This window comes from Sander vitreus, chromosome 5 (assembly GCF_031162955.1).
Source record: "Sander vitreus isolate 19-12246 chromosome 5, sanVit1, whole genome shotgun sequence".
NCBI lineage: Eukaryota > Metazoa > Chordata > Actinopteri > Perciformes > Percidae > Sander > Sander vitreus.
In genome coordinates, this window is record NC_135859.1 from 24,937,490 (window position 1) to 25,009,578 (window position 72,089).

General features: G+C 39.5%; 2 protein-coding genes across 19 annotated transcripts; both read left to right on the forward strand.

Annotated features, from left to right (window-relative positions):
- Positions 1 to 849: 849 nt before the first annotated feature.
- LOC144517667 (transducin-like enhancer protein 4) lies at positions 850 to 47,766 on the forward strand. 18 transcript variants are annotated; one of them, XM_078249783.1, is made up of 20 exons: positions 850 to 894; positions 1,277 to 1,374; positions 3,757 to 3,820; positions 3,973 to 4,017; positions 22,763 to 22,825; positions 28,207 to 28,281; positions 30,599 to 30,803; positions 32,657 to 32,673; positions 36,950 to 37,072; positions 39,193 to 39,246; positions 39,340 to 39,492; positions 39,951 to 40,083; positions 40,200 to 40,387; positions 40,880 to 40,956; positions 41,077 to 41,326; positions 41,480 to 41,727; positions 42,506 to 42,653; positions 43,562 to 43,712; positions 45,797 to 45,873; positions 46,884 to 47,766. In XM_078249783.1, the coding sequence occupies exons 1-20, from the start codon at positions 850 to 852 to the stop codon at positions 46,989 to 46,991; spliced, it is 2,322 nt and encodes a 773-aa protein (XP_078105909.1). In that variant the 3' UTR covers positions 46,992 to 47,766. The 18 variants fall into 18 exon arrangements, with proteins under 18 accessions (XP_078105909.1, XP_078105912.1, XP_078105910.1 ...); XM_078249786.1 differs by lacking the exon at positions 32,657 to 32,673 and adding an exon at positions 34,970 to 34,976 and having other exon boundaries at positions 36,952 to 37,072; XM_078249784.1 differs by having other exon boundaries at positions 30,602 to 30,803.
- A 9,947-nt stretch (positions 47,767 to 57,713) lies between these two features.
- Positions 57,714 to 70,758, forward strand: mccc2 (methylcrotonyl-CoA carboxylase subunit 2). The gene is made up of 17 exons (XM_078251214.1): positions 57,714 to 57,924; positions 59,301 to 59,367; positions 60,303 to 60,387; positions 60,620 to 60,721; positions 61,010 to 61,137; positions 61,551 to 61,663; positions 62,577 to 62,690; positions 62,997 to 63,061; positions 63,590 to 63,689; positions 63,790 to 63,885; positions 64,923 to 64,995; positions 65,111 to 65,187; positions 66,932 to 66,998; positions 67,441 to 67,597; positions 68,350 to 68,464; positions 70,006 to 70,091; positions 70,280 to 70,758. Exons 1-17 carry the CDS (start codon positions 57,793 to 57,795, stop codon positions 70,395 to 70,397), a joined length of 1,695 nt encoding a protein of 564 aa, XP_078107340.1. The 5' UTR covers positions 57,714 to 57,792; the 3' UTR covers positions 70,398 to 70,758.
- The last annotated feature ends 1,331 nt before the right edge of the window (positions 70,759 to 72,089 follow it).

Sequence of the window (72,089 nt, forward strand, 5' to 3'; positions counted from 1 at the left end):
TACCAGACTGAGCCCCCACGTGGGGAGTCTGCATAAATTGCATCCTGTTGGAGGTGATAGGACCACATATCGATGATTGGCAGGAGGATGGAACGCAGTAAGTACACTAATCTCTCGCTATTGGCTGTCTTTAATGGCCGCTCCTCCTTCTGACCACACATCATTGGCTTTGGGGGCTTCGCGGAGGAGCCGGGAAATTGTAGTTCTTTACAGCAGACGCACATCTGTAGTGCTCATTATCGACTAATATGAATTAAACTACACGTCCCAACGCCACGCTACGGGCTCTTATATTTTTTGTGAATATGTAATTACGCTCGTACGACTGGTTGCTTCTAAATTTGGCTTCGCAGTGGAAGGCAGCTACAGTCGGTGAGGTGGTCGTTCCGCCGGTGCTGTGTGAGGATGTGAGCATTCACGGAGGCTGTTGGAAAATAACTGATAAATGCGTGACGACGGGACGCCGTGGAGAAGCTCAGTCGCGGACAAGCAAGGTCATGATGTGTCAAAAGTCGATGCTTTGTAGAGAAAACCAGAGAAAATAGAGGATTCGTTGTTAATTCAGAGGGAGAATATCAAGCTCTGTGCGCGTAGAATAAACGCGCTGGAGATTTTGGGGAAGACTGAGACAACTATTGCTTCGATTATCACACTGAATGGACTTTTGAAACACTGTCTAAAACAATGACGTCCAGCCAAAGATCCAAGGATGTTTCCACTCTTCACGGAACCTGCACATAGCCTGCAAACCGGCCACTGACTGACCTTTTACGCACGGGAAAAGATCCGTGCTCACACAATTTGTTTTGTTTTCTTGTTTATGTGGATGAACTTTGCAATACATTTTTAATGATTCGAGATCTGAGCAAGATGTACCCCCCGGCACGGCATCCGGTAAGTAGCTGAGGCACTATGTCAAAGTCTGTTCTGATTAACAGCCGCGCGCCTGATGCGTAATCAGTTTAGATCAAGTTCCCGTGCCACTGCGCGCTCGCACGGACAATTGCGCTCATTGTCAAACTGCTGCAGCTGCGTGTATCTGTGAGTGTGCGTGGGTTAACGTGTAAAGAGACTGAGTGAAACCAAAAGGCCATCCGTATCACAGAGGCCTTTTGTCATCTACAGCCTTGCCCCCTGTGTGTGTGTGTGTGTGTGTGTGTGTGTGTGTGTGTGTGTCTGTCTTGACACTGAACTTTGGTGGCTCAGTTCTTCCTCTCTCTCTCTCTCCCCCCCCCCCCACACACACACACACACACGCTGTTTGGTTTGGGTTGAGGTCCCCCACCAGCCGGGACAGCCGTTAAAGTTCACTGTCACCGAGTCCTGCGACCGGATCAAGGAGGAGTTCCACTTCCTACAAGCCCAGTACCACAGGTGAGAGTTTGGATGGAGCATGACATTAACATGGAAACATCTGCTCATCAGCAAAACATTGACGAAAAATACTAAAACATTTTGCATTGGGCTGTAAAGAGATTGTAAATCTGATCTACGTGTTATTCTAGGTCCAAATTAGAGCTGCAACGATCAGTCAATAAATTATGGGCATTTTCAAACGATTCATTGAGAAAATCTGTAGATTTGTTGATGATTAAAATAATCGTTAGCTGAGAAAAAGGGTAATTTCTGTGATGTTGACTTCCCTTGCACCATGAATCACACAGTATGTGACCAAAAGGTTTCGGGATGATGCAATGAAATGAAATACAAGACGGAAACTGATTTTTGTTTAGGAATTGACTGAGAAATACAACATTCTTAGTTTGAGGTAAATATCCATGTGGAGTTCTCCTCAAAGCCCTCAGTAGAGCCAGTATCCTGGGACAATATGCTAGGTCCGTCTATCGCTGGTGACTAACCACAGGTAAACCACATCAACCTTGGTATGCACGTCTCTCTCTGCAAATTCAAGTGGTGTGAAATACTTTTTTACCCGACATGATGAAGTGTGAAATACATTGCTTAGGGGCAGAACCATAAGCACGATACCAATGCATAATAATCGCCCACCTCTGGCCTCCTCCTAAGTATTGCCCAATCACCTGGTGAGATGGTGCAGCGGTCCAGTTTGCTGGCCAATCCTGGAACTGAATGAGCTGAACCAAGGATAATGTCTGCTGCATGAGTAATACTGAGATCAAACTGCTGCATATGTGTGAAATCCAAACTGTGGCGAGACACTGGTGTGGTAAAATATAAGGAAGTACGGGTTGGTCAGATATACACGTTGAATACATCATTATTTTCTTTGGAGATATTTGCTTTTATGGATGTCAGGCTTTACTTAGAAGGAAGTAAAATGTCTTCTTTCTTTGATCTTAGACATTTGTCAAAGTAATTATCCAATCTCTAATCACATTTAATATAATTTTAAATATCTGGTAAAGCTTATTGAAATTCGTATTATGTAAAAAAAAAAGAAAAAAAAAGCCTGTTTCTCCAACTTAGATTGTTAGCTGAGTAAATTCTCCAACCTTCTGGGTTGATGGATCCAACTAAATACTGTCAGAAATGCATCACCATCAAGCTCAATTAAAGGTTTATGTTAACGTATTGAAGATCCAAAAGTTTTAATGTCCTAGTGCCAAAATTATTAAGCTGATTTTATAATTTATGTTTCAGTCACATTCACAAATGTCTCTATTTGGTACATCAGCGTCCTAACTTTACCTTGCAACATTGTATACCTGCCAGTTTTCTCATAAATGACATTTACAAAAGCTTGCTGTAGTGACATTTGGAGGCTTTCCAGTAACAGACAATATTTGAAAGAGTTAAGCTTTTGTGTAACCACAGTTGTACAATGGATCCTAATTATCTGGCTGCTTTTTTTGTTGATGGTGCAGTTTGGGCATCCACTCACACTGTAAAGAATATATGATAAGGTTTGTGTGGTCGTTTATTGATCCATTAATTACTGCACTCCACCTGCTGAGTAAGTGTCTGTGTCTGCAGGGGAAACTGGGGTTATCCAAGCAACTATTTTTTTTCTTACTTTCTTTGTTGCACTTAAATTTAGAAATGCAAATTTAAAGTAACAGGATGTAGTCACAGGCTCAGTATTATGCATTTAACATCTCCAATCTTCATATTTTGTGAATTTGTTTCATGAGAGAAAACATGTAAGGTATCTTGTAGAGTATCATAATTTAAAGGGGAACTATGCAGTTTTTTTTTAGCTTAATTTACCTTAACTGAACAGCTTTGGAGTCATTGGAATGGTTATATGATTTTTTTTCCGAGTTGAATGGTGGTTGTCTCGCTTCCCTCTAGCGCCTTTGAGCAGAAAAACCACCCTTGCAACTTTCGGCCGGTGAGCCGCCGGCCTCAGCGTCAGGAAGTATCACGTGACGAATTGCTTCACAGCACTGCACACATACGCCCATTCAGGAACCGGCTAACAAGGTAGCGATGGAGTTTTTCACACTATCGTCATGGCTGAGCCGGCAAAAAAGAAGCAGAAAGCTAGGAAAGCATTGTCGGAGGATCAGAGAAAGAGGAAACGGCAGACTGACCGAGCGAGGAGTCAAACACGAGTAAACATAAGAGCTGCCAAATATCTATTCCGAAGTTGCAGGGGGAGCTCTATAGAGAAACCTGCGAGAAAACAGCGAAGAAATTACCAAAACTGCATAGCGCCCCTTTAAAGTCATAGGTGTTTTTTGTTTGTTTTTACTTTCGAACATGTGTGTGTGTGTGTGTGTGTGTGTGTAATCATGTAATTCACTAACATAACATTTTCCTTCTGCTTCACAGTCTGAAATTAGAGTGTGAGAAACTGGCCAGTGAGAAAACTGAGATGCAGAGACACTATGTCATGGTGAGTCTCATTGACTGTGTGTGTGTGTGTGTGTGTGTGTGTGTGTGTGTGTGTGCGTGCGTGTGCGTGCATCAGTATTTCTGGTGTGTGCAAAAAGGGGAAGAGAAGAGACATGTTTGTTTGACCTTACTTTGATCTTTGTTTTTTTTCAGTACTACGAAATGTCATACGGACTCAACATCGAGATGCACAAGCAGGTAGGAAACATTGTACTTGAATGTAAAAAAGAAGTAAAAACTAATTCAAACCACACTATAGTAGGTGTCAGAGGAATGCAGATGATATATAAATAAGATGAGAACTTTAATTTTTATTACACCAGTTTTAAATTTTGATTTTGAAATATCTCAGGTTTCAAAATGGCCCATTATGTTTTCCGAGGCCCCATGTTTTATACAAACTGGCATGAATACACAAGTTTTAATTGTTTTTATCTCCTTATAATGAGCCTTTTACCTTTCTTTTGTCAACAAATTCCCTGCCAATGATATTCTTGTATTAGTCCAGTTTGGGCCTGTCATGTATCACATTCAAGCTCCAGTGCTAAGAATCAGATTTCCCTAAAAATAATTACCTACTGATATTTAAAATCAACCCAAAAGGTCATTTAACACTCCTTTTTAAAAAGGTATTTCCAGAAGAAGAAAAAACTCTATAAATAAAAAAAAATATTCCTTTTTCTCCATTCATCAGGCAACAAACTACTCTGTTTCCTTGTCCAAACAAAGATGGTATCTCCAGGAAATTACTAATCTCTGTGCAATAATTTGTGAAACGTGAATCCAAATAATAATTAAAAAAAAAACATTATTATCAGTATTGGTATATATTGATGTTTCTTTCCAATATTTTTTTACTCTCATACAAAATAATGCAAAATTGTTGCTTGTGTTTTACAAAAAGAGCCATTTCTGGCTGCCTATATCAGGAATCAAAATCACAAATTGAGAAACAGAGTAAAAAGTGCATACATAATCTGTTTGTCACCCAGATAGAAGAGTCTTTGAAGATTCTGGAAATACCTTCAGCACAGTGGTCAGTTTTCTCAAAAAAGCTTCTGGTTTTTTTCAGAGATCGCCGGGTAATAATTTTTAGAAAAACTGGATCCTTAGCTGTGACTTGAATGTAATGGAAAAAAAACATGAGAGGTACAAACTGGAGCTCTCGAAAATCAGAAAATCATCCTAGAATATACATTAAAGGTGTTCCATTTTATAATGGAAAAGTGATTTACAGGGTAAAAACAATGGTTTGGTTGCCTTGTGAGGTTGAATAGTAATCATGTGAACAATGAGTTCATCAGTTTAATTAAACGAGAAAATGGGCTGAAAAATGACTTGAGTGAATGAGGATTTGGCCTTTAACAAGCCTTTACATTACTGCTGCCTTTTTTTAAACGCGGAAGGTTATTAGCATAAATGTCTGTGTTAACCACACATCAGCTGCCAGGCTAAATGGGCCACAGCTAACCAGCTACACAATCATTTCCAGAGAAATGGTGTGTGTAGTGTGTGTGTATGTGTGTGTCTTTGTGAGTATGAGAGAAAGTGATGTATGCTTGGCCTTTGTTTTGCTGTGTGTATGGTTTTCTGTTTGTGTCTATCTGTACTGCATTTACTTTGCTTTATGTGTGTGTGTGTGTGTGTGTGTGTGTGTGTGTGTGTGTGTGTTGTGAGGTATCTGTATAACAGCCTGTATGTATACTGTACATGTTTACTTAGTATGTGTGTGTGTGTGTGTGTGTGTGTGTGTGTGTTTGTGTGCATTTGTCTATGCACACTGTAATGCTTTATTTAGTTGTGTGTGTACTATATGTGTATCCATGTGTGTGGTGCGTGTGCATATATATTGTAGACCTTTACTCGGGTGTGTCTGTGTTGGTCTTTGTTTCTGTTGTAGTGTTTGTGTGTGTTCGGAGCTTTTTACTGGCACACTAATCAGGAGGTATGGGTTGTCCACTATAAATCCTGCTGTCTGCTGCTGCTGCTGCTGTGTGTGTGTGTGTGTGTGTGTGTGTGTGAGAATGTTGCACACACATGCAGCTTTTTATGGCACACTAATCAGGTGGTATGGGGAGAATAAATAAAAAGAGGTACAATGTGGCACGTGCCTCTGTGTGGTGCCCAATGATTTCTTTGGAGAGTGCATCCCTAATTTCTGCCAGCAGAGTGTGTGTGTGTGTTTGTGTGTGTGTGCGTGTGTGTGTGTGTGTGTGTGAGAGAGTATTGGAAGCAAATTATTTTGATGTGCAGGCTGTGTTTGTGTGTACAACGTCGTGCATGAGATTTGATGTGTTCTATCCACGGCATTCAATATGATGATACGAAATGTGTGGCTTGTTGAGTGGATGCTGAGATTAAAGGGGGGTGGGGGGTGGGGGTGGGGGGGTGTTTCGGTCCCATTAAGGCAGTCAGTCTCTTCTACCAAGCGAATTTCTAACATTGCTTGTTTAGCATTTTCTGAGGGTAATAGGCCCATTGATTTTTGGCTCTGCTCTGTTTTATTTACACGGAAGGGCTCTGGTGCCCTCGTTAAAGAGAAATTGACTCATGGATAGAGGAGAGGACGGGCGGGAAGGCGGAGAGGAAGGTACGAGGGGTGTAGAGCATGGGACTGAGCTGCGAGAGGACAGCTAATCAATTGCAAATTAGTGAGGCTGAAAGAGAAATAAAGCAAGCGAAGGATGGGGAGAAAAAGGGAAGGAGGAGGGAGGAGAAAGTGGTGAAAGAAGGAAGTAATAAGACATTTTGATACTGAAGACTGGCAGTGTTTTCAACGAGGTCTGACAACTCATTTTACAGCAGCGGATAGGGAGCCATTTGTTTCATTTCGAGGATTTTGGTCACGTAATGTCTTACTTCTAGAAAATGCATTTAGGTTTTCTTGATATTTTATGATGGTTTACAAACGTAAAACTTGTATGTGTATATATTTTGCAATGCAACCTTAGCCTGAACAGTCAAATTCATACAAATTTGTCACAATTCTGTGCTGGCAGGAGTCACTCACGCAACGATCCAACCCCTCCTGGCTCCGACTTCGCATCCATACACCTCTGTACAGAAGCAGCAGCCATTGCTTCACTAAAAGCCACAATTAAAAATGTTGCTTTCTTACTCCTGCTTTCTTCTTAATCATCATCATCTGCTCAAGGATATGCTTGCTTCCACTGCACAACAACTAATAAATGAAATAGTCAACCGCAAATCAAGGTATCAACACTACTGACCCTGTCAGGAGGAAGAGAGGGTTTACAGTATTTTAAACTTTAATAAAGTGCAAAAAATACTGCATCATTTACATTATGCACAAATTTTGCAGCTTGAGCTGTTTGTAGCCTGTCTGTATAGCGCCCTTTGTTGTTGTTTCGTCTCTGTCCATCTCTACCTATCTAATGGTGTCTTACACACACACACACACACACACACACACACACACACACACACACACACACACACACACACACACACACACACACACACACACACACACACACACAGTCACAAGGGAATACATGCTTTATATGGTGGGTTCCATTAGGTGTATTAGCTGGTGGTGAAAAGTGGTGCTGATGTGGTGCTTACCAAGCTCCACAGGGGAGATGGACATTTGATCTTCTATCTGACCCAATCTGACTCTAGAGCTCCTGCCTGATCTAATTCCTTTGTTGTTAGGAGTTAAAGTGAGAGTATTTGAGCTGTTTGTTTTTATTATTCTGGGCAACATCTTTGGTGATACGTATTTTTTGCTGGGCCATCCTGTTCTATATACAGAGAACACTGTAATCCAAAAGCTAAAAGATAGCAAGCAGGTGCTCTCAGGTAAATAATGAAACCATATATTCAAGTTCTACAGGAGCCCTTATTCTGTTTATAAAAGTCAATGGCTCAGGCAGATCACACCATTTAGTGCATGTTGTTGATATGAACACAAGGGGCAAACCATAAAACAAGTTCAGTCAGACAACTCACATTTGAAATGTTTATTATAACAGCAGAACATTGTGTTTGGCGGCCAGACTCTGACCTCATCACTCCCCGCAGTATGGGTTTATATGAGATATTGGGGAGTGATGTTGAAGTAGCTTCCCCCTTGGCCGGAGCCCGCAGGTGGATGCTGGGGTGGTGGTGGGGCTAACAGCGGGCGGTGATACAGGCGCAGGGCAGCAGCAGCATGGCAAGGCAGAGAGATGGGGGAATTGTGCAGCTTAAATAGACCGCCAAATTGAGGGGGTGTGTTTGGTAAATGATACGGGGAGTGAGGCATGTCACGTGTGTATACGCAGTGCAGCTCGAGTTGGCTGCCTGAACTAGCTCGCAGGCGTCACACCATAAGTTTGATGTTGTACAGCTACTGCTCACTGATTTTTCTCTTTTTCAACTGGAGCAACATTTTCTCCAGCGAATCACACAGAGGGTCAAAGATATATTCAGTGCACATGATCTCGCCTCTGAGGTTACTGGGATTTATGTGACCACAGAGTCCTCTGATCTAGCAATAAGATCCACCTGAATTTGAGTCCTAACCTTAGAGGACTCTCAAGGCAAGTCTTTTTTTAGTTATTTATTCACTCGTGATGGTGACAGGTCCAGGTCAAAGCCAAGGCCTGCTTGCTGCAGGAAAAAAAATCTCTATGTTTACACAAACCACAGCACACTTTTTGAGAAAGAAGTAGCCCTGCTTTTTCGTTTTGGTCTCTGTAGCGTGAACAGACGTGTGAGCTAAACAGGCTGACATCCCCTGCACTCTGGCCGACAGTCACAATTGTCTGCTATTGATGTAAAATGTCACCTGAAATTGGTTGTGTTGCCTCGTGGTAAGGCATCTCCATTTCCTTTTCTGCTCCAGTGCTTTTGTTTCCTTTTCTGTGCTATGTACATCTCAGGGTCAACTCTTCAAAATGAATCGATTGGAGGTTGTAGTTGTAGTTGTTATTGGAGATCTGCAGCTTACAGCTTAATCAATAACATCAATAACAATACTTACAGAGCTAACTTGATAGGAGCTTGATAGGTGAAGATCAAATTAAGGCGTTGCCTAGCAGCCCTCTTATGTCCAAGCAGATGTGGCAACTTCTCAGACCGCCTGGCCCTAACTTCCTGAAGCTGTCTGCTATCCATTCACTGTGTCCTTAAATATCTATTTCCATAAGCTTGACCAGAGGAAGCACTTCTTAAGGTACAAATACTGAGCATGGCCTCCTTTGCCTTCAACACATCACACTACCTTGAGCAAGGCACTTAAACTCCAACTAACTAATACAGTAGAGTTTCTCAGAGGCTAATATGTACTGGGCAGCTCCCCAGTGTGTGTGATTGTGCAACAGAACCGAGCTGAAAAAGGGCATGTGTGCACAGCAAGTCTTCCCTAGATAAAGGTTAAATATAAAAAGAAAATGTCAGTGTTTTAGATTGTCTGTGGGAGTGTGAGCAGCTGCAGCACAGTGGTAATCACAGGTAAGTTGAACTGCAACCCTCAGTTGAGTTCCCCATGCATCTGCTTGACAGTAAATTGCTCCCTAAGTCTACTCATAGCTGGTGTTCAGACATCTTGTGTCTTACAAAAGATGTTTTTTAAGATCTACATTAGTGATTGCCTCTGAAGTCTTGTCCTAAAAGCTCAGCACAACACTCATAATAAAAACACATCATCAGAAAGAATGAGAGCCCTTGGATGTCAAAAACGTTTTAGGGTATTTTGGGTATACATAGTGAGATAGTTTTCAGTAAGTAAGCGTGAACATTGAATGTATCAATGTACTTAGTGGAAGCTCTTCAGTACATTACCCCTGAAATATGTGGGAATGACTGAAAATGTCTGCAGATTAAATAAGACTCAGCTTATGCTCAGTTATGCTATTGCCCTTATGTTTGGCTCTTCTGTCTGTCTGCTGTCTGGCCGAGGAGAAAATGGCAGCATATATTTTTTAGCTTCTCTTCTATTCTGCAGCGTCTACTCTTAACTGGCAAAACCTTCACCTACTGCTTCTTTGGCAGATTACACATATTCTGCCTGAGCAAAGATAAAATCAGACATGTAAAAGTCAACTTTCAGCCCTGGACTGCTGATCTGTAACACTGAGCACGTCGAAAGTATTAGACATAATATATAAGAAAAAACTTTATATATACATATATATATATATATATATATATATATATATATATATATATATATATATATATATATGGAGCTGTTTGTATTTAAAATGCAGCTGGAAGGGATTGTTATATAAACTTAGCACAAAAAGTAAGAAAATTTGTGTTTGGTAGATTATTTCTCTGTGGTAACAATGCTTTTTGGCAATAAATCTTATACCGTTGGAAAGCCTGTTTAGTTCCCTTTCAAATGGTGCCCCATTTGTAAGGAACATGCATTAGTGGGATGAGCATCAGCACTGAGTATGTGGGTTGCGCCCATGACAAATTTGCCAAATGTTCTCTGCCAACGCCAAACAGCTTATTCTGCCATTGACTCGTTTGGTGTTTGGTGGATTGGATGATTGAAGTTTGAAGAAACAAGACATATTGGCAATTTAACACTTTATTCATTTCACAAACAGGAGCCTCAGTAGCTTGTGGAAGAACCATATAGAGCCACAACAGCCTGGTACCTCCTCCTCATGCTGGTCACCAGCCTGGTCACACACTGCTGTGGGATGGCATCCCATTCTTCAACCAGCATTTGTTGCAAGTCAGCTAACGTGGTTGTGTTGGTCACTCTGGCACGAACAGCACGCCCAAGCTGATCCCACAAGTGTTCAATGGGGTTGAGGTCAGGACTGCTGGCAGGCCATTCCATCCTCTCCACTCCCACATTCTGGAGGTAGTCTCTGATAAACCTCGCCCTGTGGGGGTAAGCGTTGTCATCTTGGAGGATAGAGTTCGGTCCCAGACTGTGGAGATATGGGATTGCCACTGGTTGCAGAATCTCGTCTCTATATCTCTCTGCATTGAGATTGCCTCCAATGATGACAAGCTTCGGTTTTCGGTGCAGCAATCAGCATAGCGTTCTCCGCGTCTTCTCCACACTTTGACCCTACGATCCAACTGCCGTAGGCAGAATAATCCATTCCACCAACGAGTCAATGGCAGAATAAGCAGTTTGGCATTGGCAGAGAAGATTTGGCAAATTTTTCATGGGCGCAAACCTCATACTCAGCGCTGCTACTCATCCCACAAATGCATGTTCCTTAGAGCACCATTTGAAAGGGAACTAAACAGGCTTTCCAACGGTATAAGATTTATTGCCAAAAAGACACAACACAAATTTCCTTACTTTTTGTGCTAAGTTTATAATATTTGTGTTTGCATTAAGACAGATCCTCTCGATTTCTGGCACTTTGAAATATCTGAAATCTGGTGTATTGTACACCTGAAATGATTAATTGAATAGTCGACTGACAGAAGGAGGTCTCAAATACTTTGAATAGGATCTCGTCAGGGCCTGGAAATTTCCCTCTTTACATTCCACTCATTGCAGTTACCTTTTATGTAGAAACATGTAATAATTAGGGCTGTCAATTGATTAAAAAATGTATCTGTATCTGTATATGTAATCTAATTAATTACATACTCTGTGATTAATTAATCGAAATTAATCGCATACATAATTAACGGTGCCTGAACCGATACTTTTTAAGAAAGTAAAAAAAGAAAAGAAAAAAAAAGGGTACTAAACAACAGTTGGTGACATTAAAGAACGGCTTGTTTATTGCTAAGGTCATATGGTCAAAATTAAATGTTTAATAATAATGTATAACAATAACAATAAATTATTGCAACACCAGATGGGAAAGGACATTTACAATAACTTCAAATGCACCACAACGCTGTAGTTTACCAGTTTCACTGTTTGCACCGTCTGTGTTGTTTCTCCGACGGCAGCTACAGATTGTTACATACCGGTGTTGAATCCTCTACAGTGAAACACAGTCAAACTTTACAACATTTAGCGTTAGCTGTCAGCATTGTAACCGTGTTTAATCCAGCTACTAGCTAGCGGTAGGCTAACTTTAGCTGCTGTTGAGTATAGTGTTAACTAGCGTCACGTGCAGCGGTGTTTGTGTTGCCTGTATCGTCTTCAGAGCATCAGAGAGAAGCGCAGACATATCAGTGGCACCAGATTTCGGTAGCCAGGGTTGGCAGGAAGAAGATTTTTATAAGTAAATGTTCCAATTAATGATCCAGGCAGCACATTCTCGTCTCCCTCCTTCATTTTACAGTCGAATGGTGGCTAGAACGGCTCTGGGTCAAACGTTAATATGGAATGGATTAATCTGCGTTATTTTTTCTCAGATTAATTAATCGAAATTAACGCGTTTTTTTTACAGCCCTAGTAATAATACATGTATACATTGCAAACCCTCACATCTCTCAAAACCAGATGATGTACAAATATTTGTACAGTAATATGTTTAAAAGGTGTTGTGTTGTGTGTATCTCCCTCCGATCTGAAACCAAACCTTTACTAGGGGATTGTATTGAGTCAATGAAAGCCCTGGATTCACACAGTTTTAGTTTTAGAGCTAGAAACCTGCTGGGTTTGCTGCCATTACAACAATATTTTTGTCTGGTTCTGTGTGCAACTCCTCAGCAGGTCATTCAACACAACCTGCGACTAATCTCTAACTGCATTTGAATATCTCTTTTTAAGTCTTTTCTAAACAAGGCTTTATGGGTGGTTAGACCACAAAAATAGTCAACCCTTGACAATGAGTCATGAAATGCAGAAAAACTGCACTGTAAACCTTTGATGTACATTTACAACTAAAAGCTCACAGTATCTTACTGTCTTAATGTTATACCGGATCATACTGTAAATGGCAATGCATTCTGGGAGAAAATATTATCACAGCACTATCTGCAAATGTTACAGATTACAGGTATTTACTGTTAATACCAATGCATCTTGGGCAAATAAAGGAAAAGGCAGGAATTACTGTAAATTCAAATAATACAGTAAAAAACTGTATGTCTATTTACAGTAAAATACCTTAAACTTTAAAAACAGTATGCGCACTGTAAATAAACAGTACTTTACTGGCAAAACTTCTGCCAGTATATTACTGTAAATTTACGGTGAAAAGTTTTACTGTGTGGTGTAGTCTTGAATGCCTGAATTGTAAACCTCCAAACACCAATAAGGTTTGAGTTGTAAATGCGATGTGCTGAGTCTATCTCTATACCTTTAGTGCCAAGTGAGTGTCTCCAGCATTTCCTGACGTTACCGTCTTCGTTGGTGGCAATCCTTTTGTTGTTTCTCCTGTTATGGCTGTCTCAGTTGTGTTTATTCGTATCCATTCTGGCTCTCTGGTCCCTCCTTTCAGCCACATTTCAAATTCTCCAGGCCCCTTCATTGCCATTTGTCTACCTGTCTACCAGATACCCTCAGACTTTCCACCTGTCCTCAGTCACCTGACTACTACTTCTCTGCCCTGTTGTAACCTCTTCACCGCCCACTTGCTCACCTGTTTCCACTTTCCCACCTGTTTCCACTTTCTGCAGTATATAACCGGCCCATTTTAACTCATTCCCTGTAAGATTTCATCATTTATGCTTATGCCTTTGTTTTTCAGCCATCTGAACCTGAACTGTTTCTGTTTTTTTGCGTTGCCTGCTCCTGTGTTTTGACTTGTTGCCTGTTCCGGACTTGAGGCATGTACTACGAAGCAGGATATGGGGTTAGCAGGGTAACTCCAGGTTTAACCTTGGGTTTTCAGTGTTACGACTGTGATTCACTTCTTACTGGGGCACATTGCCATGGTAACTTATGTTGCACACCTAACTTGCTCTGAAGCAGGTTATGTCCGAGTTAACAGATCAACCTGTAATAAAGCACCGCCTACTGACCAATCAATTCTCTTGAGAATGGCATCACCAGAGGTATCAAAAGTATTCACATTCATTACTCAGGTAGAAGTATAGATACTAGGGTTTAAAAAGACATCTGTAGAAGTTGTTGTTGTGAAGTATCAACTCAAGCTTTTTACTCAAGTAAAAGCGTAAAAGTACTGGTTTCAAAACTACTTGAAGTATAAAAGTAAAAGTAATGTAAGGAAAAATAATTCAATTAAGGACAAAAGCTAAGGCCGCGCCACAGTGCACTACCCCACTTCCACAAAAAACATTTTTCTAAAGGCCATAATGACTATAAAGTTATATTAAAATGTTAAATTTGGGATGCACCTGTTTCAGCTGCATTCATGCCCATTGAAAATGCATTTTAGTACAATGCAAATACATTAAAGAACCATATATGTGTACTACTGAGCATTAACGTGTTTCATGGAGCGGAAGATATGATGACTAGTTGCCTATACGTATTGTAATGGTGCAAAAAGTCAAACTTCAGAGGCATGTTATCAATAGCCTTTATTGGAATGTAAATGTACATCCAAGCTTAGCTGCAGGAATCTGCAAGGGCAACGGATGTAAGATAACAAAATCTGTGTCATGTACAGGCGCGATGGATCACGTACAAACCAATAGGGTGTCGGTATGGTATATGTTTATACTTCTCATCCAACCACAATCAAATTCAGTCTATCCAGATGGCGCAATTTATCTGGATAGGTTTTTGTTTTTTTCTGTGTTTTATGAACGATGACAAGCCGAAATGAAAACAAGCCGAACTGAAATAAGAGTAAGATTGAAATAAGAGCTATTTTTAAAATGTAAGGAGTAGAAAGTACAGATAATTGCATGAAAACGTAAGGAGTAGAAGTGAAAAGTCTGCTGTAAAATAATTACTCCAGTAAAGTATAGATACTCAAAATTTCTACTTAAGTAAGGTAAGTATTTTCTATGTGAACACACTCATGACTAGATTGGGAAACTCTGGGTTGACTTACCGAGTTGATAACCATGGATGTGTGACTGCTTAGCGTGACTGGTTGTTAGGCTTAGTAGAGCAAGATAACGAAAAGATATCCTGGGTATGTTGAACTTGCTTCGTAATACAGGCCTCTATTTCAGTCGTCAGGTCAAACCGTTTCCTGTTGCTTGCCATTTTATATTGTTCAATTAGGGTACCGCAGGAAAGCCCAAGAGTCTTTCGCCCATTCTGCTTGCAGGTTGCGTGACCTCTTTCGAGGAAAGACTTGTTATATATATATATATATATATATATATATATATATATCACGCAACCTGCAATAAATATATATATAGATAGATAGGTAGATAGATAGATAGATAGAGAAAGATATATATATATATATATATATATATATATTATATCTAGACACAGGGGTTAAATTTGTATTTGAAGGACTCAAATATATCATTTTTCCTATAGCCTAGCCTAACTTGATAAACATTAATAATGGGGTAAGGAACCACATCCTGGGTGAAATAATGTTTAGATCAGACTACTAGAAGGCATGGAATCAAAAGAATTGAATTGCAATACTTAATGACATGAAATGTAATTGTTGAAAAAATAATTTCCACCTCTTTACACGTCTCCTCACTTCTGCCACCCTGTCCAGTGTCATTTCCACCAGTCTTTGGCTCCACTCTACATATGAGGGGAAATACAAAAGGAAGAATGCTTAATGTCAATGTTAATGATGATGCTTAACTCATGCCAGTATAACAAACCTAGAAGCAGATCATATCTTAGTCATCTTAACTTTAACATTAATAGAATGTTGATATCAATTAAATCATCTGGTAAATCTACTGAGTATAGTAAAGTGTAAAGTATATGTAAAGTCTGCTGCCAACATGTTACAGAGCTAGTCATGCTAAAATGTCTGGAATATCAGCCCACCTTTTGAAGAAATCAGTCAGTTTCCTCTTCTTGGGTGGATATGCTCCACTCATTTAAATTTATCTCTGAAAGTTGGAAATTAAATCAACCATTTATTCATTAACCACTGAGATTACCCCCCTCCCCCCACAGCCTACTTTGCTTCATATAATGCATTAAGGACCATTTGATGCTAGCTAGCTAGCTGGTGTCATTTCACATTCATCAATGTATGCACAAAAACAAAAACAAAATCAATCTATCCTTGTGGAAAGGTTGCTTGGTAGCTCAAAGTAGGTCTAGCAAGTCTGATATTTCTGTAATTCACACAAATATGCTGACTGAATAGATTGCTAGTTTATTTTGAGTAGCCAGCTAGCAGTTCTCATGGCAGTTTACTGATAATCTGGTGTCTGACGTAAAATGCTCAAAACATCTCCTGAGAAAAATGACACGGTCAACCTAGTCCTGGTTATTTAATTGAGATTTAGTCTTATTTTCCTTACTTTGTCATTCAAGGCCAGGACAATTTTTGTACGACCAACGTTGTAGCTACTCTCAGATGAACTTGACAAAGTCGATCTGTGGCAGCAGCGGCGGCCCGCAGCTCGTGAGTTTTTTTTTTTTCAAGGCAGTAGAAAGTCTTCTCGAACTTTCGCGTGCTTCCACTTCCACAACTAAGGATCTCCCAGGAACATTCACCAAAAAATATAGCCTAAGCCTACCTAGATGCAAATGCGCGAGCGGTGCACGATGGTCGACTGACAACGAGATTAAGCAGCTGAACAAAAATACGGCCGTTCTCATCTCAGCTCCGCCAAGACAAAATAGACATGCCATTTCAAAATCTTTCATTTATTGTCAGAAATATCATGTTTTCAAAAGCATCACTTTCATCAAATTTTATGTGACATATTTCCAGTAGGCAACTGACTGCAAGCAGTCATATCCGGACCAATTTAACCACTGTTATACATATTTAGTCTTATAAATGAAGAAAGCGATGTTTATCTCTGTGTGCTATTAAGTTTATGCTTTTTTTTTCTGTGTTTGTGTTTGGATTTGAGTTGCGCTACTAGCACTCCCTTTGGGACAAAAAGAAATCCTACCTGATGTGGAGAGAGTGTGCTGTATAATCTTTAAAAGCCAACTTGGATTCAGTAAAAACATCTGATGAATACAGAGAAGGCTGTTGAGGTGTGTATCTGCTTGTGCCTGTGTGCACATGGTTGTGTTTATGTGTAACATCTTGCTGCAGTGTTGCCGGTGCGTCTGTCTGAAGGGTATGTATCAGTGTGTGTCGACAGGTTTGCTCTCATGGCCTCCGGGGGCTTCTGTTACTACTGATTCCAGAGCAAAGTTCCCCTCTGTCAAGGTTATGAAACAAGCCCTTGACATGTAGCTTCTTCTGCATTTGTGTTGGACTTAGAGGAATCATCTCAGTCCATGATGGCTTTTTCAGTAGTTGATAAAATAAAAAGGAAAGAGCTAAAACGTGTTACAAGTAATCTCGAATTCCAACAGGTAATTGAAGGGCCTACGAGGATATCTAGTTCATCAGAGACACTTATCGATTTGGCTTTCACAAATAGACCAGAAAGAATAAAAACATCCTACAATTTGGTCACAGGGCTATCTGACCACAATATGATCCTGATTGTAAGAAAGCTCTCACAAAAGGCATCAAATTTATTAACCTATACAAAGTTAAATCCGTATGTAATTCCTAACAATCAGTTACCCTTGAGCATGCAATTAAAGAAATCAATTGGAATGAACACCTTGCTCATAAAAGTGTTGATGAAAACTGTAAATCTCTCATGGTTAAACTTGAAACAATTATAAACAGTTTTATGAGAAAAAATTAAAAGTAAATCTGGCAAAAGAAACCATCTACCTTGGATAAATGAGACGATAAGGTCACTAATGAAACAGAGGGACCACGCCCTTAAGATGGCTCTCAAGAATAAACTGGTTCATGAGAGACGATTATATACCACAGTGAGGAATAAGGTTTTAAAAGAACTCAGGCAGGCAAAAGCAAAAAAAATTATTGATGCTATTCGTGAAGCCAAGGGAAATATCAGAGAAATCTGGCATAATCTAAAAAAATTAACAGGGAAATCATACACCATCAATAAACCAATACAACTGAATATAGATGGAAATGTAACCCATGATCCAAGTAAAGTGGCAGCAGCATTTAATTGTTATTTTATTAATTCCATAAATGCTCTGTCTCAGAATTTTGCCAGATCAAATTACTCTCTCACTATTTTAAATACAGATGCCCCCATTATGACTTTTAGAGAAGTGACAAACTTCAAAGTAAATTCAATCATCTCTTCTCTTAATGGGTCAAAGGCAAAAGATATATATGGCATGGACACAGCATTTATAAAAACGCATAAGGAGGCACTCATCCCATCTATTATGAAAATTGTTAATATATATAATGAAGTTGACACTAAATCTTGCTCACAAAAAATGCCTCTCTAATAGTTTTAAAAGTCACATATATTGTCAATAAAGTGGTACTTGCTCCACTTACAAGTATTAACCCTTGTGTTGTCTTCCCTTCGACCATGAACTTGTTGTCCATCAACCATCATCCAGGTCAAAAGTGAAATAGAATTTATGGTGCTTTTTTCAGCATTTTGGGCTCTTTTTTATGCTTTTGACACTTTTCAAAACGTTTTTGTCACAACGTTGTGTTATAAATTCATGGTCAATAAAGCTAATTTATATGACATACCTAATTTTTGTGTTAAAAAGGCAGAAATTATGAATTATTTTGACTAATAGTTAAGATCAAAGGATGTTGTGAATCACAGACTGGTTTATGTCAAAGTCTAGTCAGGATACTGTTTTAAACCGTTTAAACATGTTTTTCAAATGTTATAAAAATTGAATAAAACACCCAAAATTCAATGAAAGTAATCATTAATTTTACCTGCGAAGAATGTTGTATGGGTTCCGTACAACGCAAATCCATGCATCCATGTTATATTTGGGCATTTTGGTTCAAAGAAACCCATATTTCTGATATAAAAATTTGACCGGAGGAAAACACAAGGGTTAAGAGATTTCTATTGAAATGTGCTTCTGTGACATACTAGCTACTAGCCTAACACACTGTTGTCAGTGATCAGGTTGCATTGTGGGTAATGTAGGTGCCAGGTTTTGACAAGGAAGAAGAATGCATGGAATAAATCCAAGGGGCAATCCGTGCTTAAAACAACCTCATTGTTCTCTGTTTCTGGCTTTTGCTGAACAGACTTGTTGAATGCTTGATGTATGTAAAATAACTCAAGATTGTTAGAAAGCTACCAGCTGACAGCTCTTAAAACCTTTGGTTTTCGTGCTGGAGTCAATTGATTTGTCTTCTGTGTGTTTATGCTACTCAGTGTGTGTATAAACATTGATGGATAGAAAAGAAGAAAGCAGCATTATTATTTCATGGCCAATGATGCAATGCTCTAGAATGATGATCACGAGTGTGTGCTCTATGAGTGCATTCATGAGTATCCTCTTCATCCTCTACCTCACCCACCTTGGCCAAATCATCAGCCGTCACAAAATTTAATTCCACTGCTATGCCGATGACACACAGCTCTATGTAAATGCCACAGCTGCAACCCCACCCTCACACTCATCCCCATCAAAACTCACCACCTGTCTGGAGGAAATAAAGGTATGGATGGAGCACAACTTCCTTCAACTCAACAGCACCAAATCATCATCCATAACCAGCATCACCTTTTCTGACTCCAACATCCCCCTCTCATCAACAGTCACAAATCTTGGTGTAAAAATGGACTCCCAACTCACTTTTGAAGCCCATATAAATCACCTATGCAAGACCTCCTTCTACCACCTCTGTAACATTTCCAAACTCCGCCCCATTCTCTCCCTCTCAGATGCTGAAAAGCTGGTTCATGCCTTTATCTCCTCCAGACTGGACTACTGTAACGCACTTCTCATTGGGATTCCTAGAAAGAGTCTGCAGAGACTTCAGTATATCCAAAACTCTGCAGCTAGGATCCTGATGAGAGTGCGGAAATATGAGCACATTACCCCCATTCTCCACTCACTTCACTGGCTTCCCGTATCCACCAGGATTGAGTACAAGGTTTCCCTCCTCACACACCAATGCATCCATGGACATCCCCCCCCTACCTCAAAGAACTTATCAACCCACAAAACACAACACGCTCCCTCCGCTCCACTCACTCAAACCTCCTCCACACACCCAGAACCAGACTCAGGACAATGGGAGATAGGGCCTTTTGTGCTGCTGCCCCACATCTGTGGAATGCCCTCCCTGACACCTTGAGGGCACCGCACTGGCTGTTTTAAAAAAGGTCTTAAGACATTTCTTTTTAGCAAAGCTTTTGGTCCCCTTTAGATGTGTTTTTAAACTGCTTATCTTTTTTCATTCTAACCTGTAGCACTTTGAGATCTTTTGATGAAAGGGGCATTATAAATAAAATGTATTGTTATTATTATTATTATTATTATTATTATTATTATTTGCAAACTAGATTTGTATTATTGTCATCATAAATGTGTGTGTGAAAATGAGGTGTATTGACTTAAATGCCTGGTTAGCAAGATTAGGTAACCCACCTTGAGGAATGTTTGTCTCTTAATCTTAATCACATTAAAGATGACCTTTAACCAGGGCAGCAACTAATGATTATTTTCACTATCAATTCATCTATTGATTATTCTTGCAATTTATTTGATCTTTTAATCTATAAAATCTCAGGAAGTATACTTAAAAAGGCATTCACAATTTCTCAGAGCACAAGTGTCTTTGTATTACTTATTTTGTCAGGAAATATCACATCCGAGAGGCAGAAACCAGATCATGTTTGGCATTTGAGTTTGATTTATAATTTAATTGATTATCAAAATAGTTGCCAATTCATTTTCTGTCCATCGACTCATTTACTAGTTATCTAATTATGTTAGCAGTACCTTTTAACCTGAAAAGGTTATACAGGTCATAAATGTTACTAACTCACTCCCTGGTTGACAGCTAAACAACCTGTTGAATACTTGTAGGTGTACAGATCTAATTATTGGCAAATTATCAAAGATATTTTATCAATATTAATAAAGTTATGAATATGGTTATTAATAACTTTAGCAAATCGGCAAACGATCAAAACGGGGCACCACCCTGAAACTTCAGGGGCCAATATTGAACTGTGAAATAGTCTCATTAGTGGTGTTCCCTTTAAAATACAGATCTTAACTTGGTTAATCTATCTGATATTCTTTAAAGGAACAAAAGGAAGGGTGAAGTTTGAGCACTACCTGTGTTCAACCAGCAATTATTACAATAAGTACACAAATAATCACAGACAACTGCTAATTAAAGTATTGTAGAATTTATTAACTTCAAAATTATCAATTGCCAATCAACAATCCTTTGATCAATTAAACCCAATATACCCTTTTTTAAAGTACAACAAAACAAAGCAAACCAGTATGTCTCTGTGAGACACTGTGTGTGTGTGTGTGTGTGTGTCTGTGTGTGAGAGAGAGAGTGCGAGGGGGAGGGGTGACGAAACCCGGGGGTTGCTAGGCTACGTCCAAGATTAGCCGTTAGCTCATTGAAGCTAGGCTGGGTGTTAGCTGCACAAAAGCTATTTAGCCCAAGAGGGCGGCAGTGGGCTGCGTTGCAGGCTCCACATGGCTAGGCTAGCCAGTTAGCTCTCAAACTAACGTGTTGCAGACAAAAGGACACACACTAAGGAGCGCAGTTGTTGAGCGGTGTGTGCTCTGTAGCTACGTGACTAGCTGTTGGCCAGCTGTTCACCTTAGCGCGTGTGTGTAGCTATGTGTTCATATATATGTGTGTGAGAGAGAGAGGTTAGTGAAAGAGATATATACTTAGATCTTGGTTATCGATAATGACCAGCCCTCTCAGTCACTCATGTCTGGACTAACGTGAAATTAGGGCAGACTCTGAGAATTTTGTCTGACTGAGGGGACGTTCATTATAACCACTCCGGTGTACAGTACCTAAACTCCGTGGAAGGAGCTAGCAATGTAGCATTTACAGTTTACCCAAGCTACATTAATCAACACATCATCAACAAGTATCGTGATCAAATGATACATTCACAGCAAAATAATGGGACACAGCGGTCACCATCAGAGTAATAATCAACCGTACATCAGTAGCTAGCACATTATTAATCAGATCACATTAATGGTAACACAAATAGCAACGATAGCAAATTACAGTTTAAGGCCCCATGCTGTGTTTGAGGAACCTCTGAACCAATGGGAGAATCAAAGTGAAGCTGAAGGTTTCGAACCTTATCTGCAGGACCCTCCCTGATGCCATTTTACACTCTTCTCCTCCTGGGAGTTTGGTGACAAGGGCTGTGGACTTTACATGTAGGCTGACAACCCTTTGTCTGTGTCCACATGTGTGTCTTGTCTGCAGAGGTCAGCTTAAACTGAGGCCTTTTTGGTTAAAATCAGGTTTAACACAACTAATGGTCCCAACAAACCTAATTTTTTGTTCAAGTCTAAATAATTTCTCATTGGACAAACTTTTAACACTCAATAATAAAGCTTCAGACAGCAGTCTCTCTGTGAGGTTTGTTTTTTCTGTTTTGGTGACATTGGTGTTAAGCGCTCATTATTGTGCTGCCTATGCACTGCACGCTCCAGAGATCATCGTTAAAACACACAGTGTGGGTGGTACTTTGATGTCTTTTATCTTGCATTTTTCTGCAGATGAAGTTTGAGTTTCTGGTGGTTTTTGCTCTTTTCATGGCCAATGCTGCAAACAGTAAAACATTCTGTGTTACTCATTAAAACGCATTGTGTGTATCCTTGAGGTCTAACAAACTTCAGGTGCATTTCCTTCCTCATAAATGTTTGCGAAGCTTGACTTCCTGTGAGTCAGAAGATTTTTCTTGGCAAAGACCCACCAGACAGTGTTTCTAATAGCACACGTAAAAGCTTTCAACAACTGAGAATGCATCAAATTACTATAGTTTCACATTACTTGCCTATTTTTTGTGGGCTATTACTTTAATCTAACAGTCATCACACTGACTTGATGTGAGCATTTATAGGTTATGTGAAGAGGATGACGCCTTGTCTGTTGGTGAATTTAAAGATGATTGTGTTGTGTGTGCCCACCTCTCTGTCTTGCAGGCGGAGATCGTCAAACGTCTGAATGCAATCTGCGCCCAAGTCATCCCCTTCCTCTCTCAAGAGGTAAGACTCAAAAGTGCCAGAGAGAGAGAGAGAGAGACCCCATAGAAGAAGGAGAAGTGTGTGGTGGATTGTGAGGCAAAACAGACAGATATGGACACACACATCCATGCACACAACCATGTACACACACACACACACACACACAGATTATCCTGGGCTAATCCTCCCTGCTCGGGATAGGCAGATATGCGCTGAACTTATTAAATGTCTCCCACTAACATATGCAGGAGCCAGCGGCTGAGTGTTTGTGTGTGAGAAAATAATTTGTGTCATTGTGTGTGTGTGTGTGTGTGTGTGTGTGTGTGTGTGTGTGTGTGTGTGTTTGTGTGTTTAGCTGGTTAATCTTTCCTCTGGAGGAGTTGAAAGTGGTGTGTGTGTATGTGTGTGTGTGTGTGTGTGTGTGTGTGTGTGTGTGTGTGTGTGTGTGTGGGAACAGCAGCAAGGAGTGAGTGTGGACTCCAAAGCTCTCCTCCAGATTAGCCATGGATTAGGAGGGTTTAGGGTGGATTAGGAATAATGGCATTAGACTGTGGAGCTGCTACACAGCCCTGAGGCCCACAGAGAGGGGAGGCAGGGAAACGGTTTTACTGCTTTGTTTTGATGCACAGCCTCGTTTACTAGGTGTGTGTTCGAGTTTTTTATTTATTTTATTTTTTAACATTATCAGAACAAAAATAGGCTTCACCATCTGGTTATTTCGTATATACTATTTATTAAATTATCAAAACATTCTATACCGTGATGTATATCGTTATCGAGATAACACTTGCAGTCAACAATGCACATCCGTGGGTCCTCAGGAATATACCCAACCAGTGTGACGTCGATCGGATGAGCTGTTGCCGAGAAAATCGAAGGACAGACAGACTGCTTTCATTTTAGTTATATTATGCCTAATACTAATAAGTGTGCATATATACATATGATTGGGTTCCACACCTTATACATACAGTGGGGCAAAAAAGTATTTAGTCAGCCAATTGTGCAAGTTCTCCCACTTAAAAAGATGAGAGAGGCCTGTAATTTTCATCATAGGTACACTTCAACTATGAGAGACAAAATGAGAAAAAAAATCCAGAAAATCACATTGTAGGATTTTTAATGAATTTATTTGCAAATTCCTCTCGAAAATAAGTATTTGGTCACCTACAAACAAGCAAGATTTCTGGCTGTCACAGACCTGTAACTTCTTCTTTAAGAGGCTCCTCTGTCCTCCACTCGTTACCTGTATTAATGGCACCTGTTTGAACTTGTTATCAGTATAAAAGACACCTGTCCACAACCTCAAACAGTCACACTCCAAACTCCACTATGGCCAAGACCAAAGAGCTGTCAAAGGACACCAGAAACAAAATTGTAGACCTGCACCAGGCTGGGAAGACTGAATATGCAATAGGTAAGCAGCTTGGTGTGAAGAAATCAACTGTGGGAGCAATTATAAGAAAATGGAAGACATACAAGACCACTAATAATCTCCCTCGATCTGGGGCTCCACGCAAGATCTCACCCCGTGGGGTCAAAATGATCACAAGAACGGTGAGCAAAAATCCCAGAACCACACGGGGGGACCTAGTGAATGACCTGCAGAGAGCTAGGACCAAAGTAACAAAGGCTACCATCAGTAACACACTACACCGCCAGGGACTCAAATCCTGCAGTGCCAGACGTGTCCCCCTGCTTAAGCCAGTACATGTCCAGGCCCGTCTGGAGTTTGCTAGAGAGCATTTGGATGATCCAGAAGAGGATTGGGAGAATGTCATATGGTCAGATGAAACCAAAATAGAACTTTTTTGGTAAAAATTCAACTCGTCGTGTTTGGAGGGGAAAGAATGCTGAGTTGCATCCAAAGAACACCATACCTACTGTGAAGCATGGGGGTGGAAACATCATGCTTTGGGGCTGTTTTTCTGCAAAGGGACCAGGACGACTGATCCGTGTAAAGGAAAGAATGAATGGGGGCATGTATCGTGAGATTTTGAGTGAAAACCTCCTTCCATCAGCAAGGGCATTGAAGATGAAACGTGGCTGGGTCTTTCAGCATGACAATGATCCCAAACACACCGCCCGGGCAACGAAGGAGTGGCTTCGTAAGAAGGATTTCAAGGTCCTGGAGTGGCCTAGCCAGTCTCCAGATCTGAACCCCGTAGAAAATCTTTGGAGGGAGTTGAAAGTCCGTGTTGCCCAGCGACAGCCCCAAAACATCACTGATCTAGAGTAGATCTGCATGGAGGAATGGGCCAAAATACCAGCAACAGTGTGTGAAAACCTTGTGAAGACTTACAGAAAATGTTTGACCTCTGTCATTGCCAACAAAGGGTATATAACAAAGTATTGAGATGAACTTTTGTTTTTGACCAAATACTTATTTTCCACCATAATTTGCAAATAAATTAATTAAAAATCCTACAATGAGATTTTCTGGATTTATTTTTTCGTTTTCGTTTCATTTTGTCTCTCATAGTTGAAGTGTACCTATGATGAAAATTACAGGCCTCTCTCATCTTTTTAAGTGGGAGAACTTGCACAATTGGTGGCTGACTAAATACTTTTTTGCCCCACTGTACATAATTAGGGGCTCATCCCAGAGTAAAAAAAACTGTCTAGCAACTAAAGTTGGTACTGAGGTCATGGGTCACAGTCTTCTTATGCTCATTCTTTGATTAGGTATTTCTTCACTTACAGTAAATCATGATTTTGCTAAATACTGCATTTTATTGAGGCAAAGATATACAGTATATTAATGTTGTCATTTTTTTGTAGACAAGCATTTGTCCTCAAGTATTAATGGAGTTGAATAGTACTGTTTTTGTATTGGTTTTTGTATTTTTTTTTTTTTTTTTTTTAAACAAACCCAGCCTTAAATCAGGCATAATTCAGCTAGACTGATCCAATATTTTTGGTAATTTTGTCTGTTTAAATGTGACAATTACTATCTAATTATTGAATGTATCAAATTGTTATCTTACTTTTATGTGAATGTATTGGTTTTTGTAATGATTGCAGGAAACTTTTGATATGTATTTCCCTTGCAACAGTGTAAAAGTGTCTATCCCAGGGCTATAATTATTAGAATTATTGATTATAGTTTAGAAGCTATTTGCCAATATTCATCAAACTGATGGATCTTTTCATGTGTGTGAGTCACGTTAGAGTCAGGCAGGTTAGACTCTGCAGAAGTGATGCTGAACTCGATGGTCAGGTTCATTTTCACACTGGATAAGCTCTTTCATCTCTGCCCTACTTTGATGTTTTGCGCTCCTGGATGAATCTTTGCTGCTATCTCTCATCGTCTGGATCTGTGTTTCTCGCTCTGTACCCTTTGGATGACTTTGCCCTGTTAGCTGTCTGTCTCTCTGGGTATCTGTCTCTTTCTCTCTACAAATACGTCTGTTTTCTCTCTGTGTTGAAGTTTTTGCAGCTACACCATTTGGAGATGTGTGGGCAGAAAACAGACAACAAATGTATGGTTATAGCTGCTGTGCCTTAAACATGTTGATTGAAAAAATGATGGATGGAAAATTATGTTTCACTATCCTAGTGAAACATCATCTCCAGCACAGAGAACATAATTATATGCACACTGGGCTTCTGCATAAGATATTGTTTATATGTTTTGCCACTTGCACTACTGTATATCTTGGATGCATTAGCAAACATGGATCTTGACTCGTCCCTTTGGACCTCCACTTGTTTGGTTTTTAAATTCTGCAATTCCCCAAAGACAGAATTAACTGGCCTGTGCAAGTTACACTTGACCAAGTGGAGTACACCCCAATTAGCTGCTCATTTTTTCTATCCGGTGAGTTTGAATGAACACACTGGTGAGTATCAAATTGTGAGGAGGGGCTTTTGTTTTCCAAATAAAGAGCAGTGATAACTCTGTGTCCCCGCTTCTTGTCTGATGGCATTTAAACTGGATCTGGCTCAAGGTACCATAAGAAACTGTAGCTAACTGCACATTTATGCACGATTTAGCAAATCGAATCAGCTCTGCAGTCTGACTTTGATAGCCTACAACATTGGCTCATAAGAAATAAATTATTACTTAACAAAACCAAATGATTCACATTATGATTTTTGGAACTCCACAGACCATCAAATCCAAATTAAAAGGTCACACGTGTAATTATATACTCTGATGGTAGTTCACTGCAAAAAGCTGAACACACCAAATACCTCGGACTTTGGCTAGACTCTGAGCTCTCATTTAAGTATCATATTGATTATATTTTAAAAAGAATCAATTTTGGTATTGGTGTTCTCTACCGATCCAGAAAATGTTTTTCTCTTACTGTTAGAAAGAAACTTGTGCAACAACTTATCTTACCAATTATGGACTATGCTGATGTTGTATATCAGGTTGCACCCAGCACTAATCTGCTCCCTCTCAATGTTGCTTACAATAGAATCTGTAGATTTGTTCTTGGATGTCCTTTTACTACTCATCATTATAGTATGTATGAAAAACTTGCTCTTCCATCACCCTCAATAAGAAGACATCAGCATTGGTTGCTGTTTATTTACAAATGTATACATTGCAATTACCCTAGCTTACCTAACAGCTTATGGTACCCTTTTCCTCTACCTATCACTTGAGACACTCTACACAACTTTTTTTTTCTGTTCCTGCTGTATGTTTCTCAACAGCTAAGAAAGCCTTTAGGTTTAAAGCCCCCTCAGATTGGAATAATCTACCTGTAAATATTCGGTCCATTTTATCTCTCCCGTCCTTTAAAAATGCCCTGTTTTCTTATTACAGTACTAACTGTACCTGTCCTTGATCCACTACAACACCATAACACCTCTTCTAATATTATGAGTAGTATCCAGTTTCATTCTTGCTTGGTCACAAACTTGATTATGTTTTTGTTTTTTTTCTTTTTTGCTTATGTGTTTCTGTTTTGTTAGCTGTTGTGTCCAATTATGATTGTACTGTAGATTCAATTATTGTTAAGGACCCCCTCAAAAACGAGATGGTGCATCTCAAGGGGTTACTCCTAATAAAGAAATTTTCAACAACAACTATGGCTGGTTTAATGAGATATACAACAGTTCGTCAGGTTTTATGATCAGTGCATTGCTGATGGATAAGTGTATGTCAGACCGTGTAATGTTACAGTGTACAGCTGACATAAAAAAGCATCACTTTTATGTGAGGTGTGCCGAGAGTCTTTTTTGATATACTTTATTACCATCTTCATTTATACCAGAGAATTGTGTAGGAGGAATGAATGTGTTGTTGTAGTTCCTCCTATTTGTCCATAGAGGTCATAATCTTCATAATACCTCTTTAAAAATCCAACAGATCTCCTTTCCTCCGTCTCAGTTGCTGCTTCAATTCACTATCTCTGATTGTCTCCATCTGTCTGTCCCTCTCCCAGCATCAGCAGCAGGTTGTGCAGGCGGTGGAGCGGGCCAAGCAGGTCACCATGGCTGAACTCAACGCCATCATAGGAGTGGGTGTATTGCACACATGCACACACACACACACACACACACACACACACACACACACACACACACACACACACACACACACACACACACACACACACACAGTCACAAGGGAATACAGTCTTTAATAGAAGATGCTGTAAGACAGATGTAACAGAGATAAATATGTAACATCTAAATGAGCAGACCAGTCAGTTGCTCGCTCTTGAAGAGAAAGAGATGAATGCAACAATAAAGTTTTATTCATACCTTATACATACATACCAATGTTTAGTACATTGGCCAATACTCAGCTTAAATGAGACTTTGTTTATAATCCTGGGTCAGCTTTTAACTACTTTTACATTGTGAAAAATAGGCCTTTCAATATGTGTTCTTTGATATTTTCAAAAAGCACCTCTTAATTGTGGCAATGGATTAAGAGCCGTGGATTGACATTGGCATGGCAGATATTATCAGACGGTTTTATTTTATCACAGATTAGAAGTTTCGGTGTATATGTAGGCCGATAGGCAATGAGGAATTGCACTACAGAAATACCAAAGATACTGTATGTATGAGGTGATTTGGACGCAGTGTCACAAGTTTGTCCATCATCTTACGGTTTTTTCCAACTGCTTACACACGTTTTCAAAACTATGTCTCCTTTTTTCAAAACTCTACACACAATTCCCAAAACTGCACACACAAAATGCAAAATGCCTCACATCTCCTTCAAAATGAAACACTGCATTCAAAATGCCATAAACACATCTCAAAATGAAGCATTTGCATCAAATGGCAAACACTTTTTTCATAATAGTACATTTTTGGATATACACACTGTTATATCTGTTAAATACTAAATCTAAAGCTCTCTTGTCTTTCATAGGCTTATATCTACATTTACAATGTTCTAGAGTGAAAGTTATCTGCTGAGAGGGGTTGAAAAGTGCACTGTAAACAACAATGTAATGTTTGTAAGAGTAGCACAGTGTTGTATACAGTAGCATGAAACAAGAAAACAAAACTACAAACATATACTGTATGTAAACCAAACGTATCATTTTTAGAATAGAGTGTGTGTGTGTGTGTGTGTGTGTTGTGTGTGTTTGTGCGTGCTTGTGTGTCGTGGCGGGATGGTGGTAGGGGGTGGGGGGGGGGGGGGGGGGGAGGGATTGTATGCACAAACAAAGTCTGATTGATTTGTAATGCTGAAATAGTCATTAGAGAATTGCATGCAATATGGACGCCATTGTAAAGCTACTCAAGATGGGCTTCTCTCATGGTTAATCCGTGGTTGATCACATGATGAATAAGTGTGGCCCTGATCTCATCAGAGATGGCTCTCCTTCCTCTTCTTCCCTCCTCCTCCTCCTCGTTGTTGTCCCCTGTCTCTCCCTCCTCCTCCCCTTGCTCTCTGTCTATTGTTGGCAACTATTGTTCAAAACAGGTAATCTGACCTTTGACCTCTGTATAGGCCTATACTAAAGCAGTGATTGGTAGGTGATTGGTTAGTGTTCAGTTATGACATAATGTGTTTGCACATGTGAGGAGTGTGTGTGTGTGTGTGTGTGTGTGTGTGTGCCCTGGTAAATAAGTGTAGCATTTTGATTGGTTGTGTTTAGAAACGGAAAGCAAGTCACTTCCTGTTAGATTTTTGTGTTTTAGGTAGAGAATTGTGTGTAGTGTTTTGAAAAAAGTGTTTTATGCAGTTGAAAACTGAGTGAAAGGCTGAGAAATAGCTTATGGTTTTGGAGATTTGCTGTGTAATTTTGCACTTTGAGTGAGAGGTTTCAAAAATCGTGTGACATGAAAAGATTTTGTGTAAGCAGTTGAAAAAAACTGTAACCAAATCTTGTGTTACGTTTAAATACATTCATGGGATCCTTAAGCTGATAATATCATTTTTAGATATTTTAAAGCTTTGATAAAAAATTAAAACATTGCCTTTCTTACTGCTGTTATCTTTATTTATTCAAGATGTTTTGCTCGGACTGTACCAGCAGTAAGCGAGAGTTTTGTTGAATTTCTGTTCGAGTTGTGCTTTTCTCCACACACACCTGTCACTTATTCAGGTGTCCAGAGACTTTTTACAGTTTTTTGAGGACACTACAATACTTGTATCTCATTTATTATCCAGTACTGTTCAGGCTCTTAATGTTTAAACTACCATGTGGTGCTCCTTATGTTTTTTCTTCCTTTGCACTTTGCTTATTTTGTCCCCCAGTTCTTCCTGTTTGTCTCACCATCTCAGCTTCTTATTTTTCTTTGACCATGCAGACTGCTTCAGGTCAAAATGCAGCATTAAACTAATCATTATTTCTGTGTGTGGTTCAGCAGCAGCAGCTCCAGGCTCAGCACCTCTCCCACAGCCACGCCATCCCCATCCCGCTCACGCCACACCCAGCGGGCCTTCAGCCCCCCCTGCCCCCTGGGGCCGGTACTGCCAGCCTGCTGGCTCTGTCCTCCGCCCTGAGCCACCAGCTGCCGCTCAAAGATGAGAGGAAACACCACGACAACAACAACACCGAACACCCGAGAGGTAAGGCCTGTCCTTGTGTGTGTGTACTGTAGGTGTTGACGTGTTTATGTCTGCAGTAAGTCTTAGCGTGCATTGCTGGTTTTTTATGAGTTAAACAGCCACAATGTGCAGTTTTTTTTTTTGGTTACTTCATGCAATGCATTCATACTTAGTCACATTTTGGAATGACGCACACATGAGAGGGAAATATATAAATCTTCAAAGCTACAATTCATTGTCAATTTATGTATTGTTGAAATGTCTATTATGCATTATACATTATTGTATCATCATATTAAATAAGAGCTTTATTAGATCTTTTTATGATTTTTTTGTTATTGCTGTAGATTTTAAGTTAGTTTTTCTTTCTCACATCCACTGACAAATGAATTATCCAGATAAATGGTATTTACGTATACCAGGCTAAAATATAATTTTGTTTATCTGACATTTTAAAAAACACAAACAACCCCATATAACATGCCTGTGCTGTTTTATGTCATTCAAGCAGATGCTAAATGTGTTTAATAGACATAAATACTGAAGCTTTTATCTTTTGTTCAGTTAATGATCCCAGAATAATTTTACATGTCTGGAATATTCAGTCAAAGTTATGAATTATACCACCAATTGTCTTGGCTGATGCTTAATTTTTAGTACTCTGAATGAAGAGCAGATAAAGCAATTAAAAATGTTTTGTCATTGTGCCATTTTAATTGGCCTAATAGGGAGCGATACACAACCACCATGATGCCTCTTTTCTTTTGTACACGCAGAACGCGAGCTGACTTTGAACTCAAGCATTTAATTACAGTACATAGAAACTGTGTGTGTGTGTGCGTGTGTGTGTGTGTGTATAGAAACAGTGTGTGCCTGCTCTTAATTACCCTATTGCAGCATGACTGTGAGGGTTTTTACAGTGCAGTAGAGCAGTTAACCTTGGCCTGTAGCTGCAGTAAAGCTAACAGCTGCTAACTCAGGTAATACCTATCCACATTAATAACTTGATTAATTAATCAATAACAATCCAATTCCTGTAGTTCCTTTGAATGGGTGTATATGTACAGTAGGGTTTCTTTATTTGACTTTTTAAATGCATGTCTTTATTCTAATGCATGCTGTTTTGAATTAGGTCACTTTGTTGCCAGATTTAGTGTCATTTTGACCCCCTGGACTCCTTAATTTACAAATCCAGCAACTTCTGGGCAACATCCCCATTGTCAGTGTTAACATTTTGACAAATAGCTGATCATGTGTACATAGTATGTACATTTAAGCTGCTAGCTTGTCTAATCTAAACAGGCCTGATGATCACAGGATTCTTTCTCTGCTAAGACAGCAAATGTGACCTAATGTCATCTTTCAACATCTTGTAGGTTTTAAGCAGCCTTTGGCAATACTTTTAAGAACAGAGTTGATTGACGACCATCTTTAAACTTTCAAAATGCTTGTTTTTGCACCAGCAGCTGCTGCAGTACTGTACTTCATATGTCTTCCTTTATGCGAACAGGGTGATCAAACCGTATTCTGACATTCGGTATTTGTGTATTTCTGCTTTGTTTCCCATCATAACATTTCACTTAACATACTGTAGGCTATCAGGAAAAATAAACAAGAAGATTGAGAGTTAATGTAGTTTTAGCTTTAGCTGGCATTAGTGATACCTCAGGTACCGTCATCATTAAGCAGGAGAATCAGTAACAATGGCAATCCATCATTAGCTGTATTGCGCTCTCTCTCTCTCTCTGTGAGGTTTCCATTATCTGTCTGTTTTGTGTGTCTGTCTTTGCTCATGCATTATTGTGCTTGTTGCTGAGATATTAAATGCCTTAATTAGTCATTTTATTTCTGTTTCCTGCCCTTTGCCTCCTCAGACAGAGACTCGGTCAAGGTAAGTCCTTCCTTTTATTTTCTCTGCTACATACGGATGTGTTGCTGTGCAGTCTCATTTCTTATCACTCAACCTAGCCTGATAAAGTAAAAAAAAAAAAAAATCAGGTGACAACCTACTGCTATCAACATCCCACACCAGATATCTTCATTCATTTTCATTCATAACACGCCTGCTAGTGGCTGAAGACTAATATTTGCTATCATATGCAAAGAACATGAAGTGAGGCTCGTATATGATGCTAGTTCAAAACTGCGTCAAATATGAAGGAAAAATACATACTTTTACTTACTATTTATTTAAATATTTTTTGTCAATTTGTTATTCGTTATAAAGTCACAATGTAAATTACTGTAATGAAATTCTGATTTTGTTACCAACAATGTAATTTTACAGAATGTTTAGGAAAAAACATACAATTAGAGAGCAGTATTGTGTATTAACCTGTTCTGCATATCTTTAAAGGAATTTTAGATGTTAGTAATATATAGCTACATTATATACTTCAATATAAAACATATAATTATAAACGTACAAATGATCACATAAAAAAGTTTATTATTTAAACGTCATTTTAATATTAATAATGATCAGACTACTGCCTTCATTTCTCTATCAGATTAGTATCCTCTGATTCACTAGTTGTTTATGTACAGTGTTCCACAGTCACTGTAAAAAAAAACACAAAAAAACAAAAATGTATTTTAAAACATTCAGATTTGTGGAAATGGAGAAAAAGAGGAAGACAGAACAAGCCGTTGAAAAAAGAAAGAAAAGCTAACGTCTGACTGGAGGCAGTTCAACAGAGCAACATTACATCCAGCACTTGTAGTAATTAGTCCCTTAAGATGAGCTTTTTTCTCCCAAGGCAAACATTTGGTTTGTTGAATACTCAATGAGCAGATTAGCATTTCTTCAGCAGCCCGAATGTGTGCGCGCACACACGCGCACACACACACGCACACACACACGCACACACACACACGCACACACACACACACGCACACACAGTTGTGGGTGTTTTGGAGGAGGTGGAGACAAGAGGAATGTTTAATATGTTATCGCCTGCCCCCCATGTAGTATACCCTCTTACACACACACACACACACACGCACGCACGCACGCACACACACACACACACACACACACACACACACACACACACACACACACACACACACACAGCTAATCGCTCCCATCATGGTGCCTACATCTGTGTGTGTGTGTGTGTGTGTGTGTGTGTGTGTGTGTGTGTGTGTGAGAGCCAGAAACCAGTGGTAAAGATAGAGAGACCAGAATGATGAATGCCTTTCATTAGCGCCCTGTGAGAACACACCCAGCCAAAAGTCACTTCATGAAACCAATAAGCCCCTTGTCAGTGGTCTACAGTTGCCTTGGCAACAGTCCACAGGGCACAGTGTGTGTGAATTGCATGAACATCTGTGCTTTAATGTCCTTGGCGTTAGCACCTCACACACTTATAAAGGTTTGTGGGTGCTGATGTACATGTGTGTCTGCATACTTATTGTTGCCAATACAGACAATCTATTAGGCCTATATAGTCGTGACTGCACCTCTTCAGGCCTGTCAGACACACTTATCTAATGAAGCTATTTTGTTTGTTCATTTGTCAATGCCATTGTTTTTTTTTCTTCTATAATGTTCCCTTTTCAGTCCACGATGTGATACCTGGTTTGGGTAGTTGCAAATAAAAGAGAGATTCTTTTGAAAGCTCAATAACCTTAAATATAAACACTTGAGGTAAAATCACTCTTTAATAAAAGTTGCCATCCTTGATTATGTACTCTATGTTTAGAATAATAAGTAGAGAATGATTTTCGAATGAGGCCACTTTTTTTTAGATTGACCTTTAGAATGAATCACTTGTTGAAAGTAGACATACTGCAGCTTGTTAGTGTGACCGCTGCGGTGGCCATCACACTTCTTTTTTATAATTTTTTGTCAGCTGCAGTTTGTCACCTTGTTAATGTTGGGATGATCTTTACAAAAAGTGTGTATACAGTGTACAGTCCTGCCTTCGATGCTGAGTTGGCTGCAGAATTAGAAACAAATTGTGTCGAACAGAAGTATCAGAGGTGAAAGAGTAAATCAACTGACTTGAACCCAGAGTTAAAACTGATTTTTGGTATGAACAAAGCCAAGCAAAAGCAGCTTAGAAACAAAGAGAATAAAATATAGGATTTCAAAATAGCTACATCTCTTTCTCACTAACGGTGGCATGAAGCAAACTTGTGATGTCTTTCTCAGGGGAAAGAAAATAGGGAAGGTGGAAGAGAAACAAAGTATATATTTAATATATAGTAATGGCATTGTAAATAGGGTTTAACATATTGTTTGAATGGCTGAATTTGCTGTGAATGTACACAAATTATTGTGTTTTTAAGTAAACACCACACCACGTGGTGAGGTGCCTTTGAGCAAGGTCCTTACACCCCCAACTGCTCAAAGCCCATCAGATCAGGCAGCTTCCAGGTGTGAACTGTGTGATTGGGAGCAGGTAGTTCCTGACAAAGATGCACAATCAGATATATCAGATTGCTGGCCTTGACTTCTTAACAACATATACAAGAGAAGTTTGGTTATTCTGGGCCTCTCAAGTGTAATTGAGCAAAACAGTGAAGGTTACAGGTATCATTATCACGGCTTGCGGAATCAATTTGAAATGGGAGGCAAATATAATTATGTTGTGCTGGTAAATTAATAATTTCACCCTGTCACACCGCACGGTTCTTCACACTTACAGTGCTTGTACTCAGGCAGACCATCCATTTGTCTCTGCAGTAAAATTAATTTGCCTTGATGTTTTTCAAAGAGCTAATTTGCAGGCTAATTAATCTAATCAGTAGAGAGAGAGAGAGAGAGAGAGAGAGAGAGAGAGAGAGAGAGAGAGAGAGAGAGACTCACTCAACCTGCTCTGACTCACTCAAGAGAAGACACCTGTAGACACACTGACATCTTAACTAAACATTGTTTGCCACACATGGAGTACTAAATAAAAACAGGTACAAGTGTTGCACGCACACACACACACGTGCACGCACACACACACACACACACACACACACACACACACACACACACACACACACACACACACACACACTGAACCTCACTCCTCCCCCACAGAATCATTGTCATCAACACTTGCAGCACGGCAAAGGGCAGTTAAAAGGTTACAAGCGTGAGTTAGTGGAAAGGTCGAGTTAAAGGTCCTGCTTTATTTTTCTTCTCTCTGTCCGTTGTGTGCCGGGTAAGGAGAGCCTCCCAATGAGAGAGAGAGAGAGAGAAAGAGAGAGAGAGAGAGAGATCAGCAGGGACAGGCCGAGCTAGAGGGGAAATGTTTAGTTGACCTTATTTTGATCTTTGCCTTGAGGATTAAGAAAGAGAGGATTAATCCTTCAGTAACGGTATTTAAAGGATGCCATATTTGATTAAGAAAATAGAGACATCAATGGATCAACTCCCCCCCACCTTCCCACATTTCAAAAACAATGCTGCTGAGTTAAAGCCATTATGGTGTAGTCAAACTGTCCAGGATGCAGCACTGCTATGGTATTATGGGATACAGTCAAAATAAAATGGTTTGAAGAGGAGTTTTGAAAGTGATAAGGATATTCAGCCGTGGAGTGGATCACAGTCCAGGTGTTTGCATTGCTGTCAGGCTGCATGCTTAGTCCAGATTTGTCCTAGTTTAGCTCAAAGTAGAAGTCTTGACATACAGTAGTAAGACATTTTGTAGCATTTGAACTGTAGCTTACTTGCACTTTTCACACATAATGATTTAGCCTCCGAGCCCCTGCGTCTAATTTCCTTTGAAATGTCAAATGCAATTTCATTTTTGGTATTAAAGGGTTGGTTATCCTAAGTTACAAACATTATCTCTCCTACCTCTTCTGGTATGTAACCATGCAGATACAGTAGTTTTTTGGGGATATATCTGCTTTTACCCGACATAAAGAATGTCAATGGATTTACATTCATGGATTTTGCTGCTTGCTTTTATGAAAAAGATGCAAAATGTCAGTGTCTCTGAATAATTCACAGACCACAGTGTCAACTGTTTTCAGTGGGTTTCTTTGGTAGAAAGTAGTTCCAAAACTGTTTAAGGAGCGGCGTTGTTCTAAGACAAGATAGAGATGGTTACAATATATTCAAATATATGCATGAATGAGACCTTTTTAGACACTTATTTCTTATAAATGAAGAAGGATGTTTTTTCATCTCCTTTTAAGTACATGGTTCTTTTTTCTTCCAGAGCTCATCTGTGTCTCCCTCGGCCAGTTTTCGGACCCGAGAGAAACACAGGAGTTCAAGTGATTACTCCTCCGACAGCAAGAAACAGAAGACAGATGACAAGGAGTTGGCCTCTACACGCTATGTGAGTCAACATACATATTACCTTTTCTGACGTGATACGTATATTGTTTAAGGAGTCTTGTGTGAGGTATCATTGAACTCAGCAGAGAGTTCCTTTGTCATTGGTGATGCTTTGGCCCGCCCCCTATGCTTAAGCAACGCCCCTTTCATAACTACTGACCCGTTTATCGTAGACTATTGTGTGAGGTACAGGGCCTGAAGTTAACTTTTTTTTTTTTGTATAGTTCTTTAAAAATAAAAAGGAAACTTGTTTTGGGGAGAATAATAATTATTACTATTAATGAATTACTCTGGGCTGAGATTTCCTAGGAACCTTACCAAAAAGGATCAGGATGTTGCAAATGTTGGTATAATATAAAAATGGCTGGTGGATTTAAGACAAAAAATAATAATTTATTGAATGAATCAAATATGAACATATCTGTCACTGTCAGTGGCTTGTTGAACTTGACATTGTTAGTTAATTTCCTAGCCTGGCCTGGGACACACATTCATACAGTTTCATAAAGTACTTATTGGACTTTAATTTATCATTGCACTTACAATAACGAGTGTAGCTGTCCTCAATTTAGGTCATCCTGTACGTCTCATCTCCGGTTTTTCCTGCATCCACCATGTGTGTTTGTGTTTGTTTGTGTGTGTGTGTGTGTGAGTCGCGGGGGAACTAAGCAGCCCCGCCCGCTGCAGACAGCCGACAGGATTGAAACACCAGCCGCTGACTTTAGAGTGAATAAACGTCACAGCGTACATTGATGTTAAAATGTATACACGTTGGCAGGGCGGTCTGAAATGTTTTGCACGGTCTTTCACTGTACGTTTTGTTGGTAAATGTGAGATGTTCGAGTCACACACACGTCTCGTCTTCATATCAGAAACTAGGAAATGATCAACCCGTTCTCACTCCCGCTTGGTCATTGGCTGCACGTGGGACTGCTGGGATTGTCGCGAGTAATGAAAATGCGATAGGCGGACCCGGCTGTCAATCAATGTCTTCCAGTGATGCGGGCCCCTGATTGGTCCGGGCCCGTAAGCAACCCCGTACCCTGCTTACAGATGTTACGCGTCTGAATCACTCAATTCTCATTGGCTACCTGCCAATGTGGCAGGTAGATTGACAGTATTACCCGCCAATTGCAAAATTCACCCGTATTTGGCGGGTGCTCGGGTGTTAATTTCATGCCCTGGTGAGGTATCATTGAACTCAGCAGAGAGTTCCTTTTTCATTGGCAACCATTTAAGCACACTCCATCGTGTGCGCTGTGTCCGACTGTTGCGCAAATGCAGGGTCGTGTGGAACAGCGTCCGCCAGTAACCCTGCCACGCACAGAGGAGCGAGGGCCCATCCAACGCTGCTTGCAGCTTTAATTTTAACTTATTTCTGAAGGAAAGGCTGATTTGCTTTATTTGATTGTTTCGTGATCAACAGACCTTTGACTCTTGGTTCAAATCTATTTTGTAGTCTATGGTTCAAATATTCACCATATTAGAGAAGAAAGAGGAGTGCCACCTTTCTAATGCAAAATCCACAACAAAACAAAGACATCCTGACAAACAGTATGTAAAGTTATCTCACATGAGCCACATTCAAACCCACACTTTCTTTTCTTTTTTGGACAACACAGTGAGAGAAGGACCTGACATGTTAAAGGACGTAGCTTGGATTTGAGCTCAGTTTGTTTCAGTTCATGACATGTTCTTCAGCCAGATGAGCCATCTGGATGACACACAATGGAACCATTCATACCACTTTAATCTGATAATTAAAACATGCAAAAATATAAAAGAAGTAATGCCAGAGGAATGATTAAAGTAGTCTTTATGGTCTTCTCTCAGATAATTTAGTAAATCCTTGATTTTATGATTACCCTTTTTATGAATGTATGAGTCATTTCTATTTTATGTACTATCGAATAGGTGGGATATTGAATTTAAGCACTGAATATATGTATTTTTACTGATGAAGAACTTAGGTCTACATACAGTAGAAATGTTTAACGCCAGAAGCGCAGACACATATACCAATTTGATACATATGCTTGTTTATACTGTTTCAAAAAATTATCCAAAATGTTTCACCACGGAGTGAAAGTCAAGTGTGTGTCTTCTATGTGTCCATCTTAGGAAAGCGATGGAGAGAAGAGTGACGACAACTTAGTAGTGGATGTCTCCAATGAGGTACAAAACGGTTTAGGCAGCATGGTATCTTTTGTGTTAAAAAACAAAAACCCCTCTCACTCTCTCATCTTTCCCTTTGCTCACCCACCACAGGATCCAGCGTCTCCTAGAGGAAGTCCTGCCCACTCGCCTCGGGAGAACGGATTGGACAAGAGTCGCCTGTTGAAGAAGGATGCTCCACTGAGTCCGTCCTCCATCGCCTCCTCCAGCAGCACACCTTCATCCAAATCCAAAGAGATTAATGTGGTGAGTCATTGGGGTAATTATAGCCCTCTGATCTTCTTTTTCATCATTTCTCTAGGGTTTCTATTTTTAGGCATTCAGAAAAATGGAATCATTGTAAGTAAGGTATAGAAGAGAATGAAGGTTTGGTGTTAAAGAAGGAAAACTCCTGTTAGTCAGAAGATAATAAATCAAAAAGTATAAAAAGGGGAAAAATGAAGGTGATAAACCCTGGATTATATCAGGTGGAGAAAGCGTTGAATACATATTTAATAGAATATCAATTTTCATGTCATAAACTCAGTCTCAGCATGAATAGTTCCTGTATTGAATGCTCTATGCTCTGCTATTACATTTATAAATGGTGTGTCTTTTATCTCTACAACCCTTCTGCAAAGAGATATCTGCTCCATCTGAATGAACTGTTTAGACTAGTGTTTAAACCTTTCGTGATTAAGATTTAAAAAATGTGTGTGTTGTAGAATGAGAAGGCCACAACGCCTGTGTCCAAGTCCAGCACCCCCACATCCCGCTCTGACGCCCCGACACCCAGCAGCACCTCCACCCCGGGCCTGAGGTCTGTACCCAGTAAACCGCCAGGAGTCGAGACGCTGGGTCAGTGTTGCCAACAGAACATAAATCTTCTCCGTGTGCATCAGTGAGATAGTGGATTTGAATCAGTACGAAGTTTGACTAAAGTAGATGTTTTTGGAAACCGTTTTGTCTTGTAGCTCCTGGTCTCCGTACGCCGTTGGCAGTGCCGTGCTCATACCCCAGTCCGTTTGGAATGGTTCCTCACCCGGGTATGAACGGAGAGCTGAGTGGAGCCGGAGCAGCCTACACCGGCCTGCATAACATTTCTCCACAGATGAGTGTGGTGGCTGCTGCTGCAGTGGCAGCTTATGGACGCACACAAGTGGTACCCAGACACACACACACACACACACACACACACACACACACACACACACACACACACACACACACACACACACACACATTGTGTCAATCTGAGTATGGTATTAATTTAAAGTTTTGTCTGTCAAGGACTAGTAAACAGTCAGTACAGCTTAGTAATAGGGCAAAATAAAATGAAATCATACATGTTGTTTAGGCATTCCAATCATTTGCCTTCTTCTACTGCTCACTACAATTACAAATTACAATTACAAAAGTAAAAATTTTGTATATATGTGATACTGTACATATGTAAGAATGTGCCGTGAGGGAGAGAGTATTATTTGATTGGGTAGCTAGCAGAAATGTAAGCATGCAGCATGTAAAGAGATTGGCTTTAGGAAAACGTTTCTACTGAGTAACAGAAATAGAGACACTCATCATGATAGCAGCTACCAACAGCTCTAGTTTTTGTGTGATGTGTTAGATTGTACTCTAAACCCATATTCTCTAGGTGGGATTTGATCCTCACCACCACATACGTGTACCTGGACTTCCTCCCAACCTCTCGGGCATTCCTGGTGGAAAACCGTATGTTTCCTCTCTGTTTAATAAATCTCCATTTATTTCCTCTTCTTTCCCACGTTTGCATGTACCTTTACCCACACGTTCACTTCTCTTCTCTCCACATGACTCTTTTCTTTCCTCTAGAGCTTACTCCTTTCATGTCAGCGCTGATGGACAAATGCAGCCTGTGCCTTTTCCTCCGGACGCACTGATTGGCCACGGCATCCCGCGCCACGCACGACAGATCAATACTCTCAGCCACGGGGAGGTGGTGTGTGCTGTCACCATCAGTAACCCAACGCGTCATGTCTACACCGGCGGCAAGGGCTGCGTCAAGGTGTGGGACATCAGTCACCCGGGAAACAAGACCCCTGTATCCCAGCTGGACTGCCTAGTGAGTGCAATGACCCTTACATACATGCAATGTGACTTCATGGTTAAAACACAGAACATGTTTAACCTGTTACCTGCTAACAGCAACTAGTTTATGCATTGGTACTTTTTTAATGATAGTAATTAAAGTACTTCTGTGCGTCTGGTACATTAGAACAGAGATAACTACATCCGTTCCTGTCGGCTACTTCCGGATGGGCGGACTCTCATTGTCGGGGGCGAGGCGAGTACTTTGTCGATCTGGGATTTGGCAACACCAACTCCACGAATCAAGGCTGAACTAACTTCGTCAGCACCTGCGTGTTATGCTCTGGCCATCAGCCCCGACTCCAAGGTCTGCTTTTCCTGCTGCTCTGATGGAAACATAGCCGTGTGGGATCTTCACAACCAGACTCTGGTTAGGTATGAAGCTGGGGAGGGTGATGTGTGAGGGTTTTGACTATTGCTGGGTGATAAAAACGAAACCAACTTAAAACCAGTTGTTGGAACCTCATACCATTAAACTGAAAATAGCTACAACAACCAATGGCATCTAAACGACTTCTGAGTCCAGTCCAGAAGTCCACAAATGATTGGTCCACCATACTTTGCAATGCAAGACAGTCATCAATAAGATACTGTATGTCATTAACCTTTAACATACCCTTAAAATGGCAGATGATTTTTCAAAAATGTTTGACATTGTATTGTAAATATTGTTTTATAATATTTAGGTTATGAACAGTGCCTTCTTGGGCTTTTTTGCTCTCTTTGCACATTCATGTTATTTTTAATCCATCTAGTCCTTAGTTTAACTGTGTGTAACAAAGTGCCTATATTTTTTAGTATATTTTGGAATGAGGACTGCCAGAAATCAGTAATGTATTGCAATGGTTTTGCTTTGTTGTTTTAAATACTGTGTGTGTGTGTGTGTGTGTGTGTGTGTGTGTGTGTGTGTGTGTGTGTGTGTGTGTGTGTGTGTGTGTTCTTAATGTGTGACCCCAAATCTTGACTTTATCTGACACATTCTCACAGATTTTAATAAGAATTTAAGTTAAAGTGGGTCATTATGAAATCATTTCTGACATGTCACTCCATTGGGTGCTGACTTGGCTGATGTCAACAAACTAGCAACAACTCCTGCAACCTGAGGCCTACATACTGACTGTATGTGGGTTTGTCTGACTGTATTTTTCTTCAGGCAGTTCCAGGGCCACACCGACGGAGCCAGCTGTATAGACATTTCTAATGATGGGACAAAGCTGTGGACTGGAGGCCTGGATAACACTGTGCGGTCCTGGGACCTGAGAGAGGGACGGCAGCTGCAGCAGCACGACTTCACCTCCCAGGTACACAAGACACTTTGTCCACACAAACACACCCTTTCTATTAGTGCTGCAACTATACCTACCACTTTTAGAGGGCATCATTCGCCAACACTTTAACCAGCTGATGAACTGCTGATACTCACTGTTTTTATGCTAAATGTCTGTATCGATCAAAGTTTGTGTAGCAGTAGAGAGGAACTAATTTGCAGGTGTAAGTTGCAAACAGGTTTGGGATTGCACTGCGTTTCATTATTATTTGGTGGCTAAAGTAAAATGCACAGATTGTTGAAAATTGTGCGTCTCAGGACAAGTCACAGCTATTCACAGTTTGTGTGATTACGCTCTCTGGCATTGCTCTATTGCAGTAATTTATAAGCTCAGTTCAGAACATTTAACCCACCATAAAGGCCAGACTGTGCTCTGGTTTTCTGCCCAGTGCTCAAAACCCTTTAATGCTAACACTGTCAGTTAGAATTTAGGGTTTTTTTTCAGGTGAGAAGAGCAGCAATAATAGACCATTACTGCAATTTTACTTCAATTTCACAATCTCAGAGGAGGAGGTGAGTGTACATAAAAGAGAGCTCAGAGAGGGCTGGGCAGACAGGGAGAGACATGGCCAATATACTGCTAATGCTATCTGTTCCAGCCCCCACACCCCCTGAAAGAACAGCTTTGATTTTAAAAACTGAAACAGATCTGTTTTGACAGATTAGTATGAAATGCTAATGATGGTGTAGAAAAGCATACAGTGGACTTTTGCTTGCATAGATTTGCCTGCCCTAGATATGTTAATATCAGTGGCCACCTCGGCAGACAAACACAATCTTTATGCACTGAAACAATTCAAGATTAGACTAATAAAAGAGATGGTTATGTGTTATATTCTTTTATAAACTATAAGACATTATAACTGTTGGGCTTCGTTGCAGATCTTCTCACTGGGATACTGTCCAACGGGCGAATGGCTGGCAGTTGGGATGGAGAACAATAATGTGGAGGTCCTTCATGTTACCAAACCTGACAAGTACCAGCTCCACCTGCATGAAAGCTGTGTGCTCTCACTCAGATTTGCTCACTGTGGTAAGCATCAACAATCCTGCCTTTAAACATCTTTCTATATGTCTAAATATATATATATATAATATATATATATATATATATATATATATATATATATATATATATATATATATATTTATATATTTATATATCTAAATGTGTCAGCTTTGTGTAGGACACATGATTAGAAAATGTACTATGTAAATAAAGGTGTTTTTAAGAGGAATCATTGTACAGCTAGAAATCATGTTGAACCAAGATTACTTTTTAGTAGTAGTAGGATTAAGACTTGTGAATAAAATGGAATTAGCCAACAAGTGCAAGTGTTACAATGGAGCACCAGCATGAACTATCTGCAGGAACAAATAGATGATTTTGATGTTTACATTGTCATCACTTCATGGTTAAATTGACCAACTGGACAATATCCCAAAATTATGATTACAATTCCTTGTTTTATTTTGAAGCTGCTAGTTTATCTGTCAGTACTGTATTGTACATAATAATGTAGGATCATACTAATGTTCAAAAAATGTCTCTACGTACATTATACTTATTTTTTGAGTTTAATTAGGTATAACAAAACAATGCTGCCCATGTCAGAATTTGAGCATTATAGCCTGGTTAAGTATTTATCCCACTAAGTCTGGATCGATTTTCGCTCCAGTGGTTAAAATTAGAAGCTGGTGCCCCCTCATTTCTCTCATTTCAACAAAGTCTGGTAATATTCAAGGCAGTGGCAATATTTCACCCAGTTACAACTTTCACTTTGCACTGAATATCTCAATGTCTGACTGAGAGTTACCCTATCTACATTGTTTCTTGAATTTCAACCTATAGTAATTGATGCATCCTAGATCAAAGTGTTCTAAAACAATGAGTCATTATTTCTCACTATAATTGGGCCAATCAAATAAATAGTTACCACTGCACTAGATAGACGTCTTCCACCGTGCACACGTACATCTGGGCCACGTTCGGCCCCGACAAAACTTAGCAAACGGTTTATTTAAACCAGGGGTTGCCAACCAGTTCAGTATAAAGAGCCAAAAAAAAACTGCACCATAGCAGGCCACACAACACATTCATGTCCACACTACAACAGCAACAGTGACTCCCAGATCTAATGACACATAATATATAGCAGCTTTTGTAGTTTTTTTTTCTTACCTAGATTGACTCAGTGAGAAACCTGACAGTGTTTGTTATCCACAATCCTTTTCAGGTCTGGCTTGTACTCGGTTGTAGCCACTCGAAGCGACTCTTTCACATGTGTGTCCATAAGAACAGAACTATGTTTTGACTTTACTTGTTTCAGTGTACAAAACACTGATTCACAGACATAAGTTGCTGCAAACATTGACATTAGCTTGAGTGCAGCCTGGTTAACATTGGGATATCTGTCTGTGGGCACTATTTTCCAGAACTCTGTGGTTCCTGCTCTCAACCCAGATTTCAGTCTGTCATCCTCGGAAAGTTCAATCATCTCCAACTGGGACGCTGCATCATTTGTCACTAAAGGGGATTTTAAACAATCTGATTTAGCAGTAAAGGGTTAATGAGGAAGGTGATCTGTTGCCACTTTAATAGAGTGGGTAGGCAGAAACCTCGGACAGACCCAGGCTCTTGGTGGGCTGGCGTCTACCAGTGACGGTTGGGGTACGATGAACAGTCGCAATTATAGTAACACTAAAGATAATGGAACTATGACTAGAAATAGTAGTTGTAGTAATTCCGTTGCACACCGTTCTGAGGAAACATGTCGTTCAACCTGAAAACCGTAGCAAAATAATCGCACCGTTTTCATCTTCTTCTACTTCTATTGAGTTTTATGGCGGTTGGCATCTATAAGTGTGGAATTACTGCCATCTGCTGGACCGTCCCTTGCCCCATCTATTCCAACATTGCCATGGCATGTGTGAAAAGACGCAAGACAGAAATGTTCCTGAATGTAGTGCTTGTGTGAGTAGTGAAAATCAAAGGTTATCTACCGGGAACTATATGTGAAAGAGGCTGTGAAGCGCATTTACTGTAATTGAGACATTAAAATTTAGGGCACATATTTTTCCCTGATGTGGCCTAATGTAGTTTGTCATCCTCTGCAGGGAAGTGGTTCGTGAGCACAGGAAAAGACAATCTGCTCAACGCATGGAGAACCCCCTATGGGGCCAGCATATTCCAGGTAAGTGGGGAAGAACGTTAGCCTGGATGCCAGCCCAATTTAGCCCCGCCCACAACATTTGAGGTCGGGAAGTTCGGTCTGGACTTGATCCGTTGTGGAGCAACTATGTTCGAACCAGAACTGTTCGGACCAATCAAATTGTCAGGCGGGCTTTATACGATGATGGACAGATGATCAACAGTAACGTAATCAACCACGTCACCAAAGAGCGCTTGGGTTGAATTTGTTTACAACAAAGATGGCTGCCGCTGGAGAATTGAGATGTGTAGATACCGCCAATCGCGTCTGTTGTGGACATCGACAGCGCATTAATTTTAAAAGAAGAACAGAGAACCGTGATCAAGGCATTTGTCGATCGGAAATATGTTTTTTCCGTCCTTCCTACGGGATTCGGCAACGTCACATACTCCGTTGCTCTGATTGGTTGTAGGTCTATCCAATTGAGTGCAGAGGCATTTTCATTCCTGGTTCGGTTGAAACACGCCCCATAATCACAGCCCAATGGAGCAGTATCAGACTCATATTCTGACTAGAATCTGAGTATGACGATGTCAGGCTAGAAGAACGTACCACAAGAACATATTCATCCAGGCAGCTGAGAGGCCAAATACAGCACAGTATGATTACTAGAGTACTGAGTACTGAGTGGAATTACAAGACATCAAACACCTTTCAGCTTTTTTGAAGTAGAAGGTCAAACAAAACGTTAAACACATAAGTGGAGGTGCTGAGTACAGCAAAATCAGCAATCTTAAAGGTAAAAGTAACTGTAGGTTATATGAGGGGCACAAACAAGAAGCCTTTATTGGTGTTTAGAAAAGATACAGTTGCAGTGGGAGTTAAATGTGTCACTGCACTCTATACATATATTGTGGACTGACTGGAAAGAGAAATAAATCACATCTACTGTTCAACACCTGTCTGTCACACACATGGCCTTCATCCCTTCTTGGCTTTTTCTCAGTCTGTGCATCTTTTACATTTTCACACATCTTTTATTCCCCTTACAGTCAAAGGAGTCGTCCTCAGTGCTGAGCTGTGACATCTCCATAGATGACAAGTACATTGTGACGGGCTCAGGAGATAAGAAAGCAACGGTCTACGAGGTCAACTACTAGGAAGGCTAGACCACTTCTATTCAGGCACTCTGCGGTGTCACCAACACCTATGTACAATTCTTAATGTATAAAATGGATTTGAATGGAACTAACCAAACAGACTCTTGGACAGGGGCGTTTTTGAACTTCAAAATGAAGAAGCAGAACCAAGCAGAGATTTTCTTTTTTTTTCTTCTTAATTGTCTTACTTTGTTGTTGTGAGGATGAATGAATGTCCATGTGCACTGAATCTGGAGAGGATGCTGTTGGCCAGATAACATTCCTAAACGTTTAGGCCTCTTTTTTACCAACATATTTGTACAGACAAGTAGCTGTAGCACAAGTGTAGTTGTTCACATGCTTTCCTTTCGTACTTTGTTATACCTGAAGGCTATAAAAACATTGTGGCTGGATCATTCCCGGCTGACACCAGAACATTTTCTCTGAAATCTTCCAATTTGGCACAACATAAATATACTTACCTAAAAATGGCAACGCTTGAAAGGGTTACTATTGGTTCTTGTAAATATCACGGAAGAAGTTTCTCTTCAAAACTTTGTTTTTCTGTTCAGAGTTTGCTGCCAACCTTATTCCACACACCCTGATATACTGTTTATGTGCTTAATTGCATCTTTAAAGGTCCCATGACATGGTGCTCTTTGGATGCTTTTATATAGACCTTAGTGGTCCCCTAATACTGTATCTGAAGTCTCTTTCCAAAATTCAGCCTTGGTGCAGAATTACAGCCACTAGAGCCAGTCCCACAATGAGCTTTCCTTAGGATGTGCCATTTCTGTGTCTGTAGCTATTGAGGAAGAGAGAGAGGGGGGGGCAAGGTGGAGGGTGGGGGTGTGGCCTTGACCAACTGCCACTTTGCTCGTTTGAAAGCCATGATGCCTCTCTCTCATGGGTGGGCCAAATTCTCTGGGCGGGCAAAAGCAGAGAAAGGGGCGGTAACCTTGCCCCTTATGAGCTCATAAGGAGCAAGATTCCAGATCGGCCCATCTGAGCTTTCATTTTCTCAAAGGCAGAGCAGGATACCCAGGGCTCGGTTTACACCTATCGCCATTTCTAGCCACTGGGGGACCATAGGCAGGCTGGGGGAACTTATATTAATGTTAAAAAACCTCATAGAGTGAAATTTTCATGCCATGGGACCTTTAAGGGGTGTAGCTTTCATTTCTGTAGATGCACATGACAAACACACAACAACTATATCCAAGGCTTTATTCAGTAACAACTTCCTGTGGGTATTTGCATAAATTGTATTGTTTTGTGTTTTGATTGACCTGGACAGCTTGAATTACTACTGTAAATGCAGTGTTGCCATTTTTTTTTGTCATTTTGGTTCTGTTTCCTGCTTGCCTTCAGGCACCTCATGTTAATACCTCATACCAACTTTGCCTTTTTTTAAATGTTAATACACTTTATGTTTGTTATGTTTGTCTAAATTAGTAACATCAGCATTCCACATGTGAAAAACATCACATTTTCATTCCATAACAAATGCATGCTGAACATAGTGATTACACAAACAAGATACAACATGCTAATTAGTAAGCTGATTATGTTGCCAGACGTTATGCTAAGCTAAGATAACTGGCTGTAACTTCATATTTACCTTTCACACGAGAGTTTGTAGATCTTCTAATCTAACTCTCAGCAAATTATCACTGTCACTGTGTGTGTGTGTGTGTGTGTGTGTGTGTGTGTGTGTGTGTGTGTGTGTGTGTGTGTGTGTGTGTGTGTGTGTGTGTGTGTGTGTGTGTGTGTGTGTGTGTGTGTGTGTGTGTGTGTGTGTGTGTGTGTGTGTGGCGACCCAGTGGGAGTTGATCAAACAAACTCACAAGATTGCCCTCGGTCCCCTCACCACTGTGTGACCTTTGCTCTTGGTTCTGCCCCGTCAGTTCAGACTCCTCTGGATGCTCACTGGATTCTGTGTGACAGATTTCAGTGAAACTGTTTGATTGGTGTTTGGAGGTCAACCAGCTCTCCATTTCCTGCCTGGAGTTTTATGTTAGGACTTTTGGAAACTTTTCTGAAAAACAAGTGGTCAACGATACGCTTGTGATTTCTCTTGGATATACTTCTATCGGCTTGTAGAAATAACACAGTGCCTTTATGCTGCTGCGCTTCTGATTCCATTTCGTCCTGCTGAGGGTTCAACTACACAGAGATGAAACGTGATGGACTCTGCTATTAGGTTTTTAACAAAATACTGTTTTTGAGTACAACATTTAAGGATGAATTTTATTTAAAAAAAAAAAAAAAAAAAGATCAGTCATGAGCAAATTAACACAAACGGTAACCCAGATTATCCAGTCCAATTTGTATTGATTGTCTGTTGTTCACTTTGAAGTAATCAGGACCAAACTCCTCTTTGTCGCCCGCTTTGCTTAACACATGCACGGGATGGAAAATACACTATTCATGGCTACTACAGTCTGATTGTTTGAAGTATGGTGCCATTAACTAAAAGTTTTTGAAGCTACAATATTCTTCACTGTACTTTTTCTTTCTACTTTAAAGCTTTGTTCTTGTTGCTATTGCATTTCTGCTGCATAATCCCCATGCCCAAATGGCACACACCTCACTTGTATTGTTATTTTAATCCCAGGAGTTGCATATTATAGCTTTATCTTCCAGTTCTAGACTCCTTGAGTGCAAAAGACGTGCTCAACCTGTAAATCAAGAAGAAAAAGAAGGTAGCAATGAGCCAAGAGAGATTTCCAGGTTTTACTGTTTGTGGGATTAAAATAACATAAGGATTGGTTAATCTCTCTGATTTACTTTTCGAACTGATAAAAGGTACAGTGTTCATACCTAGTTCTAACCTGCCTGACACCTAACTTCCTGTCTGATAATTTTACTGTAGGTCTGAATAGTTAGATATTAAAATCAGAAAAAAGATCAGTATGTGTGAGCCTGGGACACTCATGCAAGTCTTAAATCTTCTCTAGGTTTCTGAGCACGCCCTTCTCGAGTTAAATGCCAATGAGAAAGCTATTTAAAGATTGACATTTCTTTTTAAAATGTCTTTACGATATTTTTGTGGCTGTGACACAGACATAATCAATTTGAGTTGAAGAAACTACTGATAATAACTGCACTGGTGTGAATGTAAAGGGACATTTTGCAGCAAAGCCACTGAGACAAAGTCTAATGAGTTTGATACAGGAGGGACCCTATGTAAGATATTACACTGTTATGACTGATAGTTTTGTAATTTCTTTGACAGACACACACAGTGACACTGTACTGTGTTTGTTTTTCACAGTGTTTGCCTTATTCTGTGCTTTCTTTCTAAATCTGAAACACCTCTGTTTGCTGCAGTCAGCTATACGCTTTCAAATTAAAGTGACAATTCGTTCACCTTGCTGTCTTTGACTTCTCAGCTGCGTTTTCTGCTTTTGAATAAATCATAAAATCTGTACCTTCTGTACTAAATAGCTACTGTGCGGCCTATGTCCCCATTGATAATAGGAAAATAGGGTTTGTCAAAAGTCAAACCTCAATGTTAATCGTGTCATCTGATTGCTACAAGTTAGCTGGCTAACATGACCTGATACAGAAATGATGTTACGTACGTACAATAATGTGTAGAACATATAGCTTGACTGAACTCATGTGTTATACATTTACTGTAAACATGTATTAATTCAAGCTTACAGTGGAAAGAAACTTCCTGTTGTTAATTGAGTTGTTTCTTTCCTCTTCAATACAAAATGCCTTTGCTTTCTTTTTTTCTAGTCTGTGGTTGATTTTATTAAATTATTGTGTGGAGTTTTTGTCTGATACTTTCTGAGAAGTTCTGCAACAATGATTCCAAATGTTTAAGAACAGTATTTTACTAACGTAAAATAGCAATACCACAGTGTAAAATACTCATTCAAAATTCTAAACTTTTGTTGAAGTACAAACGTATTACCATCCAAATATACCAAAAGTCAAATGACTGATTATGCAGATCCGTATATCAGTATCATATATTTTGATATTGGATTATAATTATTAATGCATTAATGTGTTACCATCACTTTAATGTTGCAGCTGGTAAAAAAAATATAATAATATATCATAATTTATTTGTTAATTATATTTTGTATTATTAATCAGAATCTATAAAGTTACTAGTAACTTCAGTTATTAATTAAAGTGGAGTAAAAAGTGAAATGTAGTGAGTGGAAATAGAAAATGAATTGCTTAAGTAAAGTATATGTACCTGAAAATTGTACTTAATTGTACTTGAGTAAATGTACTTAGTTACCTTCCACCACTGAGTATATCTGCATTTATGTGGGACAGGTAGCTTGTGCCCCATGTTGGTTCAACTGACAAACATTTAGTTTGACTCCTCTAGTGGCCCAGCTGAAGTAAATGACCTTGTTTTCCCTCGTGGTGTTATGGTGTGTAGAAAAGAAGGGTTTTCTGTATCTTCAAAGAGTATTCATAGTATTACGATGATATGAATATATGAAAAAGGATTGGGGGGTGTGATGGACTTATGACACGGGTTAACCTACACTCAGTGACAGCAGATTCCTAACCCCCTGCAAAAAGGTATTATATGTTTATGACACAATACTTGACTTCTCCACTGGTCTCTACCAATTTCATTCCTTCACACATTTGTGTATGGCAACTTGTTAATGGACTCATTAACAACCGGCCTCTTCTGTGCATGCCCAGGGCATTAATATTCTAACAGTTTCCTTGACAATCTAATCCTACTACCACACAATTACACTGGATATACAGCCTGCTGTCAGCCACAGCAGACATTTAATTTGGCATCAAAGGTTATGGCTTTCTGCCCGTGAAATAAACTTGCAGCACTGTCTCATGTCCAAACAACCAGAACAAGAACTTGCCTCTGAATCGTCTCTACACTTGAGCAGAAAGCAGATGCTTCAATATTAAGTATCCATGTTATATCTGCTGATGCTATTGAGTTAATTCCAATGCCTTGACTGGCAGTTTAAAACATTTTTTTCACTACAAACAAACCTGTATTTAAAAAAAACTATTAAATACAGACAGTAGTACCAGTACTGGAAATGTACAAAACTAATATCACATTAATTATCACTATTAATCTACAATGTCCTCTTTATAGTAATGTGACAAAACTTTGCTAACAGAGCTATGGATTTTGACTGGTAGCTGTGTTAGAGGCATACTCCACATTCATATTAAGTGAGCTACAAAACAGAGGTTTCAGGTATTTTAGTGTGGCATTTTAATGCAAGCTGACAGGTCAACGCATGTCTCTGTCTAACCTCCTATTGTGAACGTGCTGTGTTCAGGCAGAGCACAGTGCTGGACTGTTGAAGTGGATTAAGTGATCTAAGTGAGGGCTGTGGAGGAGGGCGCTCCAGCATTACAGTAAATGATACTCCTGTTACAGCTCTCCAACCGGCACTTCAAACAACCAAAAGTGGGAGAGAAGGAGGAAAGGTGGGGATGCAGTGTGGGAATGAGCCAACCCTACTTTAACATGTTATATCAAGAGCACTTGCAAATTGCCCACTTTCCTGACAGACATAGAAGATGGATTAAACAAACAATAGCTAGATGACTTTAGTGTTTATGTGTTGCATCAAATTGTTGGTAGATTTGGCTCATTAAGCTGCAAAGATAGAATTTAGTTCTGCACACTTGGATGTTAAAAGTATGTATGTTTGTGACCACTGCTGTCTGCTTCCATAATGTTTGCAAAGTGCCACTTTACATAACATTACAATAGTCGACCAACTTCAGAGCACTGTGAGAATCACTCTTAATGAATTCACTTTTAGAGCACTGACAGCACACTTTGGAGTCTCCTGAAGAGGATTATAGATGCAACGGAGTGAATATTTACTGCACTTTAAAACAAAGTATGTCAAGCTCTCCTTTAGAACACAGATCAGTACAAAAGCATTGAACAAGAGTCTACACTACAGCCATGTAGCAGCGCTGTGAGACTGTACTTATGCACAGATGCTACCATTTGGCAGATTTAACATGGTCACTATCTAGTGTAGCGTGTTAGCGTGCTAACATTTGAGAATTAGCACTAAACACAAAGTACAGCTGAGGCTCATGGGAATGTTATAGGTTTTGAAGGTATTCTGTCATAAACCAAAGTATTGGACAGAATAAAACATTTAACCTGATGATGGTGCTGTATGGCAAGTTAAGGGATCACCAAATGTATTACAAATCATCCCGAGGGAAACGTGAATGCCTGAATCACGTTATATGGCAATTCATTCAGTAGTTGTTTAAACATTTCATTTAACTAACTAACCCTAACCCTAACGTCAACCTGATGGTGGCGCTTGAGGAAAAGTCAGGGGATCACCAAAGTCAGCAGGCTTCTTCCTCTGGGAATCACTAATGTCTGTACAAAATGTCATGCCGATCCATCAGTTGTTGAGATATTTCAGTCTGGACCAAAGTGGTGGACCAACCAACGGCCAGATAGATATTGCCATCCCTAAAGCCAGAGCTAGCATAGCTAAAAACAAGACACAAAGCTCTCCTTTGCAGCTCACTGCAAAACTTTATATACAAATGTGCAAAAACACCACAGAATAATGCCATTTAAACCGAAGAGTCTGCAAAATGCCATCCAAACACCCAATGCAGCAGCTGATTTTAGTGAGAGCTAATCAGTAAAATCAGTAAAGCACAAATTACAGCAGCATCCAACATAAAACATATCAGATGCTATTTTATCACCAGTTAGTGCTCAATCAAAACCAATCACTACATCAACAGAGCCTTCTTGCCCTTTCTTGGCTCTTGACAGATTAAACTACTAAAAAAAAGCTCTTTCTTTTGGCACAGTACGAGTCGTGGTTGTTAGGAGATTTTTTTAACCTAACCTCACCTGTTTAACAGGATTGGGGACGTTAGTGAACAACACTATTTCTTTCCAGTAGCTGCTGTGCTTTGATCATAGAACCTCAGCTGAACTTATAATCATTGGTCATTCTTTTGATGGGATACATGCTGTAAAATCCCAGGAGAAAGCGGTGGATATACTGCTGTGTATCTTTAGTCTTTTATTCCCTTAGAAAACCCATTTTGCGCAAAAGGGACAAAGGGACTGGGAAATGCTAGGAATTTTTTTCACTTTGGTGGCTTTTATACTCCTTTAGTACACTGCGGGCAACTTAATAACTTTGGCCAGGTACAAGACCTTACTTTATAACTCAGGATTGGAGAAAATCTGCTTTCAGACAGTAGAAACATATGGCTAATATGCACCAACAGGATTTTTCACACATCGAGGTGTGCAGGAAAAACACTAACAACTAACCTGCAAGACAATAGCTCAGCGTGGCATTTTATAGCATGGCATTAGAAAAGAAAGTTTGTCACAGTGCTGGCATTTCTGCCCACCGTGTCACATTAGTGGAACACCAGGATGAAAGCTTATTTCTGTCAGTCCCTGTCCCGACCAAAAATATAAAATAAATAAAAATGATGCTCCCAGTGCTGCAAAAATGTGTCTTACTACAGTGGGAGGATTAGACCTACAGTATGAAAGGAAATTCCTGTGAATAGAAATGTGTTTCTTTGGTGCAGGGACAGTTCATGCTGTGTCCAGGATGCACTTTGGTGTATTTTTAATGGGATTATATAACAGCTGTAAGGCTCATAGTATTCTCTTTTACGGTCTTGTATTGCATTCAAACTCACACAAATCTATCCTTGTCATATCTGACTTATGAATTAATATCTCCTCCCGTTTCTCACCTTGCCCATCTTATCATAACTGTGAAAGAGATTGGATCATGGTACGTACGAGGGCGCACATCCATCAGCTTATCTGGTGGTGATCCTGTAATGAGATGAAATGTTTGTAAGGAGCTTTATACTTTTGAGTGATTCAAAGGGACATTTCTCACAACAACTGATGCTGCTTACAATTTCCTGCCCTATTACAGGGTGGACTAATGATTCATTCATGTCCCCACCGTCTTTAAGAGGTTGTGCCCGTTAGTGGGCAGGAGGGGGGCACACTCTGCGGAGCTTTGATATCCTACATTTATTGCCTGGTCACACATTAATGACTTCTTTGAGCTGTAAAAATGAGCATCATTATCCCTTTTCACAAAGGGAAGGATGAGAGATTTCAGCTCAGCTTGTATAAATACAGGGGAGGAATCAGTCGCTGTGTATGTAGGCCTATGTGTGTGTGTGTGTGTGTGTGTGTGTGTGTGTGTGTAGTATGGGGGAGAGGGAAGAAGCAGCTTTTCTGTGCACAGTTCAAACCAAACAGCAATTAAGGCAGGTTTTATTAAATAAATGTAATAAGTCCGTACAGTAAAATGTGCACATTGCCTCTTGATTTATTCATTTGAAATGGGGTTAAAGGTGTACTTTATTGATTTTATATTGTACTCCCATACATTTGGGGTACTTGCAAGAGACTGAGATTTCCTGACTTTAAATTAGTATGTGTCAAGCTCCAAGCAAAGCCGGATCCCACATTTCCCATAATGCAAGTAGGTAGCGTCATTCATTAGACCCTTCCTTCTTGCCCATGTCTTTCAGACTCCACACCCCCTGTTTATAACACATGCTTGAGCAGTTAACTCTGATGACATTGTCAGGGTTATTCCCCAGACTTTAGAAAGCTCCCTCCAGAGTTGTAGCTACGCTCCATGATGAGTAAACTGACCTTCATATGTAAAACTGATGAAGTGTCCCTTTAAATTGAATTAATCTTACTGTAAGACTTAGACTGGACATTGTTTAAAATTCTTCCAGTTCTGTAGTGCTGCTTGTCTAAACATAACCAGCACTAAAGGTACTGCTCTTAAATCAAAACACTTCCTAAAATATGATAAAAAACAAAAGAAAATAATTACAAATGTGACCAAACAGTCAAGCACCACCTTTCAATGTATTAATACACAGTGCAACGAACACATTTCAGTCAGTACCAAAAAGGTATTTAGGTTTAATACCCGCCCTTACTCAAGACATGAGCGACGATAACCTGTGCAGTGGAATATGTATCAGTTCTAGCTGCAAATCAAGGAAGCTTTGACATGTCTGTATGCTGTACAAAATTGACTAATAAAATACTATAATAAAAACAACAATTAGTACATGCTGGCATAATGTTTTAAAGTGACCTAGTGGCTTGACCATTTGGATTGTCAACTAATTTAATGAGCAAATGACCCTGTTCTTCCTTTCTTTTTCATCCACCCCATGTGTACGTTTCCTTCACTCCATTTCCAGTCGACAAAATATGTTATTTGTTAATATATATATATATTTTTTTAAACTTTTAAGAGGCTTTTCATGCCTCTACATCTATTCTGTCACTTCACCACTGCGGCAGTGAGAAGGGTTCAAGGCTCACGGCAAAGTAGAGAGAGCTGGATGAGTGAGAGGGTTTAAGTTCGCACAGAGAGTGGAGGATTGTATATTTCCTAAGAAAACAGGAGCAGCCATTTGAGTGGAGGTCATCAACATTTCTATGCATGCCGACAGAATAGGTGGAAGCGTTGGAGGAGAAAGGCCTCTTAAAACTAAATGAACTAAAAGCTCTTGGTTTGAATGCTCTTCAGCCTGTACTCTGCCAAATGTACTCTAGCTCGAATAAAGCACTTGGGTCAGAAGAGATGTTATTTTTTTTAAGCTTTTAGGCTAACACTGATTCCCACTTAAAACCACCTTTAGTCACCATTTCTAAACGAGACAAGGCCTTTTCTCTGCACCCGTTTCAGTATCATGTTACAGTCCAATAGAAATGTTCTTTAGACTTTTTGAGACACATGTTTTTTTTAAATGTATGGCTTCATACTGATGCCCAAAGCTTTCATCTAAGATGGGTAAAAAAAAAGAAACTTAGATGAATTCCTCTGCTTTCAAATCAAGATATCAAGATTTTTTTTTCATTTTCTAGATTTTTTTTTGTGGAGATGTGGTGTTGCCAAGGCAAAGAATGTGTATTTATATATATATATAGAGATGTGGTGTTGCCAAGGCAAAGAATGTGTATGTGTATTTTTATATATATATATATAGATAGCTCACACACACACACACACACACACACACACACACACACACACACACACACACACACACACACACACACACACACAAACTATGCACTGATTTGGGGGGTTTAATGCTTGTAAAATCCACATGATGGCAGTATGGATCTGTCTAATCTCTTTTTCTCTCACTTGGCATCTTGGTTTGAAGCTTAATTTGAATCATAAAACACTGCAATTTTCAGTTTTAATGCTTTAAAACCTCACGTTTTAATTGATCATTGGAGTTATAATTGATGAATTGCTAATGTGAGAAACCACATTTTGCATAGATGAATTCATTTTTATTTTTTATTTTTTTTACATTTTTTGAACAGGGCATGGAGGATGTACACTACACGGAAGATGTAGACTACATAAGAACTAAGTCTTATTGTTGACTATGGGAATAGTGTGTGGAAAAAATCAAATGAATTAATTAAAAATCTTAATTCAATGTCCACATACAAGCTTTTTTGGAACTTTCAGCCATACGTTACTACCTAATTCATAGGATGCAGTTGAAAGCTACAGAAAAAGCTTGTAAATGCACCTTGAGTTAAGATTATTATGTCAAAGATTTACATTGAAGATTACTGATAAAAGAGTAGCATATGTTGAGCACATACTGTAAACTGTATATAAAACACATGTCGACAGTTTGCATAGCAGCAGGTGGCGATATGGAGCTTTACTCCTACTAACCCTAACCACAGAAGAAGATTTAACTGCTAGGTTAAACATTGCACGTTTAGATAGACGTGAGCATCAAAATGCTTCTACAGACGGTCAGACCGTGGTTGCTTCGCTGCAGGAGTATACCTTTGGCTTGCACACGGTCTTACTACGGCGACAAAGTAGCTCGACTCGGGTCTCAGCCGGATAAACAGTCTTCTGAATTTCAGGTAGGTTAGCCTGTTGCTAACGTCAGCTATTACTCACTGCTAATGTCAACGTTAGCTAACTGTTTAACTACACAACTGACAGACAGATTGAAAACCACGTTTATGTCAGCTAATGTTGTCAAGCATAAAGAATGGAGTTTATTCAGTTCCTAAATCACGCAGAGGCTAATTCTAGCTAGTTTACTGGATACAAGAGGTCAACTTCAACACCTTGAGCTGTCATTTTTATGTCAGCCAAGGTCTAATGTTAAGCATCATCATCATACGTTTACCTGACAGCTGCATTTCTACTATTTCTACACCATTCTTCAAGCCTTTAAACAGTTAAAATCAGCCTTCAGCTCCACGTGTCATGACAGGTTCGTAAGTGAAACTCAGTCCTGGTCGAGTAGAATAGTCCTGCTCGGTTTACTGGAGTGAAATTGTAATTTTCTTGTATGCGTCCTAGCCCCATTTTGTGGCTCTCAAGTAATCATCATTTTCCCAGTTGAAACTGTTCATACCTGGGATTGTATACAGTGCATCCCAGGTGGAGGTGTTGATTGCTAGAGTGGCAACCAGCAGAGCTGTGGTACTCAGTGACCAGAGTTAAGAACCTCTGGCTCAGGGTATATACAGTATAACTGATGAGTTACAAAACATGAAATGCATCAACGTGCAAAATCTACCATAAACATTTGTTGTTCAACTGTAACCTCTAAAACTGACCAGTTACAATAGGCACCAGCATTACTTAGCACTTAAACATAATATAACAAATACAGAAACGTATCAGGCCAAGGTAGGAGAAAAGCCAAATAGGATTTACTTTAAAAATAAATGTTTGTAGGTTTTAATGTTTAAGAGTGTTGAAGTTATAATTGACTAATTCTAATCATAAGACGCATTAGTGTAATTACTGGTACATAGTGTCCACATCCAGTAACCAACAACCAATTCATCTTTACTGATGCAACACCAAAAGATGTCACTTGATGGCACCACACACACATTTTCTTTATATTTCCAGCTAATACCAATGTAAACATGTCTATTTTTTTATCGTGTCCCACATTAAATCAGTGTTAATACAGCTATGTTCTTGACATTTTTCATTTCCTCTTGACAAATACAGTTTTAATGGTAGTAAACTTCGCTATTGCAGATGATCTAAGAGCTGACTTTAACAATGTAATTAGTGCCATAATCATTACTTGTCTTCTTTTCTAATTGGGAAATGTCATGACGTTCGTCCACTTATACGATGATTGGGTGTTATTGCAAGCTAAAGGGTGTTCTCAGTTAACAGTCATTAGGTGCTATGTCTGCCACAATCTGTAGAAATCCTACAACATGACAAACTAAACTAATGTCTATATACTCTTCTTGTTTTTCAGGAGAATTATGAGCGAATGCAAGTGCTTGTTGATGAACTGAAAAGCCGGACAGAGAAGGTTAAATTGGGTAGGTGTGAGCACATGACGGATACACACTTTGCCAAACTTAAATTCATCACTGTGTTTTCATTCCAGTGAGTTAGTTTCCAAGTTCAGGCCATCTGGGTGATGAAAGTTTTGACAAAACACCTTTACTTACCCTTATCTGTTCTAATAAAAATCCCTATAAAAGGGATAACAACTCTAAGCTCTCACACTGTTTGCAAACATTGCCAGTCACACTTTTATTTACAGTCAATATTTCAGTGCTAGTACTCCTCTAACTTTGAGTAGAATACTGTGTATAACTATAACTGTTTTAATGTGTAGGGTGTATATAGGTTTGTGGTTTGGGTTAGGATCTACATAGTCTATATTCACGACGTTCCACTTCCTGGATTGCTCCGGTGCCGCAGGAAATTCCGCCAGATGCGTGTCTGTTTGCCGATGTCCGTTTGCTTCCGCTTTCTTTGGGTTGGAATTTTAAACTCTGGTGGATTTATGAGGACTGTGGTCAACTGCTCCTCAGATTTCTGCATGGTAAATTGAGACAGCTAGCTAGACTATCTGTCCAATCTGAGTTTTCTCTCGCACGACTACAACAACTTTTGAACATACACGTTCCACCAAAACAAGTTCCTTCCCGAGGCTATTTTGCAGTGGATCTGTGCGGAGCTTAGCGCCGCCTATGACGATTGTGATTGGTTATAGAAATGCCAATGATGGTGATTGGTTTAAAGAAATGCCAATCAACAGAGCACATTTTTCTCCCATCCCGGAATGCTGTGTGGACTAGCCAGACCCTCCTCCACAGCGCTGTGGAGGAAGGTCTGGCAAAGCGAGACTAGGATCCACACTTAAATAAATCAACAACTAAACTAAGTTAAACTAAATCAACACTGGACTATCCAAAGTGTTGCCAACTTGTTTGTTAACATTCTGTTTATTTTTTTCTTAATCCAGGTGGGGGAGAAAAAGCCAGAAGACTTCATACTTCTCGTGGGAAACTCCTGCCTAGGGAGCGTATAGACAGACTGCTGGATCCAGGGTATAGTATCATCTACTTCCATCTTTGACTCAAAATTGATTGCTGACTCATACCCAGTAGACCAGATGCAAAAGATTTGTAGTGCTCAGGTTTGATGTCATTACACAAACCAAGACCCCAGTAGTTCTAATGTCTGATGCTGTACACACTTCCCTACATCTCAAGTGTAAAATTGTTATTTTAAATTGCAAGCATGTATGACATGTTTCTTTTTAATTTGGTTTTCTTGCAGGACCCCTTTTTTGGAATTCTCTCAGTTTGCAGCATATGAATTGTATGGAAAAGAGGAAGTCCCTGCAGGCGGTATCCTTACTGGGATTGGGCGGGTTTCAGGGTAAGCACCATGAATAAGCAGATATTTCTGCTAAAAACGGACTACAAAATAAAATAGGATTTTAAGCCACTGTCTGTGCCTTTTTTAAATGCAGATTAAACATCCTTCACTAGATGCAGAATATTCAAATTGTAAAGTCTCTGATAATTACATGGGGTGTTAATTTAATCTTTGTCACTTGTAATTAGCTTTTTGGTTAATTTCCAAAATGAGATTTCCCTTGAGTACTTCAGGTGCACCACAGATTTCAATGTTGTTGTTTTTTTTTGTTTTTTTTATTTCTCATAGGGTGGAATGTGTTATTGTTGCAAATGATGCCACTGTCAAAGGCGGAACATACTTTCCAATTACAGTGAAGAAACACCTTCGGGCACAGGAAATAGCTCAGCAGAACCACTTGCCATGCATTTATTTGGGTGAGTTTTTCTATATTCAAAAGAGTTTGGTAAATCAACAAACCTTTATTTACAAAATGGCAGAGGGGGGAAATATACGTTCACTAGCAGAATTCGAACATATAAATATGAAAGTCATTCTGGAGAAAAACTGAAATATTGTATATCAGTAACTTTATAAAATGAGCATACTAGAAGTTGTATTTCTACTGTGATTTATTCAGTAACTTGATCAGCCTGGTCTCCTCTGCAGTTGTTCCAAAGTCAAAGGGCCCTGTGTCCGTGTAGACTTGGGACATCCCAGAAGTCCCTCTTTAAGGCTATTTAGGCTTTCTCATATAAGGAAGACTGAGTGTCTGTAATATAGCCAGAGGCCAGATTTGAATAATAATCGCTGAGTTCACTAACTATTCTGATGTTCTTTACTCCTTTAGTGGATTCGGGAGGGGCCAATCTTCCCAGGCAGGCTGACGTCTTTCCAGACAGAGATCACTTTGGACGTATTTTTTACAACCAGGCCAGGCTATCTTCAGAGGGAATAGCACAGGTGATGCTTATGTTTGGTTGATAACATTTTATTTCACAAATGTATCATATAAAACACTTGGAGCAGCTGAGACTTTACCATGACTTCATAGTTTGTTGTCCACCTTTGGTCACCATCTTTTACTGTAGCCTATTGTTGTTATCTTGGATAGTACATTTGTTTTATTTGAAATAACTTCACGTTAATACATGGATCAGTTCTTAGGAGCGTACAGGGTTGTCTGAAAAATTATATCAAAGAGGAAACGGATTCATCTGGTTATTGACTGTTGAAGAATAGACATCCTTGTGTTTAAAAACAAAACAAAACAAAAATAAGTCAGTTTGTGTGAGAGCTGATAAATGTGATGGGTGCTGTAGAGCAGCCAGGTGTTGCCCTCACATCTCTCCAGAAGACCCAGGGGTTATAAACATAGCTAAATATGTTCTTACAACTTCAACAAACTGAATGGCTATTAATTCTTGCTAATATTGTCTCTCCAAACGATTCAAATCATATATTATTCAAGGCTTTTCCTTCTGTGGCATCTGTTCTTGTTTCCTTAAGGTTTTTTTCCCCAAGTCCTATTAAGTATTACTGCCTGCCACATTTACCACTAGATTGCTCTATTACAAATTTACGAGTCCAGTTGCCAGTGCCTAATACATTGTTGTTAATCGCATTGACAATTCAGTTCTTTATTGAAAAGGGCCTAGAAGGACAGTGCCATAAAAAAGGATAAAATCAAACACTGAATCTGACTTTCTACTGGTACAATCAAGTGTGAAGCTAAAAACTTACTTGAAGCCAAGTTGTCCTTGAGCTTGTATTACACTGTCATAGAAATCAGCCATTCATTTCATAGCAGAGCTTTCGTGGCTTGGCTATCTTGGATGCCTGTTGTTAGTATTAGACTTGTTCTTGATTCTTTCAGATTGCTGTTGTGATGGGCTCCTGTACTGCTGGAGGAGCTTATGTGCCTGCCATGGCAGACGAGAGCATTATTGTGCGGAAGCAAGGAACCATTTTCCTTGGAGGCCCTCCACTGGTAGGACATATTTTTGTTGTTAGATTATATAAGACTAGGATGAAAGTTGGAGTATCAAGTTGGCCGATAATCCTGTTAGTTGATTGGTGCCTCAAATACCATAAATAGGTTTTACCAACAATTTACCAATTCAGCACAATAAATAACTTACTAATGGCATATACTTTTTGTTGTATTAATTTCATTCAAGCTGTACAGTAAATAGCGATCAGGTAGCAGACACTACTTCATGGTGAAAACTACTTCACTCATATTGTGTTAGTTGTTTTTGTTTGTTTGAAAGTCTCTGTGCGTTTGTATTTACAGGTCAAAGCTGCCACTGGGGAAGAAGTTTCTGCAGAGGACCTTGGTGGTGCTGATCTTCACTGCAAGTATGCAATTTTAGAGATGTGTTGTTCATCAACTGAAACATCATTAAGATGTTGTCCATAGGAATACTGGGACTGCACCCTAAAATAGATCAACATTCTTGACAAAACAGGACAAACAATGTGGTACAAATATTTTCCGGTGGTGCCATTTACAAGCTGGGTTTACACAGAGAGAGTACGTTGTTCTCCACAAGAATTGAGAATTGTGTAATGTCCGCAGATCACATGTAGATGCAAGACAATTGGAAAGGTCAAAATGTTTTTGACATGAGAAGACTCAGCTGCGTCAAAATGTTCATTTAAATACATTTGTGGTATGGAGTCAGTGTGCAAGCGTTACTCTTTTCATTTCATCTTTTTTTCACTCATTTTTATGACGCAACAAAATAGTCAGAAAATGTCGGTGGTCCACATTTACAGATTTAAATGAAACGCATCACGCACTCTTACCAGTGCTATCATTTTTTTAAGTAATGATTTATGTGCTGTAGTAATGTCACAGTGATTGATTTGTTGCTTATTTTACAGAAAATCTGGTGTGACAGACCACTATGCGTTAGATGATAACCACGCACTCCATTTAGCAAGAAAGACAGTGAGAAACCTCAACTACAGAAAAAATATTGAGGTCAGTCCTATGATGACAATCATTAACAATTACCTTTTATTGTCTAGCACGTTAAGCTGTCTGTGCTTTCTGTTAAAGTGGAGTCTGTTATATTTTTCAGGTCACCACAGAACCTACTGAAGCCCCTCTCTACCCTGCAGATGAACTCTATGGCATAGTTGGGGGTAATTTGAAACGCAACTTTGATGTCCGAGAGGTATTTGTCCAGTTTCCTATACATTGTCTCAAAGGGGCAAGAAAAATAAGTTAAAGGCTGTACTTAAAATGATCATCAATCACTTTGTTTTTTTGCTCTCTCTGGCAGGGCTTGCCAGATGTTCTCATTTGGTTCAAAGCCTGTGCCTTTGATTCTTGATGTAGACCCAGGAGCTAGAATTTCTGCTAACTCTAGAGATGTCAAACTGTACTACTGTAGTGTAGAACAGTATTGATAGTCCATTTAGGATACAAGATCAAGTGACTGCTCCCTCTTTACAGGAGTTTGTCAACTGTAATAGGCTTTTCAACACAGGGCACCCTTAAATCACTTACATTAAAATTGTTTATTGTATGAGTTTCTTTTTTTTAAAGTATCAGTCTGGTGATTTTATATGTAATTTGTCTACCAATTTCTAACAACCAAGACCAACAATGAATTGATCCTACTAACAAGTGTCATCTGTGTAGCCAAACCCTGATTTAGCTTCCTCTGTGCCATAGAGCTCCATTTTTGTCCAAAAGCTATTGCAAACAAATCAATGAGCAACACTGTTGCGCTGGGTAACGTGTTCCTTCGTTACCATGAGCATGGGCATTGTAGTTTATTGAATTGATTGAACATACACTATCATGCTGTTGTAAATACTCACTATCACCATATCCATGGCTGAAAATAGTCCCACATAAATACACCTTACCACTCACTCACTCCTGTTTGAGTAACGTTGCTAAAAACTACAGTGCCCAGCTGTTTTATTAAATTACTTAGCCTTTAAAAAAAAAGAAACTATATACAGTATTTGTGGTTTAAAAGAAAAAGTTACATCTTCAATAGGACTGAATGGACTTGTTGACAATAACAAAAATATAGAATATCACCAGTCTTACCCTGTAACATGTAATTACATGTGAGTTGTTTAAAACAAGCAACATTGTAAACTTGTAATGTAAGTCTCATCCATTTTCTGTCACTGGTCCTGTATTTGACTTAGCATTATTGACTTTAACAACTCTTCTCTATACATTTGATTGCAGGTCATCGCCAGGATCGTAGATGGCAGTAAATTTGATGAGTTCAAGGCTTTCTATGGAGACACACTTGTTACAGGTATATGAAATGACATTCTTTTCTATTTCTACAACCCAGAGAATTATGTTTTTTTTTTTTTTTTTAATGGAATCTACCAACCTTAACATTTGACTCTCAATATATACCTGTTCAGGATTTTCAAGAATATTTGGTTACCCTGTCGGAATCATTGGCAACAACGGAGTCTTGTTTTCAGAGTCTGCGAAAAAGGTAAATAAATATCCTTTGAACCGAAAACGCTAATGGTGAATGTTTTCAAAAGAATAAATGTGGATTTTTCAAAACGTTACTCGTGGTACAGTTCCGATCCTATGATATTATAAATAAACGTGTGTACGTAAAAAGTGTACCAAGCTACGCCTCTTGATTAAGTTACATTTTCAAAGGAGTTAGCATTGTACCTGCAATGTGTTTCTCTAAATGTCAAGGTCTTTAACTTAATACTGAAGCACTTCAGATAGTATTCTCCACAGAGTATGCTGCTTACAACACTGACTAGCAAAATTTCTCTCTTGAAGGAGCTTTAGTCTTCGTAGGTGGTTTGTACTGACCTTTCAAGATCAAGTCGCAGAGTTTCTCTTGTACAATAAGGCACTCAAATTGCACTTGTCTGGGCCATCTCAAGAGTACTCTGATGAATGGCATTGTAATAACATAGCATTTAGAAACAATGAACAAGGGACAATCATAATTTTCATTTAATATAATTCGCTTAATTTGCAAGCCAGTCTGCCGTGAACAGCTGAACTTTACACAGGCTTTGGAAAGATGAGGAGCTGAATTTGTGATTATAGACTAATATATTTTTCAAAGACCTTTTTGAATTAGATTACAAGCTTGACCTGGAAAAAAAAAAAAAAAAAAAGGTTTCTTTGACTCATTTTTCTGTGAGGTCTCAATATAACAGTATGAGCATTATCTCATCAGTGTAATTGCAGTTGAAAGGGACTGACACAGTGCTACAGACAGACAGATGTGGAACAGATGTGCTCAGAGAGCATATCCAGGAAAAATCAATACTGCACCTGCATTTCGAGATGCATTTTTGAGACACGCTGTCATCACTTAAGATGTGCCCGGGCTTCTGTTATGCTAACTGTTAAATTGTTAAAAGCTTTTCCCCAGGTGTTTGTGAAAGGGAGAGGTAACAGAGAAAAGATTAGATTCCTGTTGTTGTGCACACATTTAGGAGCAGCAAACTGATGGATCATTTTTCACCAACTGACAGTTTCTTATAAGCAGCTGTCTTTCACGCTGTCTCCAACTTCTGTTTACACTTTGCAAGGCAAGGCAGGATGCTTCACTGAAAGAAAGCCAGCGGAGGTAGCTGCCACAATAAAGAAAACACCTGAGTAATTCACCAATACAAATAAGATGGAAATTAGGTGTCTCTGCACAGTGCACTTTTGTGCTTGTTTTGCTGTTCAATAGCTCCTGGTAGCTCTTTGTTGTTAAGTGTATTTTTCTGGTAAGGCTGAAGGCCATTCAGCTCCTTCATATTCAAAGCAAAATCTACGTCTAAGTACAAAGCCAGTGTGAAGCCAGATGACCTCTCTCCTAAGTTGATACATTTCTGATCTTGGCTCAGATGAAGATGATGATGATGATGATGATAAAGGTGAGGCCAAATGTTCAAAGGACACACACTTCAGGACAGCTTCCTGTGTCAGCACAAACTCCAGATGTGATTCAGACAGTATATGTAAATGCGTATAGCAACAGCCCAGGCACTAGACTAGTACGTCAGGCAGTTCAGTATGTACACTTGTGTGCTTTAAATATATATTCTGTTCTGTTGGCGCAGGTTATATTGCCAAGAAAAATGCATCATTATCATCCTCATCATTTTATTTAAAGGTCATGATAATACATGTCTGTGTTTTTGTCCTCAAGCTGTTTTTCTGTTGCAGTGGGAATATACTAGATACACTGAATATTTTTGATTCATTTTCAGGGAACGCATTTCATCGAATTGTGCTGCCAACGAAACATTCCACTTATTTTTCTCCAAAACATAACAGGTCAGTGGAAACTCTTAATATCTGAGGTTTGGGGATTATTGACATCTGAGTTTTTATTTTCTCTTTCTATTACTCCATCACTTGAATTCAGAGTGAAAACAATAACGAAGGGTATTTATTAGGATTTAGGTACTTGAATAACTCAAAATGTTTGTTAGTAGTTATATATGTTAGTGTTTTATTTAGATCTTAGGCACCTAATGAACCCTGTATTTAATACAAGCTTGTAGTCGCACACTGCAAAATGATATTTGATCAAAGTGAAAATATCACAGTTTACATAATCAGATATGACATGATGTACATTTTATTTCACAGTATGCTCTCAGTTTACCTGTTTACCATTGATTGTTTATTTGTAACACACCTGTCCCTTGAGATGAAAACGCACAAAGTCATTCCAGTTTGTATTTGCAATCTCTCCTCTGCATCTTTATTTTAGGCTTCATGGTGGGTAGAGAGTATGAAGCAGGAGGAATTGCCAAGGATGGAGCTAAGATGGTAACTGCAGTTGCCTGTGCAAATGTACCCAAGATTACTGTTATCATTGGCGGCTCCTATGGTGCAGGAAACTATGGCATGTGCGGCAGAGCATACAGGTAAGTTAATGTAAAATAAAATCCACAGCACCGGTAGCATTACAAATGAACAAAATAGAAGACTGGCCAAGACCTACAGTATTACATAAATATGAAGATCACTAGCTGCATCTGAATTGTTAGTGCATCATTTAAATGTACAACATGTACTGTGCGTGCTGTTCAATATGTGTAATAATATGCATCAGATGCACTTAGATTTTTATTTTTAAGTGGCCTCTTCTTGACACCCAACACCTGTAAAATAGTTGTTGTGTTGTATACACACTCATACCTTTCATTGTAATATACTGTAGTAACATTTGCATATATTCTGTAAATAGACACAAGCTATTGTCTGATTGGATTAAATTAAACTCTTCTCATCTGTGTCTCACTTAGCTTTTTCTCCTTTTTATGTTATCAATTTAGATACATTTAGAAAACAAATGGCAAGCATTATCTTGTAAAATTTAAATAAGCACAGATGATTTAGAATATTGGAGAATGTTTGCTAGTGGCAGACATTTTGGTTAGATTTTTGTGAATTATTTAGTATTCCCTAAGTGGTACTTTTTCTGGCCGAAGCGCTCATAAAAGATGTTTTGCTGTAGTTGTCATCAGACTATCAGACTATTACTAGAGTAAGAGATCTTCATTAACGCAGGTTTCTGTTTTTTTTTGTTATTAGTTGCTTGTCTGTGATTTAGCTGACTATTCTGGCTCTGCAAATAACAAACAAATTTGAAAATTGCTTTTTTTTCTTCTCACAGCCCTCGATTCCTGTACATGTGGCCAAATTCCCGAATCTCTGTAATGGGGGGTGAACAGGCAGCCACTGTCCTGGCCACCATCACCAAGGATCAGAGGGCACGTGAGGGAAAAGAGGTAAAGATTCATATTAATCATCCAGTCAATGCTTCACTGGAAAGGTTAAATTAGCTTTTGAGGATTTGCTGCCAAAAAACGTAAACATATATGAAGATACTTTTCTTGCAGTAATGGTTTAACAAGGCTGTATAGAAGGATCAAATTATATCAGCCTTAAGTGTTACTGTGATGACTTATCCTGAATAGTGCAGTCATCAAGTGGCTGTAATTAAATTGTGTCAGGTATGATGTTATGGGTGTATTAAGAGTGCTTTAATAGCTTCAGAATGTCATGTCACATCAGTGCCCTGATGGCAAGCGTTTCCATCAGTGATGTTTAAGATGGTTAACAATATATGGCATTTAAAAGGAAACTAATCATCAGTTCCCTTTTTAATTTATAAATTGAAATGTAGTCTCTCTTTTTACCATCTTTATTCTACTTGTATTCACAGTTAAAATCTAAAGAACAAGTTATACTTTTGGAGATATAACCAGCAGTAACATGCAAAAAAAACAAAACAAAGGCTTGGCTTGGCAAATACAGCAGCAAGACAGTGTTGGCCCACACCTCTCTCACCCATGTATTTAGATTAGGAGACGGTGGACAAGGAGGAAAGTAATAAATTCAACCTCAGTCTTGCTCAAGGTCTTTGCCAACTGACATCCAAACACACAGAATTGACCCATGATCCCTTTTAGCTACCATGAACCACAAGCTAATACATAGTAGCTTTATAGGATGGGCATGCTTAGCTCGTCGCCCAAAATCACATTTGATTGGATACATTTATGTATACAACCCATAGTTCAAGATGAGTCGAGGGATTTTGATTTTAAAAATGCTCAAAAATGAAAATTTGTGACCTATATTTGCCATATAACAAGAGACAACTGAATGACTGACAGGGACACAGGGTTAGATTAATGTGTCTAACCTACATACAGTGTTACCTCAGTTGCTAGTTTATTTAGTCAACCTAGCTAAAACGGTTACAGTCTGTAATGCATCAAAACTTCATGATGATTATACTGTACATACAGTAGTCTATATCGGCAACGTTTCATTTCCAGGATTGTTCAGCTGCTGCTGGAAATTCAGCAGGATGTCCGTCACCTTCGGCTTTCTTTGTGTTGGCATTCTAAATGGTTTATGAGGACTATTGTTAACTGCTCCTCAGATCTCTGCAGGGTCTATCAAGCTAGCTAGACTATCTGTCCAATCTGAGTTTTCTGTTGCACGACTAATACAACCTTGAACTGAACGTACACATGTTCCACCAAAACAAGTTCCTTCCCGAGGCTATTTTGCGGTGGCACCGTCATTGAGTCCGCCCAAGACGATTGTGATTGGTTTAAAGAAATGGCAATAAACCAGAGCACGTTTTTCTCCCGTCCCGGAATGCTGTGTGGACTAGCCAGACCCTCCTCCGCAGTGCTGTGGAGGAAAGTCTGGCAATGCAAGACTATACTGTACATGACTGTTAACATTTTTCCTGCCGTTGAGTTTCGCAGACCTACAGCACCAATTATTTTTTGTTTTAACAATTTATTCACAGTTCACAGCAGAGCAGGAGGCCGCCATGAAGAAACCAATAGTGCAGCGGTTTGAAGAGGAAGGCAGTCCATACTTCTCTAGTGCTAGGTGAGCTTTGCTCATGATACATCATTCTGTGTGTGTGATAAACTGATTCACCGAATGTACAGTAAGCAACATCTTGATTTCTGTATTAAAGTAATTGATGAAAGACCTGCACAAGTATTACAAGACGCATCGGATAAGTGAGGTGCATTGCGCAATCTAATGTGGTGCTTTTTTTTTTTTTTATACAGACTGTGGGATGATGGGATTATTGATCCTGCTGATACTCGTCTGGTTTTGGGACTGAGCCTCAGTGCAGCACTGAATGCACCAACGAAGAAGACACGTTTTGGAGTGTTCAGGATGTAATGCTTATTTAGCTTGAACAGGTGAAGACTTAGCTGTTAGAGTTGGACATGTGCAGTACTTAAACTAGTCTGTGTAGTTTTACTTGTGAGGTGTCACCAGATTATAAACAACACAAACAAAAAAAAAAGATGAATCACTTATGTAGAATCACACTACTTGGGATCAGTGGGGACGTGATTGGATGATGTGCTGCTGTTGTGGGATATTTCCACTAATAAGGTGTGCCTTAACTGTTACTTTTCCAGTGTAAATGCAAACTGTACTTCACTGTATTCTTATCCTCTTTTCCCTCATACTTTGATTGGGTTTTTTTAAACTAAATACTGTAAATGATGAATTATAAAAATGTGAAAACATACAAGTTGCTATTTTTTTATTCAGGACCATTACTTCTACTCAGTACCTGCAGTACCTGATATAGGAATATCAGAGAAAAACAACATTCATAAGGGGGCACTGTTTAGCTATAAATGTCTGACTGGCCACAGTCTAGAGGGTTGGTAGAAGCACACTCAACCTTTTTCAAGATAAATGCCTTTGTTATAACAGTGGTGTTCTGGTATTGACAGGAGCTGTTTTGAGGAAAACCAAGCTGAAGATGTCTAAGCTCAGTGCAATTATCTTTGTATGCCCACTTAAGCTCTTATCCGTTGGTGCTAGTTTATTGTTCCTTCTGAGCCAGCCGTCTATTTGCTTTTCATGTTAATAATTGTGCAAATATTGTGTTATAGCAGGCGGCAATAGGATGTAGTCTTATAGTTCGCAGAGGGTACTGTGTACTGAAGCTGAGCCACCGAGGAGGAGTGCTTAACTTTACCAGCTGGCCACCCTGTCCTTTCCTCCCTCTTTTCCATTTTGTCAATTTATCTCTTTAACTGAACATGCTGCACACAGTTGGTATGTCCACATATTGGTATGGACCATCTGAGTTTACTTTAGCAATAAGTTACGTTCTTTCTCCATAGGACTTTAAGTGGCCAAGGATTAGGTACAGCAGTAGATTTGAATGTCAGCCAGCTGGTTAAAATGCTCAACTTGAAGCCCTTCATGCTCATCTGTGTATGATTGTTTGGCTGGTACACTGAGGCTGTGGAGAGCCTCACCTTAGGGAGAGCGAAAATAACTTGGGCCATGGTGTGTGTGTGTGTGTGTGTGTGTGCCACCCACACATCCTCCACCACCTCCTACCACCAATTTTTTAAAACTGGTTCGCTGGTTATGCTTCATTTTCTTCCACCAAATGTCACTGTGGGATAATTACCAAACATGAACCGGTTTTAAAAGTTTAGGTTTTATTGAAGGAAGAAAAACTTTCCAGAAATGTTCTAATGACTCAGAAAAGTATTGTCTCATGCCTGTTTTCACAGTATGTAATAAAAGACACAGACTACGTAAATGTAGTATAATCAATCGGGTATTTATAAGAATGTATGATTTCCCTCTAGATTTATGACCTAACCTTTCTCTCTGACCGTGACTGCTCTTAACTGCGGTAATTATCAATCGCTGGGTGGCTTCCAGGTCTCTTAACAGAAGGACGAGGTTGTCCTTTTGTCTTGTCAGAATATCTGGCAAGCTTTCGATTTGCTGTCGAGCATTTTGGCTTTGAGGTTGTACAACACTTCACAACCTAGAGGATGACAGCCTTCCCCAGCATACAGGCGATCAGGACAGTTTGCCAGACAGATGCTT

Bases quoted from the DNA above. Each gene is read 5' to 3' on its own strand.
- mccc2 (XM_078251214.1), top strand. From the start codon at position 57,793: ATGCTTCTACAGACGGTCAGACCGTGGTTGCTTCGCTGCAGGAGTATA. The intron at 63,062-63,589 runs GTATGCAATTTT...CTTATTTTACAG, and splicing joins GGTGCTGATCTTCACTGCAA to AAAATCTGGTGTGACAGACC. The intron at 70,092-70,279 runs GTGAGCTTTGCT...TTTTTTATACAG, and splicing joins CCATACTTCTCTAGTGCTAG to ACTGTGGGATGATGGGATTA.
- LOC144517667 (XM_078249776.1), top strand. From the start codon at position 850: ATGATTCGAGATCTGAGCAAGATGTACCCCCCGGCACGGCATCCG. The intron at 3,821-3,972 runs GTGAGTCTCATT...GTTTTTTTTCAG, and splicing joins TGCAGAGACACTATGTCATG to TACTACGAAATGTCATACGG. The intron at 40,957-41,076 runs GTATGTTTCCTC...TCTTTCCTCTAG, and splicing joins GGCATTCCTGGTGGAAAACC to AGCTTACTCCTTTCATGTCA.